The 71,846-nt window shown below is 46.5% G+C and overlaps 1 protein-coding gene across 2 annotated transcripts; it reads right to left on the bottom strand.

Moving 5' to 3' along the window:
* Window positions 1–44,636: 44,636 nt before the first annotated feature.
* Window positions 44,637–68,597, bottom strand: Trib2 (tribbles pseudokinase 2). Of its 2 annotated transcripts, XM_046441288.2 has the most exons (4): window positions 67,849–68,597; window positions 66,960–67,690; window positions 62,001–62,293; window positions 44,637–47,022 (listed from the first exon to the last, which is right to left on the bottom strand). In XM_046441288.2, exons 2-4 carry the CDS (start codon window positions 67,227–67,229, stop codon window positions 46,554–46,556), a joined length of 1,032 nt encoding a protein of 343 aa, XP_046297244.1. In that variant the 5' UTR covers window positions 67,230–67,690; window positions 67,849–68,597; the 3' UTR covers window positions 44,637–46,553. The 2 variants fall into 2 exon arrangements, with proteins under 2 accessions (XP_046297244.1, XP_046297242.1); XM_046441286.2 differs by having other exon boundaries at window positions 66,960–68,597.
* Window positions 68,598–71,846: the final 3,249 nt, after the last annotated feature.

The raw sequence follows: 71,846 nt of genomic DNA, 5'->3' as shown, positions 1-71,846 counted from the left end.
TCAGAAATGCATCCATTTTTTCTTGTACTGTGTTGTGATGAGCATCAGCATTTGACATTAAAGTTCCTAATGGCCCAAGAGCAAAGATACATATGACGAGTTATAAAATGCCAAGTATCTGTAAGGTCCAAATTGAGCAAACTTACAGAAGAAGCGATTTGTTCTGCTCTTTTCTTTCTACCCCGCCCCTTTGTGGGTTTGTTCTCTTTTGCTCTCCTTTTGAGTCTCTGTTGGGTCAGCACAATGTTACATGATCCTGCTGGAATTCCGTTGGTCCTTTAAGGTGAAGGGTATCTCAGAGTCTCCCCAGCAGAAGTAAATTATCCTCAGAAGGGAGAAGAGCTTCATTTTCCAGCTGGCGGGCAGCTGGTGTGCACACTCGGCTTTTTGATGAATGGAGTCATTACATTATCTGTCTCCTGGATTCTAGACCACCCAGCACCTTCTTGGCGTTGTCTGTAGATGAGAATAATGGCGCTTTTGTTAGGCTTGCCAAAGCAGTGCTTCTGCAATGTGACCCGCTGAAGAACTGTTTCTGGGCTGAGTAATTTCCTCTCCGAGAGACTGTGGCCTTTTTTGAGCATGGAAGGGCTGTCTGAAGACAAGAAAAGCACTCTGCTGTCCACAGGCACGTGGAAATTCAGATCTCTACACCACCATCGCCATCATCATGGTCATCAGCTCTGCCATGTGTTAATAACTTTCCATATACTAGATAAATTGCATGTATTATCTCAGCTAATCTGTTGAACAACTCCCAAAGGTCAAGTTCTTATTTGATAGATGAGAAAGTTGAAGTCCATGGGCAGCATAACTTAACCAATAATACCCAGTTGGAAAGTTGAGAGTAGGAAATCCTATTCCATTTCAAAGTCTCTGCTCTTCTGCATATTACAACAGTAATCCCATCAAATGCTAATGCTTCAAGGACCTCAAAAATCAAACGTTTTTATATTTTTTCTCATTTATTTAGCAAATATTTATGATGTGCCAATGAAGGAACAAATACAAATCTGGTCCCTAGAGTGAAGGAGATTCATACAATCCTGTCAATTAGAATTTGATTCCAAATGTGGAGACTGTTCATTTGGTTTGAGGTCAATTAGCAAATTGTGCCTTTTCTTTTGTCTCATACTTCAGGGGTCTTTGCAATATAGCCAACCTCTGACCAGTTTTTGAAGTTTTAGTAGTAGATGTACTAGGAAACTTATTCCATTCTAATGCCACATTATAAAGAATATTAAGGAAGTTGGTAGTTTTAAATGATGCTTGAAGAAATATATTCATGTCTACTATGTTTTTCCGAAACATAGAGAGAATCTTTTTGTACTTGACATCTTCTTTTTTTGAGTTCATCACAGGAAGTTGTTTAGGAAAGTTTAACATATGAATTCATGGAAGAGAGCAGGCTCTCCCAAAGTAGGTCAGAATCCCTCCTTGCTGACTGTAGCATCAGGAAACCAGCACTGAGAAACAATTTATGTTTTTTAAAGTGGCAGAATTCTTTGGTTGGTTAAAAACAAGAAATGGCAATTTGTGAGTTGCAGCCAAACAGTTGCAGGCAACATGATATTTTTCTTTCCAATTTTGGTTTCCTGATGGTCCCTGCTCTACTTTGCATGCCATATTCTGAGATGATAATTCATAATTTAGACCTATTTCATCTAATTATAGAGTTTTCCTCCAATCAGGATACCTCTATTGAAAAATGACTCCAGCTCCTTATAAATGTTTGGAAAGATTAATTGAACCAAAATAACTTCCTAGCATAAAATGTATTCATACCATGAAGTTTTTATCCACATTTAAGTCTTCACATTTGCTACTGAAATTACATTGGGCCAGTCTTTGGATGTAGCTTGAAGGCCTTTCATAATTTTTGTCCATAAATAATTGATAATCATACTTTCCCTTTGGCTTACAAAGTAATCATATTTTATCCCTTATCATTTTCAAGTTTGATTACCTTACAGAAAATAGGATCTTAAAAAAAAAAAAAGAAAGAAAAAGGGATTGAAACCCAGCAAACTCAACCACTGAGTTACCTACCCAGCCCTTTTTTAAAATTTTATTTTCATTTTGAGATATGATCTTGCTAAGTTCCTTAGGGCCTCACTAAGTTACTGAGGTTGGTTTTGGACTTGTGATCCGCCTACCTCAGCCTCCCAAGTCACTGAGATTACAGGTGTGCATCACTGCACCCAACGGAACACAGGGATTTAAAAACACTTGGTAAACGATCTATGTGCAGATTACTTCAGTCTTTACACGCTTTCTCTCATCCTGTTCTAAAGTTTTAATAGTTGTCTTTCTCATGTCTAACTCAACATTCACACTTTTACATGTTCTCCAAAGCAATCAACTTCATAACAACACAGTCTCTGCTTTGCACTCACTAGTTTAAGAGTTATTTCATTAAATTTAATAATTGACATAGTGAGTAAACTGGCATGAACAGGTTGAGGGACAAACATGACTGTCTTGGGAAGGGACGGGTTGACTTGGAAGAGAAGCCCTATCCTCCTGGAGAATGGCAGGGTGTATTGTGTGCCGAGAGCAATAGTTAATCCACCAAGGCAGCAAATCGGAGATTGTTAGGAGAACCTCCATTGTATTATTGACTCCTAAAGTATTGGTAAATGATACATATTTTTAAAAGTTTTAAATCTTATCAATTTACTTTGGAAGTATCAATGAAATTTATGTATTGAATATGTTTAGCAGTCACTTTTATTAATAGTCGTTTGTATTAATAGTCACTTCTTTAATAGTGCCTACTCGAATCCTGCACCCCTGGTCATTATGATGTTAATTTTTTTTTCTTATTTTATAAAAGCTTTCACACATGATATCACAAATGTTGCAGCTATTTTTTTAAAAAAACATTTTTTAGTTGAACTTCAATTATGGTGCTTTTTGTGACTCAGAAGTTTGAAATTTGTAGGTACTCTGATCGATCAACTTGTTTTGATACTTTCTGGATTTCAGGTGGAATTTAGAAATGTCTTCCAAACTGATTACAAAAATATCGACTCATGTTTGTTCTAGTGCATTTGTAGTATGAGTTTAGATATTAGGTGTCCCCCAAAAGCTTTTGTGAGAGACAATGCAAGAAAGTTTAGAGGTGAAATGATTGGGTCATAAGGGTCTCAACCTAACTGGCACAGTAACCCCCCGACAGGATAAACTGGGTGCTAACCATAGGCAGAAGGGGCGTGGCTGGAGGAGGTCGGTCCTTGGGGGCGTGACTTTGGGGTTTATGTTTTGTCCTTGTGGAGCAGACTCTCTCCCTGCTTCCTGGTGTGGTGCCCTGAGCTGGGCTCCTCTTACACACCCTTCCACCAGGATGTCTGCCCCACCAAGCTAATATTGTATTATTAGAGAAACAGAGTTGTCTGTGTATAGACTGAGACCTCTGAAAACTTGAGCCCCCCAATAAACTTTTCTCCTCTAAATTTTTCTCATAGGGTCTTATGATTGTAGCAATGAGAAAGGTAACTGAAACAATAACTTAAACAAATTGCAAACGTATAATGTCTATTACAAGCAAGTCAAAGACAAAGGTCTATTCTTCTTCTACTACCTACCCAAGGTTAGTTGCCAAAATATTTACTACCGGCCGACATTTCTTAATGTTTTACAATGCTGTCTTTATGGCTCACTGAGTCCCCACCGTGCATATCCTTAAACTTCTGAATTCTCTATTCTGCCACATTGAGTTGTTGATGGACTTCCTGGTCTAACCCAAGGTATTTTTATTACAATGGCAAAATATTAGCTTTAAATATTTGATGGAATAAGGCCTTCTTCGTTATTCTTATTTTTCTAAACATGTTTAAAGTATTTAATTAGCTTATTCTTACACAGAAATGGAACATTTCCTCATATAATTAAAATTAATTCTGTTCATCTTACTATAGAGATGAATTTAGATATTACCAGCAGCTGGATGATGTTGAGATTTTTTATTCACATGTGATGTATTCAAATCTTGTCTGACATCCATCTGAAAAGATTTATAATTTTGTGTACACAGACTAGAAATATTCCGATCTAAGCAAATACCAAGTTATGCCTTATCTTTAAGATAATTGTGATTGGGGTCATTTCACTCATCATATTTACTGTATAATTTTTATTTCTGGTTATACATGACCTAAAATTACCAAAGCTTTACAAAACAATTTCCATTGACTTAGAATTTCCAAGTTGATAACCTTCCACTCAAAAATTATGTAAAATTTGCCTGTGTATGTCAACATTTATAACTCTTAATTTTGTCTCTTTAATCTTTCTATTTTTATACTTCCTTCAGTCTTGAAGATAGCAGAAAAGGGAAAGGAAAGAATAAATAAAAAAAACAAGAACCATGGATCAAAAGACAGACACAAAAAATAGCCACTGGAGATGCAGCTCGTATCTCTCATGTTGACTCAGGTTTGAAAAAATCGACAGGACTAACAGGGAAAAGATCTAAATAAACAAGAAAATATTTTCTGAAATAAAGGAAGACCTAACTGCACTCCACCTCACTCTTGCTCACGTAGCTGAGGATCCTCCCATCTCCCTGGCTTCAGGTGGACCATGGCAGGGGTGCTGACCAGAGCAACACAGACCCAAAGGAGAGCAGCCCATCCTACACAGAAGATTCCCAGAGGCACTGTGCATTTTTTAACCACTTTGAGCTTCAGGTGCTCCCCGGAAGACATGCTCCAGATCCCCAGACTCCTCCACCCTGGGCTCCTGCAGCACTTAAAAGTGCTCAGAGCGTGTGGCCAGCCAAGAGCCAGGGGAGGATCCTAAGATAATCCAGAGCACAGCCAACCCCACAGGAGTCACAAACCCAGGGGCTCAATCGCAGCAATGCTTTGGTTTTTATGAGTGACCTGTAGGTTTGACTACAGAATCACAGGAAAAACTAACGCACATGGCCTTGTAGGAATAAATACCAAAGAAAATAGAATAAGGTATATTGGATAAAGTTAGTAAACTTCAAGTGTAAAGAAGCACAGCAGAAAATAGTTTCTAGACTGAAAGAAAACTCAAGTTTGATGATGTCAGGCATTGCTTGAAGAATATTAGAAACCTGCATCAAAAATTCTGCAGACTTGAAAGGCAAGTTGTATGAGACCCCCCATTCTTCTAACCAGCAAAGTCACTGTGCTCAAAGGTGACTGCAACGAAATGAGTCTCATCATAAAAGATCTTCAAAACCAGAACATCTGCAATCCTGAAGAATGTGCTGGAAATAACGATCAGAATAAAGATGTCATAAGTGAGGAATTTATGGTTTATAATGAGAGGTAGTAAATGTGGAATCAATTTAAACATGGTGTCAAGTCAGAATCAATATTGCCAAAAGAAAAACTACTTTTGAATGTAAAAGTTACTGAACTATTATTGTTGACATTCATGTCCACTGCCTCGTTCGAGGTTAAGATAGTTTGTCTTTCCTTTTTCTCTCTCTCACTTTCCTTCTTTCTTTCTTTCTCCCCACCCCCTTTTCTTTCCTTCTCTTTCATGTTGGAATTTCCAAGGAGAGTAGTTAGGAGAATATAACTTAATTCATCAAATAAACTGAATAATTGTAATAATATTTTCCTTGATGTTATAGAGTTATTTCTTCACCATTGTATTTTTCATATAGAAAGTATGGAAAAATTCCTCATCTGTGATCTCATGTGATGGGTCACAGTCAAAATGCATACAGAAATGTTTTTATGCAAAATTATTACAAAATATTACATAAAATTTTCTTCAGCCTATATTTGTAAAGTATATATAAAGCATAAATGAATTTTGTGTTTAACCTTGGGTCCTGTTCCCAAGATATCTCATTGTACATATGCAAATATATTTTTTAAATCCAAATCCAAAACATTTCTGCTCCCAAGCATTTCAAATAAGGGCTCCCAACCTTTGCCAACAAGGGAAAGGGATTGAAGGACTCAGGCTACCTGAATATATAACCAAGGCCACACAATTCCTTCCCTGGCATGAAACAACACCCACTGCACAGCCTTCTGACTTATCAGACCACAGTTTCCTAAAGAACTGGAACACCTGGCTTTGAATCTTTGCCTTCTCAATCTAGTACAGTGCTTCACGCATAACACCCACCCCGGAGATGAATGTTTAATGCAGAGATAGAGGGACTTGAAGATTGTCCCTGCACCCCCTCCGCAGGAGAGCTTGCTTAGACCACATTTCTAGTCTGCATTTGTTACTCTCGCCAAGGATATTCAACTGCCTGTGATCCATGGGGACACTGAGGTCAGGATCTTCCTGCTGTTCACTAACTTGCCCCAGCCAACAGCCCCTGCTGTGATAGTCTTTCCTGGAAAACAGTTAGGAAGCTAAGACTGTCCTTAGTCATCGATGTAGACACTCTTGGAACATTCACTGTGTGGCCAAAACCATGCTAGACATTTTTACAATGATTATCTCATTTCATCTTCACCACAGTTTTTAGGTTGACTGTTATCAACCATTCTTTACAGATGAGAAATGAAGATTCAAATATGGTAAGTGATTTTCCCAGAGCTAATAAATGTCAGAGCGCAGTGTTGAAACCCATCTCTCTGCTCCCATGTCTATTTCTCATTCCGTTGCATTAAAGCTGCCTCACGGAGAAAAACTTGGGAAAACAGTGTCTTTCTGTTTCCCTTTACTTCTTCTGCCCTCTCCCCAACGTTGCTCATATAGCAGTGGGATTCTAAGGAGAGAGAAACAAATGCTTTTCTTTTGGAAGTCCTTTTGCCTTTGGAGTTGTTCCCAGTTCTTGTGTGAACCATGGTTCAACTTCCACATCCTCTCTCTGACCCTAACATCCTCTCAGATCTCTTTTCCAAGAATTCTCCCCCACCCCTGTGATGAATCACCTGGTTTGCCTCAAGACAGACAACAACAGGCTCTAGCCACCACATCGTCTCTGCAGTGAAATTCTCCAGTGATCCCTAGAGTTAGCCCTGGGTGTCTTATTTGAATTAGTTTATCTAAGAAAGCAAAAGATTTCTGTTTTTTCAAAACATGGAGCACTCAGTGGATGGTTAAACAAAGCGGCCATGCCTGCTGATATCAATTCATGTGCTCACTTACTTGCTTACTTATTACTAAGTCTTTACTCTGCATTAAGGCTATCTATTAGATACAAGAAAACATATTTTCCATATGTAAGGACACAAAAATATTGTAAGGAAAGGAAATAAGAAATTATTACAATATAGAAAAGGAAGTTATGAGAGATGACTTGTAACTTACAGACTTTAACATAAAGTAACCTGCATTTCAAGCCTGCCTTTTGCACTTACTGGGATGTATGTCTCTGGTAAGACTTTTTGAGTCCTGCTTTTATTACCTATAAAATTGGGAGAAGAATATTTATCCATATTGCCATTGAGAAGATTAAATGGAAACATAATATATGACCTGAGGGAAAGAATTCGATATTTGCTGCATCTTATGCTCTAAGAGAAGAGGAATTTTTTTTTCCCTCAAAATTGAGCTCACATTAAAAAAACAAGGAAAAAAAAGGCATTTTTATGAGATTAAGTTACACAAAAATTAAACTAATGTTCTTAGACTTATGTGTTTAATCAAGTAAGAACTAAATTAACTAAAGTAGTAATAATTAAGGAGTATGTTAATGTGTGTGCGTGTGTGTGTTGTTAGGTGAGTGGAGATTCATAAACCTTATATGATTTTTCAGTTAATTGATTCAGTTACCCACAAATATATTCTGCCATCACTCTTAAAATATTTTAAAAATATTTAAAATTATTAACTCAGATGTCATCACACATGCTAGAGAGGAATATTTCAAGAGAAATATGAATTCACATGAAGAAAAATATTCTACTGATAAAGAGTAGCATATACTGGCTACCTTTGGAGGTAGCAACTTTCATGGCACTGAAAGAACTTAGATGTTGTTTGATCAGTGGTACAAAAGTGTGGTAGAAAGAATTCAAGCATTCAGCGAAGTTGGAGAGAAGGCTCTTCGAGCTGTTCCCATACCATTCCTATCCCTGGGCACGGGCTCACTTCTGCCCAAGGTAAGAAGGATCCCAGACAATAGGCTGTGCCTTGCTTCGCTCAAGAGGGCTGATGGAGGGCTCCGGACCACCCTCCTTGCCACTAGCTCATACTCTCTTAAACTTTGTGTAGAAAAGAGATGGAATAAGGAGATGGTGCTAAATTTGAAGTATATGCTATCATTCCAAGATGCTGTTTCGTTGTTTTAATTTTGGCTTTTTAAAATAACTGCAAACTAATTGCCCTCTGATTTCTATTGTACACAGAAACTCACCCTCCCTTTCCCCCATACACAAAGTAGGTCAAGGCTCCTAGGTAGTCAGTTCCAGTAACTCTCTCAATCTGCCCAACATGCTCCAAGGTTCACATTGCCTTGACTTGGGAATGCAGCCAATGAAGTACGAGAGGGTCTCTGTCAAGGCACAGTGCAGAGTAGCAGCCAGAGGCTCTGGGGGCAGTAACCCCCCAGACCAGGCGGACTGGGTTGGCCCCTAGGAATTCTGTTTGCAGCTGTGACTCCTTTCCTTTTGGGGGATCAATCAATACATGGTTTGCCACATTTTTATTTCATTAACATTTAGAGTTGGGAAGTCAAGCTGGGGGAACCTCACTGCCATTAGGAATGAATCCTGAGCTCCAGGCTTCTAGGAATACCTGTCTGTTGTCAGCATGAGAAGTCAACATTTAAGGAAACTCTGGCCATTGTGATCAACCCCGTGATCACAATATTTGGACTCTGTGGGTTTAAATTCTAGCTCGATCATTTGCATAATTATGGAAAATTAATATACTGATCTGGGCTTCAGTTTGTAATAAGAGCATGGGAGCTGGGAAATTAGAGTTAAATGAGGTGACTCGATTAACATTCATAGTGTAGTGTCTAGGGCAAATATACCCAGTTATGCTGACTGTCCATTCCGTCATTATTACTACAATAAATGTAACAAATTCCTTTAAGCTTTTCAGTCTAGCCCACATGGTCATTGCTAACACCCTTATCTTGCCTGAGCACAAATCTAAATTGATGACTCCACTCACCACTTTCCCACCTACTCCGAATTCTAACTTCTAGACTCTCCTACAAGAATTGCCCTCTGGGCTGGGGTTGTGGCTCAGTGGTAGAGCACTTGCCTAGCATGTGTGAGGCACTGGGTTCGATTCTCAGAACCACATATAAACAAATCAATAAATAAAGGTCTATCAATAACTAATAAAATTTAAAAAGAAAAAGAATTGCCCTCATTACGTATATTATCCTATATGCCACAGTATGACCTCATGCTGGCTCAATAAACAGCTGCCCTCAGTCATCTTGAATGATGCCACTCCTTTGTTATGCCCAGGATATCTTTGGCTATTTCTATGTCTTAAGCACCTTTGGCAAAGTACTGAAGGGTTAAGAAACAATTCTCAGAATATTTTAAATGTGCAAAAAAAAAAAAGTGGGGGGGATACTTTTAAAGGAATCATGTTGGAATCATCTTGAAAGAGTTATTCATATTAAAATAAGGTACATGATATAGTACTATTTGTGTTTCTTTAACACATGACATTTAAAAATCCAACAGTGGTCTACTAAATATCATAATTTGAAGCTGTGATGAATATTAATATTGTTTTACAAAAACTGTCAGAATATGAAAATACACAATATCTGTTGATTTTACAGTTACTGCAAATACAGCTATTGCTTGTCACCTACTTTTACAATTGATATAGTAAATTTCAATTGGAGGTGAGTGAAAATTAAGACATAGTATTATCCATGCTTAGTTACAAACTCCTGAATTCTTGGAAGGTTCATGGACCAAAGCTTAAGAATTCTTGATGGAGCCCAGCACCTACCAGATGCCCACTATGGTAAACTCACTCTAGTTGTCTGCTTGGGCACCAGAGTCTATCCTGGGTGCCTGGGGATTGTATCTTTGGGGTCATTGCACCACCTCTTCCCTGTAGACAAAATCTATTGTTTCACACTTCCTTGGGAAGCCTCCATGGATTCCACCATGTTCTCTGGCCCTTCAAGTCAAGGCTCTATCACCTCTGCCTAGGGTTTGTTTTTACCAACCGCCAAAGACTGCCAGGCGTGTTGCTGTTGTTTAAGGTTTACTGCTATAGTAGTAACTGCTTAAGCACTTGCCTTGCCTCACTACTACATCTCAAAAACCCAAGCAGCAGAAAATCCATGAATTACTATTATCATCTCAACAAAATCAATTTGCATTTTGCAGAGCTTATAAGAGATCTCATGTGATTGCTCTAACAAGTCTCTGTGGGTAGGTAAAGCAGTACCATAATCTTTATCTTACATATGAGGAAAAGCCAAGTGGCTTTCTAAAGAAAAGAACAGGTTATCAACAACACAGGCTTGGAATCCCCTTTCTCCTGCCTCTGGCTTTGATTCTGCACCCCCGCCAACAGCACAGTGTGGCAGTAATGGCTGGTTAGTGAGCATCTGTGACTGATGCTTTCACAACTTCTCCTCATCATAAGCCCCAGGAGCTGAGGTTGAAGAGATCAGTGTGAGGGGGTGGGAGGAGTTTTTGAGAGCATCACTGGCCACAGAGAGCAGTTGAGCTCCAAAGTTCTGTCATTGTTCATGCAAATCCATTGCTAAAAACTTTGCAAGGCTGGGTATTGGTGTCCATTTAAGGACTGCCAAAAATAAAAAGGCAAAGCATATAACCATGAACAAAGAATCTGGGAGCCGGCTGATACACCATGCTTGTGTAAAAACAGGAAGAAACAGGATCCAGGAAAGGGATTGGGACCTGGCACTGCTAAGGACACCATGGTGAGCAGCAAAGACCCAGGACTACTGAGTCCTGTTGAGGTTTTAGGTTTGTTTGTTCCAGCAACCAAGATTACCTTTCCAAATTCTGTTCATTTTGAAATACATAATCAACAGAAATATTCATGAGTGCCTGCGATATGCAAAGCACTTGCCCAGACACACTTGGAAATATAAAAAGATGTTAAACACAGTCTCGAATTTCTTCCTTAATATGTTTCCTGTACAAAAATATCCATATTATAAATTTTAAGTCTACGACTTGATAAGGCAACATGCAATTGTGTATGTGTATATTTCTGTATATGTAGAAAAACACTTGTGCATGCTTGCTCATATAATCACAGATTGCTACATCACATATATACACACAACTACATGTACATGTAAATTATTACATATTTATGAGCCTTACTACATTGTGGAATGTCAATTAGAGCTATGCATAAATAGCATGTATGTAATAAGTATGCCACATAGACACATATGTATACATGGGTGCAATGCACATGTGCATGTGAACATACTGAGATATACACATATGCATGCAAATATACAAAACTAGAAAGATAAATGCATCTGTTTAAATACACATTTACATGTTAAATAAATGTTTCCTTGCATGCACATATACTAGACTATAATATGTGTGTATAAACATACATATAATTTTCAAATAATTCAGGACTTGTTCATTGGGTTTCCCTTCCTGTACCCTTGACACCTGCACTCTACCACACCTCTCCAGTAAACCCTCTGGGATAGGACTAGTTACTGGAATGTCTGCACCCCTACACACCTTCATTCTTTAAACTGCACACCCTGCTCCAGTCCTGGCTGTGTTCCAGAATGGACAGCCAATACCCCAATACTCAGACAGACCCAGAGAGGAGACAAACAGGATGGAGCCGGGCTGGAAGGCACACTAGGCCTGCACAGCTTACAATCCCGTCCCTCTGGACTCTGGTGGGGGTTACGGACCTAGAACCACATGGCACAGCTTAACGCTCTGTTTGCCAGCTAAGGCATCTCTGTGGAATTTGTCGCTGTCTTTCCAGACAACCCAACATGTGTAACTGCTGAGAAAGGTCCCTGCCACCCATCATGGGATGGAATAAGTAAGGAAAATAAATTTAATTGCCAAATTACACAAACAGTTATGAAATTTAAACCTACTTATTTATAAAGTTCTCTTCCTTGAAGAATAAATAACATTTTAAGCAGGTGGATGGTTAATTGACATATCTATTTATCTGACAAAGAAACAAAGCAGTTCCTACCTCCTATCCCTGAGGGAGGCACTGGAAATACAGAGAGGAAAGCCACCCTGTCCTGGGAACTCACTCTAGAGGGGACCAGCAGGCGGCAGATGCCAAGCACACTGGGATGGGGGTGGCTCTAAGTCAGGGGTGTGATCAGGAAAGAGCCCTTGAGCTGTGAAGGCAAGTCAGAGGGAGCCACGGAAGAAAGCGAGATGACACTTCAGAGGAGAGGAGCCGCATGCACAAAGCCATGGAGACAGGAGGGAGGCGGCGCTGGGGACACCAGCCACTCACTGCAGCTGCAGGAAGGAAGCCGGGCGAAGGCACCTGCTGGGAGGTGAGACTGGAGAGAAGACAGGGCCAGATGGGTAACGTTCCAAAATACTCCCAAGAAGGCTTTGCATATTTTCTTAAAACAGATAAGGAGTCATGGCAGTGCTTCTGTGAATGTAAAGATCTCGCTCTGAATTCTATGATGCCACCATTCAAGAATCACACACTTCATTTTCTTCCATCTCTTATCAGGCGTCAATTGTAAACTTGAGAAGAATTTCATTATACATTTTCAACTTAAGTAGATGTGCTACTTAAACCCAGAGAAAGACAAGATTGAAGTTCTAGTTTCTTTACTAAAACTAAAATAAATAAATAAAAATCCCTAATATTCTATATAAGTAGCACACTGGAATATGTGGAAAGATTACCTTTTCTGTTGTCAAATGATTGCATTAAGGAACCACATCAATATCCTCTGTTCATCTAAACATCACCTAGGTTTTAGAGCTCCTTCCCCACTACAAATAGAATCTGTTTCTCTAACTTTGAATATACCGTTTGTGTTTTCCACTAGAATGGGGTTGGTGTGATAGTGGGACAGTTCCAAACCCACGTCTGGTTACCCAGGCTCTTGCCCACAGACCTCTGCCACCTCCCAGTAATGAGCTCAGTTTGGATGCTGGAGGCTGAGAGACACATGGAGCAGAGAAGCATTGTCCCAACCAAGATCATGCCAATAAGCCTACCCGAGCCAACCCAGCAGCTGACCAAAACATAGGATGAGCCCAGTCCCAATCAGCAGAGCCCAGTATTAACCAGGAGGACCTCCCACCTTCCCCTTAGAGAGCCAAAACGCATGTTGCTTATTGACTGTCAATGAGATTCTATGTGTCACACATTAATAGTGTGGCACTATATAACGGATGCAGATCCTGATTTGAAAGGACCGATGAAATCCCTGTTTCTCCATTTCTGAGCTATGTGTTCTTGTGCAAGTCATTTTATCTCTCTGAGCCTCAGTTTTATTAACAATAATTTGGTAATAGCCCTACCCACCAGCAGGGTTTTTGTGAGGACTAGACTGACAGGTGTCAGATTCTGGCAGTTGATAAGTTCTCAATAACAGCGAGTCTTAATTACTCTCCACTCTGTGTGGGAGTCTCCTACTATGGTTCTCCGTGGAACAGCTCTTTTAAAGTTATGCTCTTGGTTAAAACCAGAAAACTTACACATGAGGTCAAAGTGACCCGGGGGGAACTAACATCTCTTCTTTAAGCCCAAGTTAGAAAACCAACAGCTAATTTAAAAGCAGGCTCCTAGGGACAAAGGAGCCTTCCGCAGCACAGGGACCATGGGGATCGACAGCCCTAGATGGACAGTAGGACTTTTCTCTCCCCGGCTGGGCTGACCACTGCCCTGTAGACACAGGCACTTCCCCCTTAGAGCTCCAACAATGATTAGCAACTGGAGAGTCACATGCAGACCACCCAGGAGCCTCAGCTGATGCACTTGGCTGACTAATTAGGAACATGAACTGATGGGAGCGTGATGTTCCAGCGGCCTGAGCTTGCAGGCTGCCCTGACACCGGCTCTCTGGTCGCTCCATGGGGGAGGCGACGCCTTTGATCTACAAAGCCTGCATCCACTTTGATCCTGGTCACCTTTGAGGTCAAGCTTCCAGCCGCTGGCCCTTCCCACCATGTCAGTCACCTGTGCCTGAGACTTATTTAGTATTTCCAGATGAAGAGAATTCAGGCGAGTGAGACACGGGCTGCTTGGGTAGTGCAGCCAAGACCGTGTTTGGAAAGAGATCTGAGATGAACCAAGCATTTTGCTTTACAGTTGAGAATTCTGTGAGCTATGGGAAAGGAAGGACTTAAGGATTCATCAATATCCTACCAAGAGCACGTTCTTCCACATGTCATCACAGCCAAACCAGAATCAAAGCCGAATGCCAGCACCTGCTATCTAACAACTGTGGGGAAGGCTTTGTACTCTTCAAATCTCAGTTTTCTCATCTAGGAAATAATTTCTTTTTAATAATAACAATACATATAAAGTACCTGGCATTTAACTACTACTAAACATTATTCACATAACAACTGCACACAGTAGTCCCCCTCATCTGCAGGGAACATGTTCCAAGGCCACCAGGGGATGTTTGGCTAACACCAAAACCCATAGCATCCTATGTATTTTCCTGTACTTCCAGACCTGTGGTAAAGTTTAATGTGTAAGGCACAACAAGACATTCACAACAATAACTAATCATAAAATAGAACAACTGTAACAATATATGCTGTAACAAAAGGTTATCTTAAGCTCATGAGGTGTTTATTTTTGGAATGTTCCATGTGATTTATTTTCAGAGTGTGATCAATTGCAGGTAGATAAAGCCACAGATGAGGAGGACTCCTAGAGTTCAGATTCCACCTGTCACTGGAGAGTGGAGGAAGTGGATCCTTAAGGGATCTTCTGGATCCCACAGAGTAAGAGCAGGAGGTGAGGTCCCAGCCCAGGTCCGCATCTCTGAACGCCCTGCATTTCCCATCCCAGCGCTGATCCATGCCACCGAAACACTTTGGCCCTCAGGTCCCATAGGTCCTGTTTGGCTTGGTGGCTGAGGGGCACTGTTGAGGATGGCAAGAGCAAAAATGAGCTTCCTGAAATGAAGTTAACTTCTGTGATGTGTGTTAGTTACTTCCCACGAAGTTTACCCACAGAGTTTTTCAGGTGCATTAACGTTCCAAATAATCCGATTCTTTACTCTTTGGCTTTTTAAAAATTCTAGCTTTTCCAGTCTGGGATGGAAGCCTTCCTAAAAGGATTTATATACTATCATTCCTCCCCAAAGAGTGATTACGGACTACAAATCCTAGCTTTTCATGATGGTGTGATGTCGTCACTCGGACACCTGTTGGACTGTCAATGACGAAGCTCAACAGTAAGATGGTCGGACGGCGCTGCCCACCCGGCCTGCGCCGAGGTGTATGTGTCTCTGCAGCTTTCTCTGCCTCTGTCTACTACAGCGGTTATTCTCAGTATCAGACGGACTGTAATCACCTGGGAAGTTCATTAGCAAGGCAGATATCAGGGCCCCCCCCCAAGGAAAGCTTTGGGGTGAGGCTCTCACAGCTCCCCACTGATATGCTGAGGCGGGTGGTCTGCGAAGCACACTAAGGAGGAGGATGTCGTGGCTGCCGACCAGTCACTCAGCCATTTATCCACTCAACCAATGCTTTCCAGCAGGGGTGAGATAGAATGCCCTTACGGCCATGGAAGTCTCACAATCTGGTGAGCTAAAGACCCTAAAAGACCCTAAAACAACAGTCATCAATGCCAGGCCAACAGCAGTAAGAAGCTCATGCCTGACAGGGGTTCTTGGCCTGCCGAGACTGGCTTTGCTGTAGCCCAAATCATAGAGCCCAGTTTTGAAGGATGAATCCCAGGTCCAGGTAGAACAGCAAGATCTGGTAGGTAGAGGATCCATGTGGAGAGTCAGGTATAGAAAGGGGACCTGGGGACTGCGGGAAGATGCAGGTGGGGTGCTTGGAATGGGACCGGGATGCAACCAGCCAGAAGTAGGCCTGATTACCCTCGCAGGCAGGCCGAGGGGAGGGTAGAACTCAGAGAGCTAGCAGAAGCAGGCAAAAGAGCTCATTCTAGAAAATGAGGGACTTCCCTGTTCTTTTACCTGTTTCTGTGTCTCTGAACTCTCAGGCCCTAAGGGCACAGAACCACAGAGGGAATTCCTGACCCTCTTGAGGAGAGGTACGGCTGGGCCTGGGGGCTGACAGAGCTCCACTAGCCAATCACAGTCCCCTCAGAGGTCACGCAGTGGAGCCACCGTCTCCACTGCCCACTACTGTCTTAAACACGTGGCAGGATTCTCAGTGCAGTCTCTTTGCTAGTCTTACAAATAGGGATGACCAGGCTATTCTCACATATAAGGAGACAGAGGCCCGGAAAGGAAGAAACTGCCCATCACCTGGGCATAGGTGGAGGAGGCAGAGTGCCGCGCTGCCCGGGCTCAAAGGCTCTGCCTCTCAGCCCCAGAGTGAAAGCCAGATGCAGGGGCTTCTAAAACGCCATGTAAACAGCACCCTGCGATGATCCTGCAACCTTCACTCAGTTTTCCCCAAGTGAAGAAATACCCATTTTCTTCTGGATGGACACAGATGCCTCCAGAGTGTCTCCCTCAGCTGCCTGTCTCTAGGACAGGTAGGCAATGTTGTCCTTCTTCCCCAGTCCCCATCTCACTGTCATTGGAATCAAGGTCACCATGACCCATACGTCACTGGGGTCCATGGTTTTCACCAACAAAGGACTTCCTAGGAGAGACTCCAGCACCAGTTGCCGACAAGCTCAGAGGCCCCTGCACTTGCCTGGCCATTTGACTGGGGCTATTTTCTTGTGGACTTGTCACCCGGGGGCTTTACAACAGGATGGAAGCTCCTGGCTCTCCAAGGACCTGAGTGCCTCCAGCCTTCACTGCTGTTGATGTGTGTTTGTTTACTCCATCCCCTGTGCTTAAATGTTCCGAGCTCGACTCCTTGCCTTCCTGGAAAGCCTGGAGGTTGTTCAGTTGCCTGGACACTAATAGCCTGTTAGCCTCAGCCTCTGCCACTCATCTGCCCTCTTACTTCCAACTCCTTGATCCTCCTCTTTCTCTTCCTGGAACTGTGCATACAGTTACTAATAACAGCCATCTTCTGATGTCCTGATCTTGGAGTCAAAGTTCCAACCTTGAACTCACACCCTTAGATGCCCATCTCTAGAATAAAAAGCAGCACCCCAATATGTCCAGGGCACCTATTGAACTCAAGCACACATACACATTTCTGAAAACCCATTTGAGCCCCGCATGTATCACAGAAATCATTTGGGCAAGACGTTTCAGAAAACAAAAACATGAAAACAATGGAAAAGATGTAGAAATGTCAAGTTGGGTTTTTGAAGTTTAAAGGTTTATTAATACCACTTGGGAAATTGTGGTTAACATGACCATGAAGGAAGGGGAAAAAATCCCCCTTGTCTTTCCGCCCTTCAAAGTCGCTCTGCCTCACAGCTGTGAAATTTCAGGGGAGGGCAGTGGGAGGGAGCTTGGTGCAGAAGACGTTTCAAAGATGGAATCTCCTGCAAGAATGAGGCAGTGCTGTCCCAGGGGGGTGATACTGAGCTCTTTCTTAATGGAATCCTCCTGTTTCTCATGTAAGGCTTCCTGGGATTGCTTTTGGACCCTCCCTCCCCACCCCTACTTTTTAAGAATGCAGAATAATAATAATAATCCAGAATACTGGATCAAATACATATGGGGGGAGATCCTTCCAGTGTCGAAGACACATTTTGTGGTTAAGGAATCTCTAGAAGCAGCTTTTAAAATGACAGGCCTAGGCTGGGAGGTGGCCAGCACTGCAGATGTGCCTGGAGGCAGATTGCAAGCTCCATCTCAGATGTGCTCTGGTCATCCATCACTCAAGATCACCCTGCCCTCCCTGCTAGATTTTTCATAACGCCTTCTCACAGCATCTCAAGAACCCACGATTTATCAGACGCTGGTTCACTGACAGGCTCTCTTTGAGTACTGACACCCCAGGAAGCACCAGCACTTGAGGGCACCTTGATTTAATCAGGGTGCCTCCTTCCCACACCTGGCCTTGGGCAATCACTTCAAACAACAGAGTCTGATGACAAAGGAGGTGAGAAGGAGGGAGGGAGGGAGGAGAGGAAGGAGGGAAGGGTGCAAAGACATCAGAGGGAGAGCAGATGTTCCCAGGAGGAGAGGCCGGCAGAGCTGGGATGCCGGTTCCTGAGCATCAGGAGACAGTCCGTCCACCGCTTCTCTCCGGCCCATTTGCCAGGTGGTCACCTCCTCTGCAACTCGGCTCTGACGCCACGCTGGGTCCTCCTGCCCACGCCCTGGCCTCCTCTCTTTGCCACACTCACCCGCTTCCCTTCAAAACCAAGCTCCTCGCGGTCCCCACACTCTGACGTCCCCTCTCCATTGCACTTTTGCTTAGCAGAGCAGAACTGTCTTCACCCCTCCTCCTTCATCCAAACCACTCTCTCCCGCTTTGCACCATCCAGTGTCCTCGGACGCCGTTGGCCATTGCTCCCCCTCTCTGTTCTTTTGTGACCCCAGCACCTCCTGGTCTCTCTCCTCATGGTTTGCCCTCTCAGTCCCTTTTACAGAGCCCTTCCATGCCCCACCCCTTCAGACCACCTTGCCATGCATCTTAATCTACTTGCACCTTTCACTGTGATCTTTATGGGAAGATTGGGCCATTCCCCATGTACAGTCCACCTATCCTGTGGAATTCCTCTAAAATGCACCTTGCAGCCAGCCCTCCAGGTCCCCAGCCTCTCTCTGAACAGAAGTCCTTCCTTCCCTCTCCAGGCTCTGTTCTTGCTTTGTCCACTTCCTGGACCACTGTTCCAGACTCTTCTCCTACTCACTCTTTCTAATCTTCCAACCTCCACTTTAGCTGTTGTCATTTGAGAAATTTTTTCATAAGTAAGTTATCAAAATAATTTCCCCACTCTCTATCCCTAATGCTATTGTGAATCACATCCCCCATTTATTCACTTGATATTATAATATGAATTTATCTTCCTGAATGGTCTGTTTATGTTCCGTTTCTCCCAAACTCCCATGACACTGTAAATTCATGATGTGCAGAAATTTTATCTTTTTAAACCCAAGTGTACCAAGTTAGGCCTGGTACAGGGTTAACTCTAAATACATCTGATTAGAGATCTTGTATGAAAGGCGAGGTGAATACCTACAGGTGGAATGTATAAATGAAGTAGACAAGCCAGACTTCTCTTTTCTGATGACCAGGTGCATACCAGAGGAGCAGGGAGGATGGGGTAAAGGGGTCAGGGGTGTAACAGCCCAGGTGTGGAGTGAAAGACAGCCAAATGAATGCTCCTCCTTCAAATGTAAGTTTGAGTGTTAAATTGGAGATGGGCAGGGGTGGGGGTGGAGGCTGAATTTGAATATTTGCTATTCAAGATAATAGAAATGTGGTGTTCAGAGCAAAAATAATTCTGCCCCTCAGTGTTCTTATTTCTAAAATTGGAATAATATAATCCACTTTCTCGGATTGTGTAATTTCCAGTATGTCCCTGCAGGTTAGTGGTAGAAACGGAATTAGAAGCCTGGCCGGCCTCCTTTGTAGTCTGTGGGGTACTTCCGGCTGGCTGTGTGCACCTGTGTGAGAGTGTCCACCCTGTGCAGGTAGCTGTATGACCCTATCTTCACTTCCTGTCCTATGTTAAACAACACCTCAACCCAACAGGGCCAAGCGTCGAGCCCACTGGCCCCTCGATCCCTGCCTGCGTACCTGACAAGTGCTCTGAAACTTCTCCTCACTAAAAACTCTTCTCGAATTCTTGAGACTATGGCCAGATGGTAGGAACAGCTGATTATCCCTAGAAAAATTGGTTTTAAAAAAAGGCAGGAAATAGAAGAATACAAAAATACTTCTCAATGTTTCAGGGAAGGAAACAAAAAAATGTGCAGAAGAGAGTAAAGACTACACATTAAGAAAGCAGATCATAAGGATTACACTTGGATGTGTTCAGAGAAGTCACACGCCTGGAGGTTCCAGAGTGACAAGCCTCCAGCCAGGTGAAAGGAAGGCACTGAGTGATCTGCCACTTGTGACAGTGGTAGTGACCTTTCCTAAGTGACCAGAGGACTTGTAGGAAAGAGAGGCTAACAAGATGTCACACACTTCCCAGCCAATGCATCAGCATCTTGGAGTCTTCTTGATTGCAATTATTTCTACCTCCTTCCAAGTGTATTTGGCACATAAAACATGTTTTTTTTTTTTTTCTTTTCTTTCTAAAGTAACTTATCATTTTCTAGAACTCTATATGTCTCAGTGCACCTCACTGAATGGTGATGAGGGAATGAGCACCTGTCCCTCTTGCCTCCTCCCACCAGTTCTGCAAGATTCTCAGTATTATCCCCACTGTACAGTAGGAAGACTGAGGCTCTGAAAGGTTAAATTACGTGCTCAAGATGAAGTGATGAAGCCAGATTCTCATTTGTGTTTGTGTGATGCTGAAACTCAGGATCCTGTTATTTTAAAAGAGGTTCATTATGGTAATTTAAACAAAACTGTAGAAATTCTGAAAGAACTTTGTGCGGGCTCTGCTCATCATTCCGCAGTCTCTACTTCCCTGCCATGTCTGGGGTTGTTTAGGGCTTTGTTATTTTTCATTTTTATTTTTGGTACCAGGGATTGAACCCAGGGGCACTTGACCACCGAGCCACATCCCCAGCCCTATTTTGTATCTCATTTAGAGACAGGGTCTCACTGAGTTGCTTAGTGCCTCACCATTGCTGAGGCTGGCTTCGAACCCTTGATCCTCCTGCCTCAGCCTCCCAAAGCCACTGGGATTACAGGTGTGAGCCACCGCACCTGGCCTCTTTGGCCTCATTCAGAGATGTGCTGGGAGTGTGCACTTGGGCCCTCCTCCGCCGGGGTCTCCATGTTGCTAAGATGTTCAAGCCCTTGGGCAGGACAAGAGGCCCGCGATGGAACAGTGAACCACACTGGTGGGTTTTCCTGGCGCAGTACTGGAAGGGGAACCTGTGGCCATGATTGCATTTCCAGCATCCTCCAGAGACAGGGCCACTGTGTGCTGAAAGGCGGTGACCACCTCCATGGTTAGGAGACTCCTCCCCAGCGGAGGCCGCATCACCCCGTGGAGCCTGTGCAAGGGGGCAGCGCGACTGAGCTGCTGACAGGGAGCCCACAGGAGGGCCACCGTGTCCCCGTTGACACCCTCTGTCTCCAGCCGCATCCTTCCTTCCCTCCTTCCACCCTTGCTTGCCTTCCTCCATCTTTTCACTTTCTTCCCTCAAGTTCTTTCTTCTTTCATTTTTTCCTTCTCTCTCTTTTCTCCTTTTCTTTATTTCTTTCTTGCTTTCTAATACTGCACAAATACAGCATTCTGTATAACACACTGCACAAGTTTTTTTGTTGTGTTGTTTGTTTGTTTTAATACTAGGGTTTGAACCCAAGGGTGCGTAACCCCTAAGCCACATTTTCGGCCCTTTTTTTTTTTAATTATTATTTTTTACTTGGACCGCAAGTCTCATTAAGTTTTGTAGGGCCTCCCCAAGTTGCTGAGGCTGGCTTCAAACTTGGAATTCTCCTGTCCCAGCCTCCCAAATGGCGGGGATTGCAGGTGCGCACCACCATGCCCAGCTTACAAGGCACAAGCTTTTAAAAGAGGAAGGCCTGGTCATCATTGTTTTCTTAGAGATCCTAAAGATCTTGCTTTCCTTGCAGCCATGTAAGCCATGTCCTGCTGTCTCTCCTATGTACCTTCCTGCTGATTCTAGAAGAGATTTGAGCCTCTCAATCTCAGAATTAGGGACAGCCTCAGAGAATCAGGTCAATTCCCAGTTAGGTGGTTCTCAAGGCCGTGGACAAATGACAGTGGGCACTGGCAGAGACAATCTCAGTTTGATATCTTAGTTCAGTTTGTGTTGTCACTAAGGAAAAAAAAATCCTGAAAGTGGATTATTGATAAAGAACAGGAATTTATTTGGCTCACAGTTCTGTAGGCTGCAAAGTCCAAGATCAGGCGGCCAAATCTGATCAGGTTCTAGTGCTACTTTGTCTCAGGGCAAAGAAAGCAGGACAAGAGGCTGGTGCTAAGAGGAGTGTGTGAGTGTGAGTGTGTGTGGCGGGGGGGCCGAGATGGGGCAGAGTGTGCTTTACAACCACACTTGGGAGGGAACTAATCCAGTCCTGGAGAAATGCACTCACAGGAGTGGGGACCTCATTCCCTCACCTCTCAAAGGCCCTGCCTCCTGTCACCACCACATTAAGAACCAAGATTCTGCATGAATTTTAGTGGGTACAAACCATATTGAAACCCACAGCAGGGAACCAGGCAGTTTAGCGTGAACCCCAGCCATCTGGTAAGTGGAGGCTGAGAGCAAGTAGCCAGCTCCTCCAGGCTAACTTCCTTTGTTGAAAACTACTTGGGTCCTGAAAGGTAGCCCAGAGGTATTGCAGTCATCATGGCAAAGCAAGCTGGACCATAAGGGATCCCAGGGCTTGCTGCAGAGTGCCAAGGTCAGTGAGCACGATGCTACTGTGGAAGAGCATCACTGACCAGGCCCCTTCCCAGGCCTGATTGTGCAGAGGAGCAGAGAAAGGGAAAGGTTTGAGTCCCTTAGTGGCTGAACCAGGACTAGAATGGAAATCCCCAGAACGTAATAACCACCTCATTCCATTGCCCTCAAGCCAAATACTCTTGCTCTAAAGAAAGCAAGCTGGCCATATCAAGAGACTTGGCTGAAGACCTTCCACACAGACACAGCTCTAAAGTGTCCCCCTCAGCCTCCCCGCACATCACGTCTCCTCCCTCTGCCTCTCGGCCTCTTCTCTGGTCACCTCCACTCACCCACTGAGTTCCCCTGTCTTTGCTGATGGCTCAGATCTACCAATTATCATATGGCGGCCTGCCCAGTCTAGTGGCCAACACTACCTCATAGCTCACTGGGTCCTTGTCCTGCTTAAGAACAAAGAACACTGGGCCACAAGGAGAAGACCAGAGGCCTTCCCCATCTGCACCAGCGCCAAGCTCCAGGGCAAACTCGGCCTGGAACTTCTGCTGCCTGAGTGTGAACTGAGGAGGGTTGAACACAGCTCAGGGTTGATGCAGCAGGAAGCACTGGCCTAGGAAGACTGTATCTCTAGGTGCTCAGCCCAGATGGAAGTTTAGAATGTACTTAAAAAAAAAAAAAAAATGCAAGACCAGGGAGGGAGATGATTGCCAAGAGTCGCACATTGTTTCATGACGAATCTGAACTGAAAACATTCTGTCTCTCACTCTGGTCTCCAGGCAGCCACCACCGGAGGAGGCACCCAGGAGTAGTCAGCAAATACTAATCGCTTGCATTACTTTCTTCCCCTTCTCTCTCTGTTCCTTCCTTCCTTCCTTCCTCTCAGACAGATTAAAGTTGCAAACACTCTGTGCTGGGTTTCCAGGGATTCTGCCAGATATGGTTAGACTGGTGGATCTGTAACGTTCTCCCTCATTTGTGTGTACAGAAGCTCCCAGGGGACCTCTGAGACTTTCTTCTGTCCCTCTTTGCCTGCCATCCAAGGCAGTGTGGAAGGCTGACCTGGACAGATGAAATCCCAGATCTTCTCCAAATCCTGATGGTCACCCACAGACTTCTGGGAGGAGGGCAGAGAAGCCAGAGGAGCTCTTTGTCAGGCTGCAGACCCGGCAGTGTCACACAGGCAGCCTGGGTGTGCTCATGAGGAAGAATAGGGCAGGCAGAGAAAGAGCGGAGGAAGTCGGAGGTGGCAGGAGAGGAGTTCCCAGGCCTCTGCGTCCCCAGTCCTCTGCGTCCCAGTCAGGCTCTGTGAATATGGAATGTGTGCTGGGATTTGCCAAAGACAAAAGGGTAACATTTGCCTACAAATTCCGGGGACTGAAGCCATATAAAATCTCAGTGCTGGGCCAGTGAGAGCAGCAGTCATCTTGGCTGTCTCTCTCAGATGAATTTCCGGGGCTCTTTCCCCGCAGGAAGTGGGGATTGGAGCAGGAAGGAGACGGCAAGTGGGAGTGTGGGGTGTGAAGCACAGCCCGCCACCCACCCTGTGCGATCCCAGCCGAGGCCATTAGTGGGTCAGCCAGCCACCGTGCCCAGGTCCACCTGGAATGCATTACTTCATCTTTCAAAATCCCCATTTCCTCACATCTTGATGGATATGAAGATACCCACGTAGCTGGATTGTTCTCAAGATTAGAAATGCCTGACACAGGGCACAGAATCACGCAGCTGCCCTGGTGATTATTACAGAGCAGAACGATCCTCCATGTCAGTGGGTGACTTTGGACAGGACTTGTGCGGGTCAATCGGCATCAGTGCAGCAAATCCTTGAATCCTTTCCCTTGGCCTGAGCACCTCCACGTCTCAGTGTGTGCCTGACAGGAAGCACCCAGAACGCTCACCAGATGGGTGCTGTATAAATAGCATCTTGGCCACACTGTTGTCACTGCCCCAGCTTCCTTACCAGAACGCGGCTGTGCCTGCTCTTCTGGGTGCCCCAGTCTCTCACTGTGGCCCACTGTGGCCTCTGATCACCCTCAGACGTGTCCCTACTTGAGGGGTCCGAGGCCTCCTTGAGCTGCCTGTGGCCCTGGCTGCTGCCACCTCAACAGTCAAAAGAGAGCAGCCTGGGGATCGGCAGCAGGCCCAGTGGATCCCAGTCTACAGGCGCATCTCCATCTGGCCCAGCGTCTTCTGTCTGGGATGCGACCACCCACGACATTCTTTCTGCTCAGACAGTCGGCTTGCCGTGACTCAGCTCCCTGTCTGCTGTGCAGGGCCCACTCTCCTCCAGGACTCAGGGCCTGTCTCCTGAGTGAGCAGGAAGTGTGGGCTGGGTGGCGCTCCCATCTGAGGCTCTGGAGCGCCAGCTCACATCCGAGATGTCAATGCGACTCTCTCCTGTCATTATTTTTAGCCTTATTAACTTTGCATCACTTCAGAGAGAGGAAGCCCTAGAGAGGCATGAAACAGGGGGTGGGGGTGGGGTCAGACAGTCTGACATTCTCACTTGGTCCCTAGTAACCGTGTGACCTTGAACTTGGACCTTGACCTCTCTGACTCTCAGTTTCCCAATCTGTACAATGAAAAGAGCACGGGCTGCCCACCCAACCATGGAGACACGCTACTCCATTCCAAAAAGATGGTAATGGAAGTGAAAGAGCTTTGTCACCTGCAAAACACCACCTGGTCACCATAGCTTACGAACCCTGTGGAAACACATCTGGTTTATTGCATCTTTTCAGTTGTCACATGCAAGTAGGGTGGAGCAGGGGTTGTGACAGGGGTGTGAAAGGCTAGGAGAGAGAAGGCGGAAGGCCTCAGAGTAAAGGGAAAAGGTCTAGATTTCTTGCTCATCCGAGTCCCTTCTTGCCCATCCCTCCTCCTTCACGCTGCCCGGCGCTCCTCTTGGGAAACGTCAAGAGGCTCTTCCCTGCCAGACTCTGAGGCAGGAGCTGGAGCTGCAATGATGGTGCCGAGAGTGCAAGAAGAGACAGAGAAGGAAAGGCAGGGAGTCGTGTGTGCGAGGCCCAAGCAGAACAGGCATAGACGCAGGAAGCTGCGGGAGGAGGAGCACATCAGCTTCACCTGGGGCATCCCGGGAAAGCCTCTGGGACAGCACTATCCCCTCCGCCTTGGAGATGAAGATGAGGACACTGACATGGAGCCGTAGACTGACTAAGGGGAAGACTCCAGCTGGGCTGCCTGCACTTGACCCAGCTGAGTGCGAGTCAAAAGACCATTCTCTTTGCAGGCCCCCATCTTGAGCAAACTCAGCTGCACTGGGGAAAGGACGATGCTATTTAAAAACAATAAAATAAAAACCAAAACAATAAAATAAAAACCAAAACAATAAAATAAAAACCAAAACAATAACTGGACTATTTCCTGCATTAGGAGCCAGGAGATACGAATCCTCTTTATAATCCTCAAAGACCTGTGATCTTGACACCTCCTCCCTAGGCTAATCTAAACCTTCGGCTTAGATTTAGACTGTGGCTTTTCTGATGTCGCTGAGCTCTTTCTATTTCTACACATTCCAAAGTCCCCATCAGGTCAGTACCTACTGGACGCAGTGCAGATTCTTAAGCCTCTTCTGGCTCCAACCCACCCCCTCCATTCTACCTCACTCTCTCCCAACTTTCCCCCCATAAAACTTGATCTCTGTTCTCACCACCCTGAGGTGCCAACAATTGCAGGTATGACCAGTGAGGAGAACAAAGTCAGAAGCTCTGGATTCAGCTCCCAACTCAGCCAGTAACAGCCTGTCAACTTGAGCAGGGTTGCCGAGGTCTGTGAGCCTCCTTCTTTGTCTCTAAAATGAGAACATTAGCGTTGACCCCGTAGGCGCGCTGCGAGACTCAAGTGATGTGATTTATTACCGAGAGCTTAGAGAAGTGCAATGTATCCAGTCCTGACCAGCCCAAAGAACAGTCTGCGACTCAATTCTAATCTGGGGGAATCCAGGTTATTTTAAAGGGCTGCCACCTGACAGGCCTTTCATTCTGTAGCCTCTTTGGAAATAATCTTCTTTCAGGAAGATGACCCTTGCCCTTAGGCTCTGAAAGTGCAAATCAATCTAGTTACCAATCTGTCTGCTTGTGATCGATGCCTTACTTTTTCTTCTCCTTGTTCTTTTTCCTGAAAAAAATAAAATAAAATGTGTTTCTCTTTTCTAAGGGAGGTTTCTTCCTGACATTAGCTGTTTAGAGCCCAAAAATCTAGCACTTGGAAAGAGGTTCTGTAAATACATGCTGAGAAGTTTGGGCCCTGTGTCAAGAGTGATCACCTCCAGCACAGTCTAGACTGAGACAGGCTCTGAGGGGAGGAGGTGGAGCACAGCCTGAGTCACAGGCTTGGAGCAAGCAGCCTGCTGGCTGTGAGGAGCACCCTCCGGCTGGCGGGCCAAGCACAGGGTGACTTTACCAAGGCCAACGGCCACCTCCCTCTATCCAACCTTTCATTCATATGACACTAGCTTTGATATCCTGTGTAGTTCCCTTCGAAGATGGAGATGAAGACAACAAGGTGTTCCTTACCAGATTCTTCATTTCACTTGCTAAGACTTTATGGTATCTCGGCTTAAATGGGTCCTTGGGAAAGGGGGGACATGCAATGCCACCTACCTGTCTGAAGCAGAGTTGGATACCTAGCAGAGCTCACTGCATCTCCCACCTCCGTTGTGTGTCCGGGGGAAAGGTCTATCGTTTCTTTTCAGCCCACAGGAAGTAGGAGGCGGAAAAGGCGTAGGTTAATGACAGTGTCTCCCACCAGGAAGAGACCAGTCTTCTCAGAGATTGGTTCCCCAGCTGTAGAAAGTACATAACAATGTTCCATTTAATCGAATCCAAGATATCATTATTTTATGCAGCACTAAGAAAGAAAACACAGCGCTGCCAATTAGGCTGACACTCTTGACAATAAAATACATCCTGAAGTCAGAGACGTTACAGCATTAAAAAGAAAAAGGTGTCTTAGAAAAATGGAACATGGCACCTACCTCAGAGGGTTCCTGTGAAGATTAATTAAGTTCATGCATCCGAAAGTGTTTTGAAAACTGTGGAGTGCTGGAGATACACTGTTACATTTAATAGAGGCAGCAAATTGCCTGGGAAAAGCTGAGGCTCCCAGGTCAGCCACCCACAGTTCAAATGCCAGCAATGTTGCTTCCTCGGGGCTGCATTATCTTAAACCGTTTCATTAACCCGGTGGAGTTCAGTTGTCTACTCTAGGGACTAGAAATATTAAAGACTGCTCTGTTCTCTCACGAGTGTAGGACCCCAGGTATGCACAGAAAGTACCTACCCTAAAAATTATTTACTTACCTGAAATTCAAATTTAACTGTGTATCTTATATTTTTATTTTCTAAATATGACAACCCTATGTAAATCAAAGGGATCAATAAATGTCAGGCCTAGGGCAGTCTGAGTCAGAGGAATAAGAGCTGGAATTTTTAAAGGGCAGCATGGATTAAGGTGAATTAGTAAAGATCTGAGGCTAGGCATTCCCAGATGTGGGTTAGAGGCTACAGAGGGCATCTCAGAGTCAGCAGAGACACGACTGCCCTCCTCTCAGAGAAGGCTGAGGGCTTGGATGGTAAGTCTAGAGCCAGGGGCTCACAACTATGTTTGCCTGATTGTGTCTTAGAAAAAGCCAAGAGCAACAGTCTTCAAATAAATGGAAGGAAGGAAGGAAGGAAGGAAGGAAGGAAGGAAGGAAGGAAGGAAGGAAGAAAGATGACTAAGTGAGTAATAGCAGCAGGAAGAGAGCTCAAGAGTTGCACTGGGTAAGAACATGTTCCAGTGTTTTTCAATAAGTGAAGGCAAAGCTGTAAATTATTCATTTGTTATTTTTGTATGGGTTTCAAATCTGTGATTTTTTTTCCTGTTTTGTCTTCAGTTTTTGTGTCCACAAAAAATGTTTCTCCCCCATCGTAAGTAACTTCTTTTTTACAAATGGCCTCTCCAAACCACACCAGAACTGCAAACATAAAGTTCATTTCTCCCTCTCTGGTCCCACTGGACAGACTCCTAGGTAGGGCTTGGGCTTAATACTACCACCTTGTTCTGAACAGAAGGCAGAGTTTGTGTGGCACTTGGTTTGTTTTGACTTTAGGCATTGCTAAATTCAGGTCTTTGATATTTGACCATGTTTCTGAGCTATTGAAATAGACTTGGAGGTTAGTCAGTAATAAATGAATGGCATTTGTGTTTTCTCAGAACACTCTCATACCTGTGAATTAGGTAGACTGGGGTTGTGGCTCCTGGTTTACCTGTGAGCTACTGAGTCCTGGGGCTACTGCCCAAACCCTTGCAATGGGTTGGTGAGAGCTGGACCCTGGCCCTGGGTCCCTCCCTTCTTATTAGCTGTCTTGGCACTTCAGAGCCACCATCTGGGGCTCCACTGACTCATCTAAGAAACACAATGAACACTGCCTACTTCTAGAGTTATTTGCAAAGGTCACATGAAATCCTACGTATGGAAGTGTATTGTAAACTGCAGAATAGTGTACTGAGCCACCCTGCCAGCCCTTTTTATTCTTTTATTTAGAGACAGGATTTCACTAAGTTACTTATGGCCTTGCTAAGTTGCTAAGGCTGGCTTTGAACTTGAGATCCTCATCAGCCTCCTGAGCTGTTGGGATTACAAGCATATGCCACCTAGCCCATCATCAATACTTCCATATTTATCTAGCCTCGTGGAAGAACTGAGAGAAGAATCTCAGACTTTTTTTCCTTGTTTTCAACCGCTGTACCCTTGTGCTGGTGGAAGAGTCGCTGTGAAACATTAAGGCTTGTTCTTATGTAAGGACCTCTGGCCCTTCCTCTGAAGGTGGGGAAAACCAGCCTTGACTCTGCGATGCTCTTATGAGGCAAGTCAGGAGGTGCAGGCTGATTTAACAATGACATGCCCTAGCGCAAGTCACAAAGAGAAGCTCCGAGAATAAAAACTTCAAGAACACATTGAATCTTTCATTACTTTTTTTTATATATTGAGGAATATGATTATTCACAAAGAGCAAACCATTAGAAGTGAGGGATCGTCAAAGTCTTCTTCAGTAAAATGCAAGATTTTTTAAAAAGAAAACCAGAAAGAAGAATATTTTGGAAATAAAAGATTTTGTCATCAATTAAAACCAATTTTATATGAAAAACAATATTGTCACTTAATCAAATAGGCATAGTTTCCTAGAATCTGTATTATTAAAATGTGATCTAGATATAGATATTTAGAGTAAAAATGTATCCAGTAATCATAAAACCAGGATTTGTATTTCATAGATTTTTTTTTTTGTACTGGGGATTGAACACTCAACCACTGATCCACATCCCCAGACCTATTTTGTTTTTTATTTAGAGACAGGGTCTCACTGAGTTGCTAAGCACCTCACTGTTGCTGAGGCTGCTTTGAACACATGATCCTCCTGCCTCAGCCTCCCAAGCCACAGGGATTACAGGCATGAGTTACCTAGCCAGGTTATTTCATAAATTTGTAAATGCAAAGTGCAAATAAGGAAGGAATGCCAGACACAGTGGTGCAGCCTGTAATCCCAGCAGCTCAGAAGGCTAAGGCAGGAGGATTGCAAGTTCAAATCCAGCCTCATCAACTTAGCAAGGTCCTAATGCAACTCAGTGAGACCCTTTCTCTAAATAAAATATATTTTAAAAGGCGGGTGGGGAGCTGGGGATGTGGCTCACTGGTTCAGCACCTCTGCATTCAATTCCTGGTACCAAAATAAATAAATAAATAAATAGGAGGAATTTTGACAAGACCACATAGCAAATAACTGCTAAGTCAGAAAGAACATGCAGGGCCTCCAACTTTCAAGATACTCCTCCTGAGATCACAATTCTGAACCGGGCTCCTCCTAGAAAGGTCACGTGTTCTTGTGTTCTCTACCCAGACAATGGGGATCACCTTGCACTTCCTGCTTGCCGAATGGTAATGCAACACTGAGCACTGGGCATATCTGCGGTAGGATGTCAAATTTTTCTAGAGGCTACTTCTTTGCAGCGACTTTCTCAATTAAGTGGAGCATATTGACTATGAGTTCTCGTGGTTCCTGTCCTCTCATGGAGCTGGAGAAGGGGACATTCTCTTGATGGGAAGGTGGTTGCTGCTGGTCCTCCTGAGGGCTCCACTTGGTCCCTTGCTCCTCAGCATCAGCTCTCTCTAGAGTGTGACCCTGTCACTTGAACAGCATCCTGAAAGAACCCTGGATGTATCGACTTTCCACAAAGGGCAGATGAGAGAGCCAGGGAGGGCTGAGAGGCTGAGTGGGAAGACTCTCTGCTGGTTTTAAAAAGCACACGGACGTCTCATAGACAAAAATGTCTATGGCAAACTACACTCAGATCTGAGCATTAGAAAAGGGCTGCTGCTCCCTGGCAACTAGCTTCTAAGATTAGACAATGAAAAGTATGCTCTCCTTCTTCCCTCTGCCTCCCCGGGGAGCCAGAAACCCGAAGGCTAAGGTTTCCAGCTTCACATTGATATCTTTCCCCAGCTAGGGCATCTAAGAATAGTGTGATGATGGCTTCATTTTTGTCTTTTACTTTGGAATCAGGGGTTAAATTTTTATCTTTCTTGCTTTATTTTGAGCTGCCTAGAATCATCTTTGTAATTAGTAGGTATTGGGGGAAAAATCCACATTAAGTAGAATAAGATCATAGGTTCTTGTCTTATTCCATTTTCTTTTGCTAATCATCCAATACCATAGATTGGGTGAATTATAAAGAAAAGAGGTTTATTTGGGTGTACAATTCTGGTTCACGATCAAGGGGTTGTGACTGGCAATGACTTTCTTGGCAGAGTCCCAAGACAGTGCAGGACATCACATGTCAAGAGACAGGAATTGCTCTAGAGACCAAGTCAAACTGGTTTTTGTAGCAGACTCACACTCAAAATAACCCACTCTCAAAATAATCCATTAATCACTTGAATGGATTAACCCATTCAAGAAAGCAGAGCCTTGATCACCTCTTGAAGGTCCCAAGTAGTTCCATCTTTTAATATCTCATAATGGAGATTAAATTCCACATGAGTTTCAAAGAGGAAAAAGTATATTCAAGCCACAGCAGTTATCAGGGAATCACATCTTTAAAGAGAAATAAAGAGTATAGTATAACCTTCTCCTCTTGTCTTTCCAGAAAATTATTCTGCTAATCTCTTTAATCTCCCCTTGTGCAGTCTGCTAAAGTAATGAGTGGAACTCTTTCTAAACAGAAAAAAAGACTTTCAATCATAGTGACCTGTTCCCATCTTAGGGGTTGACATCTGAACACTGGCTGACCAGGAAGAGTGGCCCTATAAGCTTAGCTTCAGTGATTCATTCAGAGCTAAACAAGAGACCATGGAGAACCAACAGCTTTCTTCTCTTCTCCCCTGGGATTTCTGCATAGATATAAGCAGAAGAAAAGCTTCTTTCTGCTAGAAGGTTGTATTCTGGGGCTGCCAATAGCTGCTCATCACTAATGAAGCCAAGTGAAGATAAGCAGAACGCAGAAAGAAGAGAGAGAAAATCCAAGCGTTTTTGAAGTCAGAGGAAGAGAGCTGTATCAGAAGTTGAGCCCCCTGATCTAAGCCAAAGATCCAACGTATCCAAATATTTCCAATAGCTTTTATTATCTGTTGTCAAAGATAACATGAGTAGAGTTGTTGCCCTTACAACTTAAGATCTTCTGAATGATACAAAGACACAGTATGAAGCAACTTAATATGTTAGCCAACAAGATCTTGTCTTCAAATGAAATTTGAATTCCAGTATAGATGGAGATTGAAGGGGCAGGTGGGAGGAGACTGTAACCTGGCTTGATCTCCAGTGCAGCCTCCAAGTAGACCAGAGACATCTCTGGGGGACCTGGTGTTCAAGTAACCACTTTAAAAACAGCCTGTGTGGCACAGACTGTAGGGCACCTCTAGTGCCTGTCCTGTTCTCCTCCTTCTTCCCAACACAGTGACTGTGCACAGATACCTTTTAGGTAGGAAGAATGGTGGGCTTGTTTCTATCTGGCTCCTTAACTAAATGTCCTTTATTTAAAAATAATCATTTCCAGGGGTGCTGAAGGTGAAACTGGAGCACACAATGGATGGCATCAGGCATGGCTCCCTCTATTCCCTGTCACTCTGAAGTTCTGCAGGTGGCTGTTGCATTGATAGATGCACACAAGACTTGGAATCAGGAGGCTGGTCCTCCAGGGTCAGCTCTGCAGGTCCCTCTCTTCTCAGGGTCTCCACTTCCCCCTGGCAAAACGAGCTGGGTGAGCCCTGAGATCCCTTCCAAGTCCCCCATTCCATGTCTTAGTATAGAGCAGGATATTGATGACTCATTCAGCAGGATAAACAAGTTCTCCCCATGTGCAGTCTGCTAAAGTAATGAGCGGAACTCTTTCTAAACAGAAAAAAATTTTCACACCAGACAGAGTCCAAAACCTCTGAGGGTTAAATAAGGGGAAGCATAATACTAAGCAGATGAATCCTCTAAAATAATATTGCAACACCTCCTGGCATCCCATCCCAGTTTCCATAGGCACTCTCCTGAGTAAGTTAGCTGCTACGCTGGGGACACCTGAGGTCACCTCTGGCCCCAGCCTGGCCTCACCCAGCCTAGCACACACTTTGCATTTTGGTGCAGAGAGGCCTGTTGGGTACAGGGAACATAGGACTTCCTTCCAAAGGCCTCCAAGGGCAGTTGTGGGCTCATCTGCAGCCAGTTTGTAGGCATGCTTTCTTTTCTTCTCTTCTAAGCACATGTCTATCCCAGAGGTTCCTAGGATTCATAGGAAGCAAATTAAGATTTACTGAAACTGGACATCTAATAATAATAATAATAATAATAATAATAATAATAATAATAATATCAAACCATTATCACACCCCTTGTGTGTATTATCCCATGCAAACATCACAATTGATATATGAAGTAGGCAACATCAAACCAAACAACATCCAACCAAACCAAAGAGAAGTTAAGTCACTTATTTAACATTATTCAGCTTCAATAGGTGGAACCATAATTCAGATGAAGAGCATCTTATACATACACTCCTGTTTTAGGCCCCTGGGCAGCTATAGTCAAATGGATCATAGAAACAGCAAAATTTGATTTCTCACGGTTCTGGGGACTGGAAATCCAAGATCCAAGGGAAGCGACCCCCTGTCCAGTGAGGGCCGGCTTCCTCAGAGACAACTCTTTTCTTGTTGTAACCTCACAGAGCTGAAGGGGGCCAAGATCTCTCTAGGGTCATGTTTATGGGCAGAAATCCCATTCACCTCCCGAGGGCTCACCTCCTTCTACCAGCACTGGGGGAGTTAGCGTTTCAACATATGAATTTGGGAGGAGGAACATAAATATCCAGCCCTTTGCAGTTGTGATTATGTGAATGAGCATGGTTTTCTCTGGTGTATATGAGATAGTAATTGATGTCGTCATTGTTTTTTTCAAGGGTGAAACTATTTTCTTCAAATGATACAATTCTGGCAAGGTAACTCTGTCTAGGTGAAAAGCAGGTCTGTTATACCTGGCATTCAGAAGGACAATGGCCCTGGTGGACAAAGTTCTATTTAGCTACCTAAGATGGTGATTTGAGGGGGAATTCATACTAAGTGCCCCTCATTGATTCTGCCCAATCTGAGCTGTTCTACAACATGCCCTGCCTAAAGGCTGAGGCCCAGTGGGCAGCACACCCAGCAACCAGAGCCATGCATAACCCCATTGGGCAGAATTTTAATTGTAGGGAATTAATCAGGGCTCAAATATAGAGATGCTTTCCAACAGAGCCCTCCCAGATAGTTCCTGTCCTCATGGAACTTCTACTTTGTTAGGCTTATACATCTCTGGCATGGTGAGTCCCTCAATTTGATGTTCAGAATATGCTCCTTAGGACTTTTAAAGAACTATATGATTTAATTGGGCAAACTCTGCATCTATATCTGTGACACACTGAACCTGAGAACATTGTTTATCATTACATATCATATAGGCAAGCTCTCTGCTCTTGATAATCCCTGAGGGAACACAAATTCAGAGTTCAGTGATAGGAAGACATATTTTTCCTGACTAATGAAGAATTTTTTTATTTACTCAAACATGGTCTTTTCACAACAAGCTGTTTAGCTTCGGACAGAAGTTGCTGGGAACATACCTCTACCTAAAAATTCCCCGCTGGGTCTCACACACTCACCCCTCCTTCAGGACTCTGTGGCCAGTCTGTCCCAGGACCATCCTTTATCTCCCCTTAGGCTGGATTAAGTCCCTGCTATGATTTGCATCTGGAATGTTCCACCAAAGCTATTGTATTGGAGACCTGGACCCCAGGGCAGCGGTGTGCAGGTGGAGCTTTTGGTTCAGGAGGGCTTTGACCGCATCAGTAGTCAGTCCATGGAGGGCTTCACACTGGATGGCATTATTGGGAACTGGTGGAAACTACAGGTGGGAAGTGTAGTTGGAGGAAGTGGGTCCCTGGGAGTGTGGCCCTTCCTCACTCTCTCTCTCTGGTTTCTGGCTGCCATGAGCTGAACAGCTTTACTTTGCCTTGCTCTCTTTCCCATGATGCTTTGACTCACCTTGCCCTCAGAGCAATGGATCCAGCTGACGCGAACTGGAAACTCTGAAGGAGTCGAGCCAGAATAAATCTTTCCTCCTCTTAAGTTGTTATTCTTAGATACTTTTGTCACAGCAACAAAACACTGACTAATCCAGTCCCCCATAACTCCTGGGCTTAACTAAATTCTAGCAAGCTCCTGGGGTGGTTGTCCAGCTTCTCAGCTTACTCATGATGCCCTGACCTCCTGGTGTGCAGAGATTTTGTGTCCTGCACATCTGTATTTCCTGCACAGTGCATCAGACAGAAAGGTTTCTCAGGAATGTTTGCTGTTCGTCTCAAAGGAAGGAAGAAAGGAAGGGAGAGAAGAGAGCAAAAGTAGACATGAAGATGGGTGGAGAAGAGAGAGATTTATGTCCCCGCCTCAAGATTACCATTAGATTTTTGAGTTACATGCTTTCTTACTTTTCCCCCTGTGACCTTTTGATCTTGGATTTCTATTTATTTTATTTTTGTTGTGCTGTGGATTGAACCCAGGGTTTCCACCATGATGGGAAACTGCTCTCTACCACTGAGCGACATCCTGGATTTCTATTCTTGAAGCTATATATATAATTACATTGTCAAGAAAGAAGTCAGGTAACATAAGTAAATTCACAAATATGGATAATATTTCTGTGGAGTGACTCAGGCTTAATATTAAACGTGATTGACCATTTTGCCAAGCCCAGGACTCACCATTCATGGGAGTGAATTGTTTGCGCATCCACAGGAGAAGAGGGAACTATTGTTGATAAGTGAGTCCCAGGGAAACTGAATCAATGGCCTTCATGGACAGGGACAGAAAAGCTGTGTCTTGCTGAGATACAACTTCTCCTCCTCTCTCCCTGGGAAAGGTATTTGCAAACCAGTGGGAATGTTGAGGCCTTTGAGATTGTCCCCAGGGGACAAGACAGGGCCAGTTGTCTCTCAGGCACTCCTGATGTCACAATTCTCATCCACTGCTTCCACAAGGCCAGTTTTATCAGCAGTTTATTTTAGAAATCAGCAAGATTTTGTAAATGACAATTGGGCTCAGAGAGTCTAAGTGACAGCCAGGCTCACATATGGAGAAAACTGTACTGGAATTTGAACCCTGTTTTTCCCCATTTTAAAACACATGGTCTATGTGCATCATGCTGCCTTGATTCACCGAGAATTCCCCAAACCTCTGTGGGACCCAATACCATGGGTCACTGAGTCCCATGCTATGCTATGCTGATCCCGAGGGTTGGGACTCAGAGACATTTCCCACGGGGCAATGCCAGCATCTCATCTTGGGGAGATGACATGTGTGTAGCTTTAAAAAGCATGTTAAATAACAAAGACAGTTTATATTTGGAAAAGGAGAAATGTACAGTCTAAAAAAATTCAAACTACAGAACATAAAGTTTAACAAAACTCCCCTCATGGTGACAATAAGTTAAAAAATAAACTCTTGGAGAAGATACTAGGAAATGTAAGCTAAATGGGTGAAGTTCAGAGATGGTCAAACTTATCCATGGGGACACTTGTCCAAAGGAAGGTTTAGTGACCTGGAGCTGTCCAGGCCATTACTCTAAGGACTGGTGGATGCAGTAAATATCATATGAAAGCATCATAATCACATTGAGATGTCATCCACATTGTTCAAAATAATATCCTAGCAAAAAGGTATCTAGCTGCTTTTTGGTTTTATGAAGATGCAATAGTTGGTTAAACCTGGTGTTGGTTCTTTTCACAAATATTTGTTGATTGACAGCCATTGACTAGATCCTACATGAAACTCCAAGGGCAAATGTTACATGGTATCTGCTCAAGAAACTCAGATGTTCCTCATTTCAGTCCCTTAACTGGTGAAAAGAGCTTAGACATTCAATGGGAATCATGGCTTATGCTTCAGTATGTGTCTACAGCTTTGGGTCCACCCCAGCTGCCAGCTGGGTTGAATGTATTAAAAGCCACAGTCTCCTCTGTAATGACGAATGACTTGGGTAATTTCTAGAAAGGTTGCTTTCTCCAACTCACCAGTGGTTCCCTGTCTCCCTTCTGTGTGGCTCTTGTGCCTTCCTCCTCTTCCTGCGAGATTCCTACCAGACTCCTGAGCTCTGAATTGGATGTGCTATGTGCTTTCCTGGTGTGACTCTAAGCATGCCTCTGGTTTATCCTCACTCATTCAATACACACTTGATGAAGACTGACTGTCCCAGGACCCACATGGATCACTGGGGGAACAGAGATGCACTCAAGCCTGACTTTCTGGAAGATGTGGACCCAGAGCTATGGGAGGGATGATAACGTTAGAACAGTGTGATGTACCTGCCCTTCCCTGACCTTGTCCTCATCCAGACAAACACAGCCCAAACTGGGTAAGTCTTGGACTTCTTTGGCAAGTGGAGAATATTGAAAGACATGAATTATTTAGCAAGGTACATAGAAGACCTAAGTGACAGTTTTTTTAGTTTGTAAGCATACTCTCTATTTAAAATTCCTTTTCAGCCAGGCATCTTGGTGCATAACTGTAATCCCAGTAGTTCGGAAGGCTGAGGCAGGAGAATAGCAAGTTCAAAACCAGCCTCAGAAACTTAGGGAGGTCCTACACAACTTAGCAAGACTCTGTCTCTAAATAAAATATAAGAAGAGCTGGGGATGTGGTTCAGTGGTTAAGCACCCCTGGGTTCATTCCTCAGTACCAAAAAAAAAAAAAAAAAAACAAACAAACCTGGCACCTGACCCAGGCTCTCTGTCTTCTTGGGAAAGGCTGATGGACAGAAGATAGCACGGGAGTGGCAGGATTGCAGGGCACAGCTCTTCTTCTCCCTGTCTCAACTTCCCAAGACACCACGGGATAGGAGTCTTGCTGGCCAAAGAGACTGGATACCAGCACTACTACAGGAAGTGCCTGCTTCTCCTCCTCCTGCACCCCTTCCAGGCCTGTCCCCAGGAAGTTGTCCCCAGGCCACCCTTGTCTAAGACCCCAGCCACTGCCGAGGCAGCCAGGGTGGAGGGAGCTTCTGGAGTCTCTGGTTCCTGCCAGGCCCACAGACTTTGCTCTTCCCTCCCAGGGGAGGAAGCGCTAGCCCAGGGATGCAACCCATTGTTGCTGCTTCCCATGGGCTGGGTTGTTCCAGGCAGGATGTGTACTTCCCTTTGAAATCGTAATTTATTTACTTTTTTAATGAGAAATGACAGGACTTGGACTCCCATTGGATCTGGGAAATGTAATGCCTTAAACTTGTGTCTCTTCATCTAACTCATAAGCTTCCTGAGAATATGAGTCCTCCCTCTCGCCAATCTGTCAAAGAAGAGACTGGGTCATATTCAAATTGGGAAAACAAATCTTCAGGGTGGAATTTTCATTTCCTTCAATGTAGTTTGCTTAGACATATTCCAAAATTGTTTAATCAGGGTGATGCCCTAGGGAAGAACAGCTGGAATCCCTCCTCAAGACAGGGTGACTAGTTGGCAGCATCCAGAAGTTTAACTCTTTCGGGTTCATCTCAGCTCTTCTCAATGGGCCAGCCAGTGACTAAGTGAGATGATGGTACAGTGACCTACCGTGGCATGGGCAATATTTGCTATGAAGCCCCCTGTTGGGCAGCCCAAGGCTGTGCCAGTTCTGCATTAAGGTTCAATGGCTCCTTCCACCCAATCTGGCTTCCTCTGGTTTCCTTTCTCAGGAAACTCCTGCATGTGTGAGTCCAACTTTGCTTCTTCTTGGAGAAAACCCAGTGATAGTAACACCAGAAGTAGGGTGGTCCAAGAAAGTAGGTGGTGAGGTGAGTAGAAGGGGTTGAGTCACTCATGGCTTAACTGGTGATGAGGGCCCCATGCCAGGCACTATGCAAGACATGGTTAGTCCCTAGAACAAAGGGTGCTCCAATTTCTAAAACTTCTACCAGTGGTAACTACAAGAGAATGTTCTGGTAAAGAGATATGCCCTGGACAACACATTGATTCCAGAATTCGAAAAGTATGGGAGCACAGTGCATGGAACAATGAGATTGTGTTTCTATCCAGGTGATAATGAAACCTAGAGACAGTTAGCAATTGAGAACTCAGAGGGAAGAACAGAGGGTCCCTTGAGTAGTTTACAAGAAAGTGCTTATCTGGTACAGTGACTGTGTTGGTCCTTTTGATATGCAGTAATAAAACTGTTTTCAAGTGGGTGACTTATAAAAAAACAGAAATTTAAATAAACGGAATGGCTGGGAAATTCTGGGTCCCTGATATATCTTGGTAGATTCTCCAAAATATTTTAGCTTTCCAGAGTCCCGAAGCCTTTGAAGGTGAAGATTTCAATATTTCTAGATTATTGATACAAGTACACTGAATGTCAGCAAGCACATAAATGCTATTTGCTCTGGCCTTATCTGTTCAAAATCACTCTGGAGGTCATAAGCCAATGCAACAGGAAAGAAAAAAGAAAGAAATTCAAGGCAGCCACATTGAAAAGAAGCAAAACTGTCCATTGATAACATGATCATCCATGTAGAAAACCATATGGAATCTTGCAAGATACTAGACTGTGTAAGTTTAGTAAGACGTCAGAGGACAAGATCAAATACAAAATGTAACAGTGTCACAAATGTATACCCGTGCCAAGCTTATTCAAATGTATACTGTAAGCACGTGCAGTTTATTATGTCAATGGAACCTCAATAAGATTATTTTTTTAAAGATCTTACAAAGAGACGAACAAAGGAGATACAGCTACAGAACACTGGAGTGTTTCAATTTTTATAGCTATAAAAGCTACATACACCAAGAACTCAGCTTAAGAGTGAGTGAGTGCACCTGAGTTTGCAGGAATGGAAGTTCACATCCTCAAGCACTCCCTAGTGCCTGTAAAGTGAGACCTCGACTCCATGAACATTAAGGCATAAGAACAACCCAGCAATATTCAGAAAACAGTAATAAAAGCTGCAGCCACATGACGTCCTAGGAGAAGGTAGGAGGGAGAGGACAGGAGGTTTTGTGCCAGGAGCAGCTGGCGAGATCAGGGGAAGAGAGTGCTTGTGCAGGGACTGACCTGCTTCTGGACACATGAACACCTGGGCCCTGGCAGTACCATGGCTGCGATTCCACCGTCTTCTGTTTCACCTGTCTGTATCACTTCCTGTGAATAACATTGACTGCCAAAGACGTGAGTTCTCCTCGAGGCACTTTTCTTTGTGGGCCCTCCCTCCAGCTCGACTTCTCAGGGTGATCCTGGAGCCTGGTTTCTTAGATCAGGATCCATGGTGGGATAGAATCCAGGTTTGCTGCAATCTGCTCATTAGTGCAGCCCTGCACCTTAGAGCCGGCACCTGAGGCAATGTCCTGCTGCCACACACCTGCAGCAGTCCTAGTTCATCCTTGAATCCAACTTAAAATCGTCCTTTTAGTACCTAAGACCTGTAGCACTTCTGAGGCCATATGTCCTTGTAATGGCATTTGTAGACGACTTTACAGTTTATGCAGCATCGTCACTTGCAAGAAATTACTTACCTTCACAGTGACCCTTGGCTCCTAATTCACACTTGAGAAAATGGAGACTCAAGGGGTGAAGTGACACCCAGGGTCACACCGAAAATAAGTGGCCCAATAGGGCACTGAACCCAGGTCTTCTCATTCCAAACCCTGTTCTCTCTTCATTCCTCCCGGATGCTTCTCTGAGTTCATATGCTGAAACCCAAATTCCCACGGTGATGTGGGGGGTGGAAGCCATGAGCCGGGATTAGGTCAGGAAGGTGGAGCCCTCAGGAATGGACTGGTGCCCTTATAGGAGACAAGAGAACTTTTTGCTCTCCCTTTCTCCTTCATTTGAGAGCTCAGCAAAGTGACAGCTGTGTGAAAGCCAGGCTGTGGGCCTCCAACAGAGGCTGACTCCACCTGCACCCAATCCTGGCCTTCCTGGGCTCCAGAACCGAGGGAAAGATACTCTTTCAGCCCCCTGTCCATGGTGTTAGAGCAGCCCAAGCAGATGAAGGGGGTGCTCAACTTTAAGCACTTCAACTGTCTGAATGAAGAGGAATCTCTCTTTAGAGGAAGGGAAAAGATTCAGGTGTTTTAAGACTTCCATCCAAATCTGGCTGAATGGCACCCAAGTTCAGGGAGAGGTGAAAGACTCACTTAGCCTCAGTGATGGCCTCAGTTCCTTTCTGTTCCCTTGCATCTGGAAGCTGAAGAAAACATTCTCGGAATGGGTGTGAGAAGGGAAAGGAGCGGCCCTGGCAACAGGTCCCATGTTTTAGTTCTTTGGTCTTCGCTGAGAGAGTTTGGGTGGGATGGCCTTGGGGACTGGGATCCCTGGTGTCCAGGAGAAGATTTGCCATTCCTTAGCTGGATGGCCTCCTTCAGTTCACTCTGATCTTTCAGGCTCCCCTAACTCATTTGTAAAACGGGCTTCTACCTTGAAAGACTGCTGCCTGCATGAAACAGACATTGGTTCCTCTTTGCTTCTCTCTCTCTGCTGGCCAGCTCTTTGTTTCAGGGTCTGGTGTTGTGCCGTATACCACCTACACCTGGGCATTTCCATGTGCACGAGACCCACACCTGACAAGGGATGTTCTGAGCCCAGTGTGAGATTCAAACTGCAAAACTGAATTTCCCAGCCTTTCTTCACTGGTGGGACCCTGGACAATTATCTAACTTACATACACGGAGGCAAAAAGTCACAGATGGGTGGGGATGGAGCTCAGCTGTTATCGTCTTTGCTTAGTATTTGCAAGGCCTTGGGTTTGATCCCTGGTACCCACAAAAAATTTTTTAAAAAATCAAAGTCAAAGATAATGAACACTTTAAGGCATTTACAGATAACTAGTAATTCATATTTATTGCAGGTTACTAGCAGATGCCATTATAGATTGGCCCCAAAGCTTGTCACGGAAGAGTTTGGGTTGGGTCATGGGCAAAGCCATGGTGGAGTGGACCTTGGATTCTGGTGGGAATAGTTGGGCTAATAATAAGAATCCCTGGAATTTGTGGAGAGCTGTCCTCTCAGTCCCTACACCCTGCGATCTCCCCCTTCACACTCCATCTCCTGCTCTCTGGAGGACGCTGGTCCTTTCAGGGCTATTTTCCTTCTCTGGATCTTCATTGCTTTATCCAAAGATGTTAAGAGTTGGACGTGATCAGTGTTTCTGAAACATTATCTGTTCAGCTGCTATAACAGATATTTTAGACTATAATTTATAAATAATAATAATTTATTTCTCACAGTTCCAGAGGATGGGGAGTCCAAAAACAAGGTGCCAACAGATCCTGTGTCTGGTGGGGGCTCACAGTCTGCTTCAAGATGGCACCTCTCGCTATGTCCCTGCCTGGTGCCTCCATTCAACTTCTTTGATAAGAGCACCACTCTTGTTCTTGAGGGAGGACCTCTTGTGACTCAGTCACCTCCCATGAGGCCCCCCGGCCTTGTAAGACCATCATGTTGAGCATTTGATTGCAACATAGGGATTTGAGGGACATGAACATTCAGTTCATAGGGCATATGTGTGGAAGCAGAATCTCTATTTTCCTCCAGTAAGTCTGCACTAGAATCACACGTCAAATTAATACAAGTGGGTCCATTTGTTTACAGCAGGGGAGGGTCTCAGCGGGTTCCTTGACGGCTCCTAACAAATTCTCAATTCCAGTGTGACTCCCTGGCCATACAAACCCTTCCCTGTTATCCTCTTGTCTGAAAATGTCACAGTCACTATTCTATCCTGGCCTAGTACTAAGCCTACAACACACCTTAATTCAGTGGACCTACACTGGCCCTTAGTCCTCCTAAAGGTTAAAGAGATTTGCTGAGTCACAGCCATCAGGAGAGCAGGGATTCAGAGCTCAGGCCTCTCACTCCCCTCTGTCCAGGCTGCTTTGCCCTGTACCACGCCGACTGGCAGGAAGCGGGTGCAGTATCTACTCTCAAAGGGATTAGAAAACAAAAGCTTTCTACTGGCTAATTCTGAGACATTAGTGGGGCAGGGGAGGGCTTGCCAAGTCTGGGTCCTCACCCAGGTGGAAGCTCGAGATATACCGGCTTGGAGTATGTGTGCCCCAGCCACGGCACAGGCACAGGTCTGACAGAACACAGTTCCAGAAGGTGTTCTCCTCGGGCAACAGGCCCACTGCTGCTTAATCAGGCAGGGAAAGAGCAGCAGAACTGGGTCCGCCGACGTGTGCCCCAACAAATGCCACTGGTCGGCTTCCATACGGCAAGGGCTGTTTTATGTGATGTGAGCTGAGAAACCTGGGCTGGAAGGAGGCAGCAGGGCAGAGTCCCTGTGGCTGTGGCACCGACGACACATGAATGAACAGTTATTTCCGAAACACACCCCGTGTGCCAGGCCCTGGGTCCACGTGCCAGCTGCTGGGTCAGGTGCTGGGATACAGAGGTGATGTTCCTCAATAAAAAAGCACTCCAGGGATTTAGAGGACCGGTCCAACAGGCTACCAAGCCTGTGCCTCAGCCGTGTCCTGGCTGGACTTTGATGAGCTCCACCCACAGGCTGGCATCAATGGCGCCAATTTGGGCCCAGCTCAGTACTTCACACACACGGTTCCCTCTGCACAGAGGACAGCTGCTGTTTCTCTTACCTCATTACCTAGATTCTTTTCTGTCAGGAGCTACACTTTCCAGATACCTCTGGACAGACCTAGACAGGTGGGGTGCCTTTCATGCAAGAAGAGCTTCTGCGAGTCCTGGGTTTACCCCTCACTCCTTCCCAGTTACTGCTTCTGTCTGGCTCCCCACCTGCACTGAAATGGCAGATGCTTACCAGGTGTTCCAGGATGAAACTGGGCCTCTCTGTGCCACCGTTATTCCTGTAAAATGAGGTCCACCAGAAAAGGCATCTCTGCAGTGTCTGTCCATCCCTGAGATGCTGTATGTCTCAGATAGGGAAGACACCAGGTGGTGGAGCTGGGGGTCCCTCTTGGACATCTCCAATCCAGTGTGTCTAAGTGTTACTTCTCCTGGAGAGTCAACATGGAAACCCGGATGACCTGTGCTCTAGGTAAACCTGGTTACTCAGAGCTGTTTATTTTTTATTTCTTTTTTTTAGGGGGTGCCAGGGATTGAATTCAGGGGTACATGGCCACTGAGGCACATCCTAGCCTTATTTGGTATTTTATTTAGAGACAGGGTCTCACTGGGCTGCTTAGCGCCTCCCTGTTACTGAGGCTGGCTTTGAACATGCAATCCTCCTGCCTCAGCCTCCTGAGCTGCTAGGATTAGAGGCATGGCCACCACACCCAGCTTCAGAGCTGCTTTTAGACTCTCCGAGAACCTCTGTGCCCTAATGTCGTCAAGTCAACAAGCTTGGGATGGAATGGACAGTGTGCAGTCCTGGTTCTACCACCTCAAGGCTGTTTTACCCTGGACAGGTACACACCTTCCTGGACTTATTTCCAAATCTGTAATGGGAAGTAACTCATCCCTCGCGAGGCTGGTTAATTCACTGAGCTGTTACACCTACATGGGCAGCAGATGCCCCAAAAGGATCAAAGGCAGCTTTTATCCACAGTGACTGTGGTTCCCCTCCCTGCAGAGCGAACACCTTAGAGAACATACAAGCTCCGGGTTGGTGTTTGGTGCCACCAATCAGGGGGTATCTAGAAAATCATTACTTCCCGAGCCTCAGGATTTTAGTTAAATACGCACAATTTTATTGATTGAAGAGATTAGGACAAAAACATTAAACCAAATACAGGACAAAGCACCAGAGGCCATCGATCCCCACCATGCACGTCGCCAATCCTTCTTCCTACAAGGTACTTAAAAAATAGGGAAGAGGGAAGAAAAAAGATCCTCTTGACACAGCACCATCTTCCGAATGTAAAAAAGCCTCTCCTCTCTATCCTCCATTATCAAAATAGAATCGAGGGCGAATTGAGGGCAAATCGATGGCCGCCTTGTCTCCTGATTGTGAACCGTGAAGCCGCCCTCCTGGGGACAGGGGCTCCTGCTGAGCAGGCAGAAAGCATCCAAGAGTCTGCACATACATGCCACATACTATCATGAAGCACAGATTCAAGTAACATTTACATACTAGAGTCCACATGTTACCTACCCAAAAACAGGACCATTTCACAAAACATATACAGGCCGTAAAATCCAAACAACTGAGGTACTGGGAACACAGATATTTATGCCAAAAGAGTTCTGTATCATACAGCAATAGAAAAGCCATAATAAAAAAACATTTTGCCACTCGAAATCAAATAAAGCTATCTAGAAAAGCCAAATAAAAGGTTATTTCAGGGACAGAGATACTCAAACAAGAAACAAAAAAAAAAGAAATTACCAATGTTAACTACAGCATGTAACATGTCATCCCAAGTCGACCCGTAATTGAAGTACTGGCTTAATACATCACAATGTGACATTTTCCTTAATAAATAGAAGAGTTTTTGAAAATACAAAGGTGCGCATTGGGATAGAGGGATGTTTTATTTATATCATCCAAGCTTTCAGCTTATCATCCTTCCCGTTTTTTCTGTCCAAACCAGAGGGCCTTCCGAGCCAAAGGGATCATTCTTCGTAAAGAAAATTAAATAGCTGCCCTGTGTTTTATACATGGGGGACAACCTGTTTCATTCCACTAGTTTCCCATAAAGCAAAGACAAAATGTGTAGTTGAGATCAGAGAGTCGCACAACCGCCGGGTTCCAGGAGCTTCCCGCCCTCTTGGGCCCTTGCTGTCACTCAGCAAAGAGGGGGACCTGCCAGGCAAACCCTTCAAAGGACACAAACCGAACAGGAGTTGAACTTCTCTTTTCCTTTCTTCTTCCCCTTTCGGCTACCCTAGTGCCATGCGTCTGGAAGCTGGACTTCTAATAGCTTCCTGCCACAAACCAGTTGACAAGGAACAGGAGAGCCCGTGAGGACACCTTTTTCCCCTTCAGGGAGCAAGGCCTTAACATGTCATTTCCTAAGCAGGACGTTAAAGAGTCTGTTTAGAAGAAATGAGTTGAGGAGAGTGATTAAGAGACACCAACTGGACTTCTGCTTTCCTTTAGTGTAGCACCCAGGTTTCAGGTCAGACTGTGTGCACCGAATTATTTTTTTTTTTTGAGTGAATCCCATTGATTATCACATAGGTGGTTGGCTTGTTTAGAAGAATAATAAAAGAAAAAAAACCTCCTCGGCCAATCGTTCCTTCCCTGAATCATAACAAGAAGTTAAATGCTAACAGTACAATGCCAAGATGTGTGTTTGAGGCAGAGAGTTTTGATTCTATCAAGATCGGCAACTACTTTCTGAACAAAAATGAAAAGTGGGGTTGGCTGGAAGCAGCCCAGTGGGCAAGGGGTGGTCTCCCAGGCTACACCGGGGGGAGGAGCTGGGGGGCTCCTGTCCACCCGACCCCACCCCTGCCCGCCTCTCTTGCCCCCGTGCTACATGTTCAGCCAGCTCCTTGAAGGCTTCCTTCTCTGATCCCAGAAACAGGTGAGAGTGAGTGTCCCTCATGCTGCCCAGCCAGGCCCCACGTTCCCTGGAAGAACTCCTTTCTGGGGCCCTCTCGCTCCTGGTACCCGCTAAGTCTCTGGGGGACGTGAGCTCAGTTAAAGAAAGGGTCCAAGTTCTCTTCCATGTTGACGTCCGGCACCAGCTGGTCCGACGCCTCCTTAGCACCATAGCCTGAATTCGAGACACTAAAATCTGTAGAAAACCAGGGGTGGTCCAGGATTTCCTGCGAGGTCAGCCGCTCGGAGGGCTCCCTCCGCAGGATGCTTCGGATGAGGCACTTGGCCTTGGGCGACAGAGTCTCTGGAATGTTGAACTGGCCACGGCGGATCTTGCTGAAGAGGGAACTGGGCTCAATGTCATGGAAAGGGTAGCGGCCCACCAACATGGTGTACAGCATCACTCCCAAGCTCCACACGTCCGCGGCCTTGCCCGAGTAGCTGCCGCTGGTGTTCAGGATCTCGGGGCTGACGTAGGCCGGGCAGCCGTGCTTGTCGGACAGGGAGTCATCGTCTCCCCGAAGGATGTAGGCATCTTCCAGACTTTCCAGCTTCACCCGAGTCCTGCAGGGAAGACAGGAAGACATGAGCTGCTGAGAGACGAGAGAGGCAAGGTGACCCAGCTCCCGGGCCTGTGTTCCCAAGGCCGCTCATTTGTGTCCATCCATTCATCCATCTGCTCCTCCTTCCCACCCATGACACTATTCCAGGGCTGGGGACACAGGGGGAGACAAGACCGGCAAGGTCATTTCTTGAAACTGATCATCTATTTGGGAATTCAAATCTTTAGCAACTAAGCAACCATCAATGACATTACAATTACCCCTGTCTTGGTGATGAGGGGACAAAAAGAGTGATTTTCTCAAAATCATGATAGGTCTCACAGGATGTGAACTCAGATTGAACTGGGAAGTCCACGCAAGCTCTGCCTATGACTTCCTGACAAGGTAGGATGCAGGCTGCAAAGTGCACATTCACCGTGCGGTTTGGCCTCACCAGTGTTTGCCGTCAGGTATGGATTTTAGTATTCCATTTCACAGATCAAAATATCAAGGCTCACAGCCTTTTAGCTGGGAAATAAAGACTTCACTCTGTACTCACTTGACCCTGTTGCTCTTCCTGTTCTGCCAATAGCCTCTTTAGGATGGAAACAGAAACAGGGACAGTTTGAGCAGGACTGGGTACCATCACCTTGTCCCCTCCAAGGCTGGGTACCGTCACCTTGTCCCCTCCAAGGCTGAGACCCTCCTATCAGTTCCATCTTATTCCCTGATTTCCTGCGGATGTGTCTCCTGTCCCTCCTGCCACTCTCCCAAGGTCTGATTCTTGACCTGGTACTTATAGTAGACTCGGGCTACCTATGTCTCCTGCCCATGCCACACATCTGTGCTTCTGGGTGTGTGTAAGTTTGTGACAGTGGCAGCATGACCCCGAGATCTTTCTCTCACCACTCACTCTGCCCCCAATCACCTCCTGCTGCTTAAGGATTGCACAACTATCAACGGGAATGTGGACTTTCCTTGATGTGCTGGGAAAAGAGGTAGAGAAATTGCACCTTACACTGAAGCTCAGCAAGACTCACATCATCTTTGAGTACAAAATAAAAAAGTCCTTCTGGTAAAAGCTTTTTTTTTTTTTTAAATATAATACTCTATAGTTAATCCATTCACATTTAATGCAATTATTGATAAAATTGGTATGTTGGATTTCTGTTGCTCTGATCTTTATTCTTTGCTTCATTATTTTTAAAAATGTACTTTAATTAGACATATATGACAGCAGAATGCATTTTGATTCATTACACACAGTTGCAGCACAACTTCTCATTTCTCTGGTTGTACACAATGCAGCGTCCCACCGTATGTGCAGTCATACCTGTACCTAGGGTAATGATGTCCATCTCATTCCACCATCTTTCCAGTTCTCATACCCCCTTCCCTCCCTTCGGCAAATACTTTCATAAGTAAGCTGATATCTCACAATTCATCATGCCTAATGTACTGTGGAGGAATCTGAGGACCAGGATGCAGAGTGACTTGTTCAGGCTACACTGAGAGCCACCCTCTGCCTGTGCCCTCCTGGCACAGCCTCTCACCGTACCCAGGAGCCTCCTTGGCACTCTCGTTTTCCTGCCTTGCAGTTCTTTTGAGTGAAAGACCAAGTTTGGCTTGAGTGGAAACAGAGTCCCCCCTGACTCTCCTGGCCAGAGCACTGCCCTGTAGAGTTCCGGAAGTTCTCAGGTGCCTTAAACCTGGTTGCTCCAGTCCCATCAGCCCCACAAAGGCTTGCTGTGAAGGTGACAGTGACAAGCAGGACGTAGAGGGCACAACCAGGCCCACAGCATCCGGACCACTGATCCCTGCATCTGAAAGGCACATCTCCAAGCACCCACTCTCTCCCCGGCTGGGTCTAGGGCCAGGTCACTCAAACTGCATCTCTTAGGCTTAAAGACAAGCGCCAGAGAAGGCAATGCTTTTAAAAAGGTTTTAATGTGGTAAAATATACATTACGTAAAATTTACCATCTTATCATTGTTAAGTGTACAGTTGGTTCGATAGCAATGGAATAGATTCACATTGTCATGCAACCATCTGGACAAGGCAGCCGTAATGTCTCTGCCAGCTCTACCATTCTGGGATTCTGTGATACACAACAACATGTCTTTTCTTGATGTGTGCACCCGTATTCTATTATCATCTAGAGTAGACACGTGCTTCTCCTGCCCCTGCGGCTAATGCCCTGTAAAAATAGGAGGGTCTATCTGTGCTAATCTGGAATTGAGCCGATTAAAAACAAATCTGTCTTCCTCTTGCTCCTCCTAATCTAAGAGGGCTGGGGAAGCTGACCCCCAGCCTTGCCAGATGTTCAGAGATGCATGGAGATGGGTCAGTGCCACCAAGGGCAGAGCAGTGGGGAGAGGCAAGGAGCAGGGACCCCAACCACAGGCCTGGGGGTTTCTCAATAGCATCTCCCAGCCAGCCTCACCCTTGCAGCTCTTCCCTGACTTGGCAGCAGAGAGGCTGTGGGAATAGTAAAAACAGAGACAAGAGGCTCTCCCACCTGTGTAACCAGGGCAGGTCAGTGGGAGGGGCATGAGTCTTGGAATTGGGGCCCTGTTCCTGACAAAACACTCCAGGGGTGTGGAAGCCCTGCATGGTCTCATCCATATGCAGATCAATTTCTTTGCCAAGGCTGTGGGATGACCCCTGCATTCCCCTTCAATGCACTCCCTCTGTTCATCCCCGTCTCCCTGATGCTCCACAAAGGCCCTAGGGGCCTCTGCCTTGTCCTGCTGCTTGGGATGCCCCTCCCCAGCTGTGCTCAGGTCTGTCCTTGAAGGACAGTAAATGTGGCAGAGGCCTTGCTGGTGACCTAGGGGGGCACTCCACCCTCCTTCCCTTAGAGGCTGGGGTGGTAGCATGCTGGGCTGCACCCCAATCGCCCCTCCCTGGGAAAGGCTGCACTCAGTGAATTACAGGACTGGCATGCATACTCTGTGTTATTGCGACTGCCATTTCTGGTGATCCTTCCTCCTCCCCTCAGGAGCTCCTGGATATGGGGATGAGGTCACTCTGGATGCAGAGCAGCATCACGCTGCTGCTGTACCTGGAGCACCAGGACACACCTGAGCAGTCATTCACCATGAGAACAAAGGAGACGGTCCTGCACTGTCCCTGCTCTTGGCTCTGCCCTGTAACCAACAGACCTCCCACAGGAAGCCCTTTATGCCAAGCCAAACCTGCGGTCCTATTCCTGCCTGTCCCCTTCCCGGTCACAACTGTAGATTCTGACTTCCTCCTCCCCACACCCACCACCAGGAAGCATGCCCCTACACTGAAAGCATCCTGACCGCCTGTCCCCAAGGCCTTCTCCATATCATAGACCAGGGCCTTAAAAGATGGTCAAGGTCTGTCTTATCCATGAACACCCCAAGTGGAGTGGACCTCTTCAAGAATTCAAGAATGAACTAACACGATTGTTCCCCACGCTGCCAAAGTTCAGCTGCTGTAGGCTGACCTAGGGGGCACTCCACCCCCCTTCCCTTAGAGGCTGGGGTGATAGCATGCTGGGCTGGAGCTGCTTGTCTCATCTGGTCCAGCACAGATGCAGCAGAACAAGGCAGTCTAAGCAAAGCACGTGCAGAAGTGACACCAGTCAAGTTCTAGCCTTAAATGTTGCTAAGTTCCAAGTGAGAAACATCATCTGCGTTCCAAACCCAGGGAGGTTCATATGTGTATATTTACATGCTCTCCTCAGGTACATGAGGTAAGCTTCCAGGGGAAGAGTAGCCTGGAGAAAAGCTGAGGAGGAAACGCAGCTCTCGCGGGCGGGCGCCTTCCGACCTTGCCTCCTTCTCAGACCCTGACCTTGTTTACATCACTTGCAGGCAAGGGTTGCCGCACTGGGTCTGGATTCTGTCCTTAAACATGGGCCTTCCAGTGGGGAGCAGAGGGAGGCCAGGCAGGCGCTGCTTCCCAGCTCCGGAGCCAGAGGACCCGCTGGGGGGCTGCAGGGATGCTGGCCTCACTGTCTCACAGGACAAACCATGCATGGAAAGGGCCTTAGCTGGTGCAGCTACAAACTAGAGTAGAAATGAACTGACAGTCTTGAAACTTCTGATGTCCCCTAAACATCCCCCAGGGATGATAATTTTCCCAAGCAAATTAGTTGATTTTCATAAAAATCACCAGAAGCACCCGTGGACCTAGGAATTCAAATGTCCCACTAATCATTCAGGCTTTAAAGACACTCCTCGAGCATTTACTCTGCTTGAGCTCCTCAAGTGGGCATTGGGGATGCACCTACGACTCATAAAATAACAGCCATCCTCTCAGTTTGTAAAGATTCCATGAAATAATGCAGGGCAAACTCCCCTGGGAGCTCAGGTGGCAGATCTGTAAAAAATGGTGGTAACTCTATGGATCCTACTACTAAACTGAAGTCCCCACCTTCAACCTCAGAGCCTGTGGGGAAGACAGAGGAGAATACAAATTGCAGGCCCCAGGCATGTGGAAGTGGATAGGAATGCTGTGACCACATCCCTTCCTGTGTTCCTGTCCTGGCTCCCGCCCCAGCCTGTGTGCCCAGGCCAGCCCTTCAGTCCTGATGAAGGAACTGAGATGTGCAGGGCAGGTAGAACCAGAGATGGTCTACAAAGAAGGAAGATTCTGGAAAGTGACAAGTGGGAGTGGAGCAATGGTTGTGACCACACAACTATAAACGGCGGTGGTTTTCTTCTAAGGAGAAGACATCCCTGTGCAGGCAGGAGCCCAGGGCAGGATGCACTTGGCCAGAGAAGCTGCGCTGCTGAGTGCCTTTTGCAATCTGGTAGGAAGCAGTCATCTGCTTTGCTCCTGACTGGCTGAATGAACAAGGACTCCTCGTGGCACACGTAGCATTCACTGATGGCCTGGCCCAGTGCTGGGCCTTCTATCACCAGACGGTGTGCCAGGTGAGGAAGCCAGGACCAGCAGCATGTGGTTCCTTTCCCATTAGCTGCAGGACATCATGAGTGGGCCCTGAAAGCCCCGTCACCCCACCCACCACAGCACCACTAAGTCCAAATAGCAGTGACCACCAGCTCCATCAGCTTCCCTTCTCCAACATAAGAACAAACAGCAACAAGGCCCTAAAGAGGCCTCTTCTAGCTTCTAAATGTCTGATTTTAAGGTTTCCTTTAATTGTTAAGCTAACATGACTACAATGCTTCTGTGTGGCCTTCTATAATCCCAATAATGGTTACATTTACAAGAACAGTAGCGATGTATGAAGAATTTAAGAGATATTAGGATTCCGATAATCATCCATTATGATATGGATGTACTTCCTAACAAAGACGGAATCCAAGGCAGAGAGAATTGAATAGTCTAACCCATATATAGGGTAACTGAAAAAAAAGGGGGGGGTCTGAATCCATGCTGGAAGGATTCTAACACCATTGTCCTCTCCAAATACAGCCTGGCACCAACAGCACAGATTTACCTAGTATCAAAAAAGGAGCAACTTTCAAGGGGACCCTGAATGGATGGGGACAAGTGTGGGGCCCCACTTATTCAGCCTCCGTCGCATCAAAACCACTGAACCCAACAGTTGTAAGTGATAGCTGCCATGTGGACAGAGAGGGCTGGACCTCTGCACTTCCTAGATGAAGACAGAAGCTGCTGCCACCTGTACAGGGTCACCTGGTGAGGGAGGAAGGAGCTAGGATTGAACCCAGGGTTTCAGCCTCACAGCTGAGAGTTCCGCCCATAACAGCAGAAACAGCCTCCACAGCAAATTGTGCTTTGCTTTTAAACCTTTAAGCCTCACCCTGAGTTCTTGGCAGCAAGAGATGGGAACAGGGTGGGCCAGGGTGGGGCTGAGGCTGGAGTTCAGCAGACAAAGGGGCTGGCAGGGAGGGGAAGTCCCGTGGCCTGAGGTCAGTGATATTCACAAAGTCATGGAAGGTCTCAGGTCTAGGATCTGGGAAGGCCAAGGGGAAAATAACCGTAGCCAGGTGTGGCCTGGCTCTGCCTCTCACTCCTAAGTGTGACCTTGGTGGCAAGTCCAGTTGGGCAGGACAAAGCCCTCCTGAGGGCTGCTAGAGGGGCCTGGGGGGAGCATCCTGCTGTCTCAGACCCCCACTGGAGATGGACACACCACTTACCTATGCAAAACCAGCTGTCCCCCGTTTGATCTGGATTCATACCTGCATGGACTTCCCCAAGAGCCTACTGAGGCCTGTGCATTCAGCGAATCCACCCTACTGTGATCTCAGGTGGCTCAGGTGGGCAGGGAGGCCCTGGGGAAGTCAGGGTGGAGGGAGGAAGTTGCTAAAGAGGGGCTCCCAGGGAGGCAGCTGGCTGGTTCTATGAGGTGGAACAAAGAACAAGCCTCTCCTTACTTGCAAACCCGGAAAATGGGTGTCTTTGCCCTGATATGATGCACCAGGTCACAGCGGGGACCCTTGCAGGTTAGAAACATGAAAGAAACTTCTGGGAAACAGCAGAGTTGGGATGAGAAACCCCGTTGGGGCCAAGTACCCAGGTGTCCTCTGTAGCACCAGCTGCCCAACTTCAATGGAGCCCAGTGTGGGGAGTACATCTCTGACGACTGTGGCTAACTGGGCTGACAGGGGGTCATTCCACCTGGAAGCCCTCCAGGAAAACTCCACACAGGGCAGCCTGCACGCTTCAGGGCCTTCAGGACGCTGCTCACCATGGAAACAGATGGGGAAACCCAGGACAGAGCGGCATTGGTGGGAATTCCCCATCAATGCTCCACTCTCCACTTGCTCCCTGCATTTGAAGCAGCTCCTTCCTCCCCAGAATAAACCCATTTGACTCTCAGAGAAGTTACTGCAGCTCAGAGCTAGACAGGAGCATCCAGAGGTGGTGCTGCTGCTGCTATTGAGCTTCCTAGGTGGGGAGGACAGGGCTCGTGGAGGGCAGCAAGGGCAGGTTGCTCTCCAGCCAGACAGCGTGCTCCACCTGGACGATGCCCCAAACCGGAGCGCACCTACAGGGGGTCCGAAAACCAGTGCTGCTCCCAACACATCTGGAAGCTTGAGTAAGGACCTTGCCCTTCTGATTATTTTCACACCTAAAGACAAAAGGGATGAGTCCAAATCCCTGCACACCCACCCCCGCCCCCAGCTCCATAGTCAAGGTCCCAGTTCAAGCAGCATCACCCTGAAATAGAGGCCCAGCTCCCTGTCTGGCCATTCCTGGTCAGTCCCCCATATGAGCTTCCAGAATCACGATCTTGACCTTGTCCCTGTCCTAGAAAACCTGTCAGTGGCTCCTCCAGGGCTTCAGGTCAAGTTCAAGGTCAGGGATGAATAGAGTCAAGGCCCTAGCCCACAGCTTTCCTGCCAGTCTTATCTCTCCCTCCCCTGGATGATCTTCCAGAGGCACTTTCCTCCTGCACCAGATCCTTCCTGCCGCTTGGCTTGGCTCACTTACAGGAACCTCCCTGTCCTACCAGACTCAGAAGCCCATCCCCCCTGATATGACCTCCCTCCACACCCTTCCACTGCGGGAATTGTGAAATAATTATCCCATTGCTTCTTCCATCTGCAAGGACTAGCTGTGAACAGGTCTAGTAGGTGCTTAATAAATGTCTGCAATTTAGCATCCTGTGTGCAAGAGCCCCCTCCCCTCAGCTCCAACCTTCTGCCTGGATGTAGCTCAGGACACCTCAGTGTGACTCTACTTAAGAACTGCAATGCCCACAGCCCAAAGAGAGTTTGAATAGGCTAAATTCTGTTTTTGTCACTTAGAAGATCACACCAGTGGTGGGGAAAGGACCTTCAGACTGCATTTCCACACTCTGCCTTCCACTGCTAATATTAGAGAGGGGGGCTAGTTTATAACATTTTTGCTTTGGGGGCAGGAGGGCTGCTCATACATCCGTTTCATCAAATGACAATGCTGAGTTCTACTCAAGGCACGGTGGTAGAAAGATGATAGACCCCACCTCACAGTTCTGTGAAGAAAATAAAACCCACCCCATAAACTGAAACCTGGGGACTGCCCACAGGGTCGGCTAACTGGTGGGCCCAGTGATGTTCTGACTGCTCAGAAAACCATCTGCTCCACTGGTCAGTTCTCCTGGAGCAACTCGGTGCTCAACTGCCTAGGAACATTCTTTCTGAGGGTTGGGAACAAGATGCAGTATTTTATTATCTAACTTGGGTATTTTTTCCTGAAGACACTCTTTCACTAGAGAGCCTAGGCTCAGGGCCATCTACCTGAGTAACAAAGCCCAGGTATGCCATTCAGGGGTTGTAAAACAGGGGCTTCAATTTCCTCATCTGTAAACCGGTGATAATAAGAGCACTCACTGGGCTTAAATCGGGTAATTCAAAAACAGCTAGAATTTAATTAGTTAATTTAAGTGCTATAGTAAGTACACTCTGATACTTATGAGGCCTGGATATTATTTCAGGGACATAGGTCCTATGAGGGCAGGGTTTCTGTCTGGCTCAGCACTGCCATATCTCCAGCATCTAGGATAGTGCCTGGCACACAACAAGTGTTTAATAAGTAATTATTGAATGAATAGATGAATCTCCACGGATGAGGCTGGAAGCCACAAGATGACAACTAAAAGCAGTGACAGCCACATTCTTAAGAACCTCCAATGCCCTTTATATGCATTATCCCCACTGACCTCAGAGGCACTAGACCAAGATCCTAGGGCTAAATGGAGGCATCAAGAATCTCACCACTGTGCCCTCTTCCTGGTTTCCCCAGTGGCCCTAGACTAGTCCACAGCTAACTGACTAAGTAGCAAACAGCCAGGCCAAAAATCCTGCCAGCGTATCCACTGTTTTGTCTATTTCTAAGCAAGCTCAATCTTCTGAGCAAGCTCAGTCTTCTCTGTGATCCGCAAAGCCCTTCCTAAATAAAATTACAGCCTGCTTTAGACACTGAAAACAGTGTCTTAAATAGATGTCACGTAGGCATCAATCATTTAATCAAAATGAGAGTGATGGGTTGATTTCCCACTCGACGTATGACTTGGAAACCAGCTCTCTTTGAAAAGATGTCTCCATGGGGATTCCACTTTTCAGGGCTCCAGCTCCAGGCAAGGACCTACTTGCAAATGATCTCCATCTCTGCCTCTCTCTCCCTGTCATGAGAATCCAGTCTGAGCTGCTCTTACCCCAAAAAGGAGATTTTCATTGAGTCAACATACAGCAATGTCCACCGTGTTCCAGGTGCCATGAAAGTCTCTGTCCTGGGAAGCTCCTGGTCCATCAGGGCAGGGGACAAGGATAGTCCAGAGATGCACACATGGACCATGAGAGCAGAGTAGGACATGAGGTACCCCGAAGGCAAAGGGATGCTGTGGGGGAAGGACACCTACCTACCCTGGGGAGCAGGGGCGGGGGCAGTGGCTCCAGGGCTGGTACTGTCTCAAGTACATTTAGTCGACATAGGGAAGGGAATTTCCCAGGAGCTCTGTTCCTTCAAAGCAAAATGCGCAAGGTGTTTTCCTAAAACACGGGTTGCCTGCAACTTGAAAAAATGGGTATAGCTCTTAATGAAAGAAAGGCTGTATCTGAATTGAGCTCCTCGCCTCCACCCTCAGCACTTGGTGAGATACTAAAGCCTCCTGGGAGGCAACTGGAAGACCTAAGGAGGAACCCATGCAGAAACCCACTCCTGAGAAGGACAGCCTTGACCTCCTCGCTGGGGGTAGGCGGAAATGCCTCCAGCCCCAGGGAGGCCCAGCGGGCACTCATTACACCAAAAGGCCCCTGCCCTCAGTTCCTGCGGAGGCTCCCAGCTGCCATTCGGCAGAGGCAGGCACTGATGGGCTTCCACCCTGCAGAGAAAACGAAACCTGCCATGTCAAGAGATAAAGATCTTCTAACCAAAGAAGAAACATGTAAAGAGGCGTGTTTCTCGGTTCACATGAGACATTTCTGTGTGAGGAAATGTCAACACTGATCTGAGACTGGGGGGCGGAGTGGCAAGAAGCCCTGTGCCCAGGAAGAAACCCAGTGGACAAAACCAAGCAGGGTTGCTGTGGGAACAATGTCCCACCAGCTCATCCTAGGCAGCCCAAGGGTGTGCCTGCATCAGGGGCTCTTCCCATCCTTTGTCACCACAAGGAGATGTGAGGTAGGGGGAGACTAAGGCCAGCATACAGCTGATTATGTCCAACCACTGAGTTTCCTTGTGTTAATTCCTTTAATTCTACGACGATCTTCTTTTTACCACTTTACCCATGAGGAGGTCTGGCACAGGAGTTAGGTAGCATGCAAGGGCAGGGAGTGGAACCCAGTGGGCAGCTCTCACTCTGCAGGAAGTAGCAGGCCTTCTCCCAAGCCCAGCCCTTCCCTTGAGGCCCACACTGAAACTCCGGGCCCTTAACACCAGGCTGTGCCAGCAGATCATCCCAACCCCACAGGAGACCAAGGCAGGAGGGCATCGGGTACCCCCTTTGGAGATTTGGGGAAATACTCTACCTTCTATCAGAATCAGGACCCTGCCCTGCAGGCTGACCCTGGCCACTCACACACACCATCTCAGATCTGACTGCAGAAACTGTGGGTGCGAAGAGTGTGCCCGGGGTGAGTTCCACAGAGGTGGGATCCACAATGCTGCTCCATGCTTGTGGATCCTGAGATTTACCCTTTGAGCAATGCGAACAAAGTAGGAGTGCTCTGCCATGCAGAAACATCATGGGGTGGAGAGGAGGAGCAGCCTAGAGCCCGAGACACAGAGGCTGGTCCAGGCCAGACAGTATCCTTGTCACCCCCTCCGCTTGCAGCTGGTCAACTCTCCTCCTTCCTGAGCAACAGGCTCCCATCAGATGCACTTCACCGGCAGGTCAACCTCTTAGCATTGATTTAGTGATTGTAATTAAACAGAAAGGAGAAGGGTATGGCCTAAATCTGAAGCTATGCTTCTGAGGTTCACAGAGAAGGCTGCCACAGAGAGACCTTGTTCTTCAGGGAGTCCTGAGGGCTGTCATCTCTACTGGTGGTGTTTCTCAATGACTCCAGACACAGCTGCCACGTTAGGGTGCCTGTGCTACCCATGGATCACAGCAGCATCCCAGTTAATACTCACACCTACTTTCCAGGGATGTCATTATCATTTCTGCTTTGAGGAAACCACAGCTCAGAAATATTCAATGACTTGTCCAAGCCCAGGCAACCAACAGGTGGTAGAGCCAGCATCTGAATCTAGAACCCAGATCCCAGGAAAACGGAAGTGGAAGAATCTAAGCTGCTGCTCATTCAGCACAAGGGCACTGCCTGTGCCACCCAAGAACAATGTTTCCAAAGCTATGGTGGGGACTGAACCCAAGGTGCTGCTCCTAAGAATGTGTTCAGGGATGGTCCGGGCAGCATAGCTAGAGACTTCTGCAATGTACAGCTTTTGCAAGAGCAATCGGCTCACGGGCAGTCCTGTTCTGAATGGCGGTTCCACTACCTGCTCCTCCACCTTCCAGGGGGCTCAAGATCACAGAAGGACAAGGAGCACGTCCTTGAAAGAAAAGACGGATACATCAGTGAGGTGTCTGATGACGCTGCGCAGCCAACATGCCTCTATGCTTTTCTCATGAATGAATCAGACGTCAGAAAACAGACACAGACACCATGGTTTAAGTTTTCAAAACTCTTTCAGATTCAACCCAATAGAGTTGGTAACTCCACTGAAGATGCCACAATTAAGATGCATGTCAAGAGCTCCTGGTGCCCTGGCCCCAGTGAGATCAGGAATCCTCTCGGTAAGCATGGGCACCTGCTGTGTGCAAGCCACTCTCCAGGCAAATAAACTCACAGACTCTTCTGCGAAACTCAGCAAAGCCAGGAAACAGAGAGGCAGAAATATGCTGAGTGACAGAACCAGAGGTTTCACATTCTGAAATCAGGAGGTTACCAAACAAAATAATGATAAGAAGAAAACAGGAGACTAGGCATTAGTCCCCTTTCACAAAAAGCTGATAGGTGCACGAGGACAGAAGTTTCTATTAGCCACTGATGAGAACGTTTAGAGTGTCCTTGAACACAGAAGTGACCTTGGCAAAACTGCCCAGACAGAAACACTTGTCCTCGCCCAGCAGCAAGCCCACTGGGAATGCAGCATGATGGGGACAGTGTTGGGGGCACTGAGAGATTCCAGGCTGGCTGCCTCCACACACTGGATGTGACCTGGAGCCCTGTGTGGCCCAGTAACCTCACCAGTCAGATGGGGAACGCCATCCTTAATGACGGTCCCACGGGGCTATGACAACTGTTCAGGCTGCAGGGCTGTGTGGCTGCAGGTGCTCTCCTGCCAGTCTCAGTGTGACTGGTTCCTGAGGGTGGAAAGCTCTTTACCCTTCAAATTTAGTATTTTGCTCTCACATGTCTGCTCCACTGGGTCGCTCTGGTTTCTCGCTCACACGGAGCAGCCCTCTGCAGTCCTCTCGGAGGGGTGAGCTCCTTCACAGTTCAAACACAACCCCAGACTGAATGTCACAGACCCTGGTCCTCAGCTGGGAAGTTTCCTGCAGCTTGACCTTTCTTCTCTGGGCCTGGGGTCATCAGGATTCTGGCTCTGCTACACTGCTCCTCAGCACCCTTACAAATCTTCTCAGAAAGGAGGAGTGAGCCCAGGGGAAAAGCCCGCAGTAGGGACCCTGCAATCTGACCTGAGGCCATCACCTGCTTCCAGCTAGCTGCCCACACTGAGGGAAACACTCTCCCCTCCTGGCAGCCGAAGGAGAGGGAGGAAGCATGGTGTGCTGGAACCTCGGGGTGCTTGCCTGCTCCCATGGGGGCATCCACCCTACTCGGCTCACTGCATGAACACACAGTTGCTATCCCTGGGCAGGCCACGCGATACTCACTGAGGTCAGAAAAACCCTTCTCCAATGAGACAGTCAAAAGAGAGGCTTATAGGAGCAGATCTAGGGGAGGGCTTGGCTAGGGTGTGCACACACACCCCACCCCCACCCCAGGCAAATGGATTTCTCAAGAGCTGAGCTGACTTGCTGGAGAACCTCGTCCCACTTCTGCTCTTTCTAGGTGAAACCTCCCACTCCGTGTTTCAGAGCGCCACTCCAACATGGACCAAAGGACACCTGCCTCTCCAGCTTTCAGAATCAAGTAAGCTGAAGTGCAGCAGTATAGTAAGAGGCCAAAGACATCATCTCCTGTTTTTGTAGGTGAGGTTATTAAATCTCCAAAGAGAAGTGAAACACAGAGCGGCAAGAGAACACCTTCATGGGTATTCTGCTGGCGCTCAGCAGCTCCCCCGTAAGAATGTTCCCAGAAGTATGGACCTGAGTGCTATAGCCTGAGAAGAACTTAGAGCCAGGACAGCAGAGCCACACAGAGGAATGAGAAAGTTGTGTGTGTGTGTGTGTGTGTGTGTGTGTGTGTTGGGGAGGTGTCCAAGGCCACAAAGGCCATTAAAATCAAGACCAGGGTAAGGACCTGGGTCTCCAGGTTCCAAGGGCAGAAACGCCTAGGCTGCAGAACAGAAAATGTGAGGGTCGGTCCCACATGTGAATCTTAGGAGAGTCTCCCTTCTTCAGTGTGTCAATAAAGGTAAAGGCATCAAAATCAATAACCAGAATACTAGCTGCCCACGACTCCCCTCTGTGGATAAAAACATGGAAAAATCGCCACCTTCTGCAGCCCAGGAAGCACAGACGCCTTCTGCTCTTCGCCTATGCAGCTGGAATATCGGCACCATGAAAATGACATTTGGGTTGAGTGACCACAGGCCCTCTCCCTCTGTTCATACCAACGAGCTTGCCAAACACTAACTTCTCAATTAGCTCAAACGATGGAGATTCAAAAGCACATAAAAAATGATAATTTAAAATAACAGAGCACACATCGCTGGATCTCACTCATCTGGGTGTCCTTGGACTTCTCTAAGCCATAGCCTGAAATTATCACAGGCCACTGGGCTGGATGGCCAACCGACTGGAAAGCTCTGATCACAGGGCTGTGCCTGAACCATGGAAAGCAAGCAAAACATGTTGCTGAGTAACTAAAAGAACAAGGGAACTGGCCCCACCATCAGGTGATCCACCAGGATGACTCTGTGACGGTGGGTCCTCTATTTCACTGGCCTCTTTTTTCAAGGCAGTCCTAAGACTCCATGACACCAGTAAGTAAAGCCACTTAAAAAGTAATTCTTGGAATACAGTGATCAACGCACATGACTCCGTGGCCTTCATCCTTCTAAAAACGCATATTCATAAAAAAAAAAAAAAAAGTGACTCAAGGAGTTTTTACAACCCAAGTCAGCTGGAAGAGAAAGCAAAGCCCCAGTGGGGTTTGCTACATAGAAAGTAATGAGTTCATGGCAGAACCATGAATGGAATCCAGATGCCCAGCGTCCTGTGCAGCTGCTTCCTGAAATCACTGAAAATGTCACAGGCACGCATTACAACTGCAGTCTCCTCACCTGGAGGGCGGTCCTCCCCACACTGCACGGGATACGTTCACCTTTCAAGCCTTAGCTACCCAGTCACCCTCCTCTTCTGCAAAACCCTTCTTATCCCTTTAATTCCTAATTGAAAGTAACATCCCCCACCACCCCAGCTCCCATGGGATCCAGGAACTCACCTCTGTTAAGAGATGCAACACTCTCAGAAGGCAGATGGCTCTAATTCATCTGCTATTCATAATGCTGAGAACTGTGATTCACACATAATATAGGCTTGGAAGTAGCTATTGAAGGAGTGACTGAATTATATACAACCGATTCTAGGCAGTGTTTGCGGGGTATAGCATTTTTTAAAGTCCTGTCTTCGGTGGCATTGAAAATGCCACCCTGGTTTGCCGGCACCTGAAGAGTTCATGACAAGAAACCCTACACACTCGCTAGGTCACTGACTACCCCACATTCAATGACACCTTAGAACAGCGGTATTTATTTTCTGATGGCACTTAAACACTGCCATATTCTGCTCTCTGACCTCCCGTTGTCTTGCCCTCACCGGGACCTCAGTCAGCAAAAAAGTCTTCACTGCAACCTTTCCCGTGACTGCAGGAGCAGCCTGTCCCACACACACATCTGAAGAGGACTGAGCCTTACCGCTCTTCATCCTTGAAGATGAATTTCCGCAGCTTGAGGTCCCGCAGCACCAGGCCCCCGTCGTGACAGTGGGCCACGGCCGAAGCGATCTGGTAGAACAGTCTGGCTGCCTCCTCCTCCCTCAGCTTCTTGCAGGTACGCACAAAGGAATGCATGTCCCCATAGCTTCGCTCGAAGAACACATAGGCTTTGGTCTCACCCAGGAGGATCTCTGTGATTTGGTTGATGTTGCTGTGGGCAGACAAGCAAAAGCACGGGGCCAGGGACTCCTGGTAGCAGCTGATCTCAAACACCTAGAACAGGAGTAACAAGAGCAAATCAGAGGCTCCTCCTACACCCCGGAATCTCAGGACACTAACACCTCCTACAGGCATGTGTTTAAGATGACAGTACACCGAACTCGGACCCTGATCCTATCAGACCTGTCTGCTGTCAGCTCTGTGGCACTGAAGAAGTGAGTGCCCCGACTGCTCTGATTCTCCAAGCTGTCATGTGAAAAATAAGCAAATGACTCTTCACTTGGTGTTGGGAGGATTATAAGAGAAAACGAAGGCAGCATACAAATGTTAAGTTTTATCATTGTCCCCTTTAGCCCAGTTGCCTCTGCTTTTCCAAGTTCTAGGGCGAGATCAGAAAGTGACACACCCCAAGAAGCATGGACAATATCTTATTTCCTTCAAAGAAAAGAGAAATAAAGAAATGAACATCAATAAGCATCCTATCGCAACAACTAACACCCCCCTACCATGCCTAATGGTTTTCTAAATTCAGTATGTTCATTTTGCAGAGGCGGAAATTGAGGCTCAAAAAAGAAGACAAAACTCGTGCCCCCAGTGGCAGAGCTGAGAACAGGCTGCAGGCCTTGTCAATGGAGAAGCCGACTGCATCCCTCTTCCCTCCACGGATATCTAACTCAATGAACCAGTTATGCAATGATTTTCCATGAATCAGAATTAGCCTGTGAAATGCCACCTCATTGTTGCTTAAAAAGAAAATGTACCATCAATACCTTTTGAAAGAGACCTAACTGAAATGAACACTACAGAGAATTTCCGAGGTTGGAAAGGAAGCTTTCATTCATTCAAGACCTGAGTTAAATCAGCAGCACAAGTGCCTGGGTTGGACCTGGCTGTCCTTGCTTCCCAGGACAAGGACAGAGGTGAGAGAGAGGGTACTAGGGTGAGAGGAGGGTACCAGGGGTGTAACGAATGAGGGAAGGTGAAAGGGATCATGGCTCAAGAGAATCCACAGGAGGAACGCCCCAACAGCACCCTTTATGTTATCAGTTTGCAAACACTGAGCTTCTTAAATGGCTTTATTAAGTGAGAACATACTGTCCATGATCACCATTTTGCAATGTGGTGAGAAAACACAGGAGTGTGAACCACTGGACACTAATCCTGGCTCAGCCACCAGCACAGGGTCACTAGACACCCCCTCTCTACCAAATGAAGATGCCGACTTAAATGCCATCAACCTTTCCTGGATCCTGATTCTACCCAGGAATCTGATTAAAACTGCCCCTCTTGGCTGACAGCACCCAGCTCAAATACATGCACAATATTAGATTTCCTGTAAAGGGATCCCAAGCCTTCTGGAGCTCATTCAGGGACAGAGGCTGCCATTTAGGAATCCAAGAGTTCAGTCACTCTAAGCATTAAAAAAAAAAATAAAAAAAATCTGTGAGTCAAACAGGGACAATAAGAACCTCAAGGGGGCTGGTGCTAACTGGGGCTGAGGAAGCAAAGTTAACAGCATCGTTGTGAATGAACCATAATGAGGCAGCTCAGGAAAGCACACAGCTGCTGCCACTGCACCCTAGAATTTAAGAATGAATACTTCAGCCTCTCCAGAGACCACAAATCACACCCTGATACTGTCAAATGATGACCTCAGAGCAGTGACCTCAGAGGCCCGTTCAATTAGGAATCTGAAATGCTTGAGTCAACTTCAACACCCAGACTGCAGGCAACAGAATGCGGGGAAGCCTCAGAAAATTCAGAGGAATAAACGCTTTGCAGGGGCTACTGACACTGTATTATATAATGAGCCTGATCTGCTCTGAAGAGCCAGGCTGCAGGATCTTGCAGTCAGGGCCTCGAGTTATGGTTATTTACAATATACTTCCTGTTTCCAGTTGCCTTTTTAAAAAATAAAAGGTGCTTTTGACTCAGCATGTTTAGCCTATTATCCTTGCTCACTGCTGAAAAACTGAATGGACATAGAATTCAAGAAAGAAAACAACAATCTAACACATTAGTGGCAGCTTCAAAATACAGCCATACCCTTTGTAGAAGATACCAAATTCCAAGATGGTGGACAGAAATGAAAAATAAAAGAAGTACTTATGCTTTCCCAATGGGAAGGAGCCAAACTTTTATTAGTGGCTGTAACAGGCATTTATGGGCTTGGATTGGTATTTAAACCATCACCTTCAAGTGCAAAATCAAGCCTTAAGCCTGGTTGCCAGCTTCTTTCAAATGTTTAATTTGGAACCTTAGTTATATAATATGACAGTTCAGATAAGGCTGTGAGATTAGGCCACCATTAATAATGTTTGCAAAAAGAAAGTGCTCTTTCTGCCAAGACAGTACTTATGTCAGTCTGCACAGTAGCTACCAGCATTTCTATGAAAACGATACAGCTAAAGACCCCCTAAAGCTCCTTCCTCCACTTGCTTAGCCAAAGTAGGCACACAGGAGACAATAAACAGGCTGGATCATTTTGTTTAAATGTCCCTGGAATCCCTATCCCCAGAGTGTCCTACAGAATTCTCTATGTAGTCCTCTGTGGTGAATAGCACCTTTCCATTCTGTTTTTAAAGACTTTTTTCTTGGGTCAGCACAGAGCTAAGAAACATGAACCTTATGTTCTAAAACATCAAAAGGAATATGATTCAATGATTAGATTTCCCTGAGCCTTGAAGTGATCTAAGAACCCTCGGTGTGTCTCTCAAGGTAGTTCATAGATGCAGCTTTATAAAACTCACTTGGCTCCCTAGGATATACACAGCTCTGTCTGCAGAAGTCACCCGCATCACCTCTGGTAGAAAGGCAGGAAAACAGACGCTGCTGTGCCTCACAGGGATGACCTCTGTCAAGCAGAACAATGATACTGCACTTAAATCCACTTGCAGCCACACTGTAATTGGTGAGGGGCTGATCCAATCTTTGCAATAACTAAACCAGCAGATTAAGGACAGTTTTAGGCCAGAGAGCAAGTGTGCAAATGACACTGAAAGGTCAGCTACAGTGAAATATGTCTTGAAGGACCTGAAGGGAGAAAGAGCAAGCAGAGGCCAGAGACTTCTCTGATTTTAAACAAAGAAATACCAGCAAGATGTTCCTGCAGAATTTGGCTGCACAGTCTCTTTACTTCAAAGCATCTCCAGCCTTCGAAAAAAATATTAAAATGCTACACTGAAGTTGAGCAAAAGGAGGGAAAACACTCACTGTTGGGTGATGTGCATATTTCAGAACAGAGTGGCAGCTCTGTGGAATTCATTCATTTCAGAGGATGCCTAGCCTATTGTGCAACCTTGCAGGACTTGGAGAATCCAATCCAGCTCTGAGCCACCTACTGAATTTTGTTTAACCGGGAACAGTTGCACTGAGTCTGTATAACTCGGAAAAGATGCAAAATACCAAATATATGCAAACAGCAATATTTAAAGAGTCTGATTTCACCTAAGGTCTGAACTGAACAATCACGAAACTAACTAGAGATCTCCGCTAACCCAATTTTTGCTATGGAATACTCCAGTTCGGTATGAAATAAGGTTATTCCACAAAGCAGACTCTGGTTAATGGGAAAAGTGTGATGCATTATTTGTAATACAGATGTGCAGGACAGCGCCCATTTCAAAAGCAGCCCGCCCGTATCCTCACTGAACACCCCCACCCGCAAAAAAAAAAAAAAAAAAACAGTGAGCAAATCCAAAATTAAGTGAGAATGAATTCTTGATCTATGTCCAATTCTGGGTAGCATTATGCTCCACTGGAGTCTTTTTAAATTTTTTTTTTTTTTTTTTTTTTTTTTGCAACAATTCCCCTTCTCATCCCTCCTCTGATGCCCTGAGTGCACACAAAGACACACACATGCATACACAAGCCAGTCACTGTTCAGGGTCAAAGACAAAAAGGAAACTGAAGTATCCATCTCTGTATCAGCACCCCAATTCCAGGGGGCTCCAAATGCTAGCCTCAAAACCTTGCAGGCAAAGGTGTGTGGAGGGGGGATGAGGAATAAGGATCAGGAAAATGTGCTGGCAAGATAGTCTGGAGATGAGAAAAAAAGACAAGACCGACCCAAAGGATTCACTGTTCACCCAAGGTGAGCAGGCGGCTTGGATTGCCACCCCAACCTTCATTTCCAAGCTCCAGGTAAAAGAAAGATCTTTGTAAACTCCTTCTCCGCGCTGGGGCCCTGGGCTCAGCCAGAAGGGACACCTCTCTGTGTTGCTTTTAAAGGGCACCTTTGGAACAAAGGTTTAACACCTGCAAGCTCCTAAGAACAATGGCTGCTAAAGGAACCAAGTCATCAGTATCTTAAATGAGCGGGGGATTCCCTATTCGCGTGGGGAGGGGAGGGGGATCGACAGAGGGAGAAATCCCCTGGGCAGCGGCAGCCGGCCCCGCGCACCGAGCTCCACGAGCCTCGGGGAGCACGCGCGTCCGTGCCCCCGCGCAGTCTCGCCGCCCTCCCCACCTCGGGCTCTCCCCAAAACGCCCCCGCTGCAGCCCGCCCCATTGTCTGCAATGGTCTAAAAACTTCTCAACTAGTCCAACATGGACAAATAAATAAACAAAACCATTTAACGAGGCCACGGATAATTATCCCGCGAAACTCCCTCCCCCAGGGTCGAAGGCTTGGCGACCTCCCGCCCCCGACTGCCACTTCCATAGGGCCGGGGAATCTTTTCAAAAGACAAAAAGCAAAACCAAACCCCGGGGTCTTTACCTTGCACACCAGTTCCTCTCCGCTGTGCAGATGCACAGCACGAAAAACGTGGTCTCCCTCCAGAGGTTCCAACAATAAGTATTTTCCGATGCAAGAAACGCAATGCGACAAGTTCGGAGTCTCCGGCGGGCTCGGGGAGCCGAGGTTCGGGCTGAAACTCTGGCTTGGTTCGGCGGACCTTATAGACGACAACTCTTCGAAATCCTGGGTTTTGTTCCGCGATCTCCCATATCTCGCTATTGTGATGGGGGTAGATCTGTGTATGTTCATGAGTGTGGGGATCGCACACGACAAACAAAAAAACCCGCTGGAGAGAGGAGTCGCAGGCGAGTGCGGCTGCAGGCGCCTCTGTGCCACCGGTATAAAAAAAGGAACCAGAGGGGAGGGGATGGAGAGGGGTTACGTGGAGAAAGAGTTGGAAGCCCCCGATGGGCTCCGCGAGCACCTCGTCCGCTCCGAGCCGGGCTCCCGGGGGGGTGCTCCGTCGAAAGGCAACTCGGGTCCTTTTGTTACCCCAAAGCAGCCAGCGATGTGCAGAATCGCCTCACTTTTTAGTTTTTCTCTCTCTTTTCCCAACTGGATACAGATGAGTAACCGGAATGTTAAGGTGGAGAGCTGCAGCGCCGGGTTTCCCGAAGCGAACCCCAGGCAGCCTTCCGAATCGCAGACGGGGCGGAGAAGCCCTGCTGTAGTTTGTGTAGTCTTCGGGAAGCGCACGGCGGAGGCTCAGTCTCCACGCGTTAGAAACCAAACAAAAAGAAAAAAGGAAATAAGCACGGGTCTACCGGCTCGCGACGCACGGCAGCCAGAATCCGCGCTGCACCCCCTTTTTTGGTGGAAAGGGTGGGGGGCGTGGAAGGGGGGGGTGCGGGAGAGGGCAGTTACCTACGTTTTAACTGTAGATGGCGTCTGAGGCTTTTCCAAGATCGCAAGAGCTCTCCAAAAAATTAAACAAACACACAAAAAAAGAAAAATAGCAAGGGATCATTTAACTTGGAGCGGTCAGAGCTGCCAACAAAAGATTGCAAAAGCGGGGCAGAGTTGCCTCCCCGCCGGGCGCAGGTACCGCGACAAAGCCCAGGGCTTGGCCCGCGGCGCGGAGGTCAGAACAGGCTCATGCTGTCGCCGCTTGCCCGCGTTCCGGATCTTCCTCCGAATGAAGCCAGAAGTGCGGGCGGGGACCAAGGAGGATCAATGGTCTCCGATTTCCCAGGCACCAGCTTCCGGGGGTCCAGCGGGAACTGGAACGGAAAGCTTCCCCGGCTCTGCCAACCCGCGGCGTTCCTTTCCAGCTGGAGAACTGGATCTTGCCTTGGAGTAATTTGCAACCACTCCGTCTCCCCCTGCCCTCAACCCAAATTGCCCGGCGGGGTTTGTTTTGGAGAAAATTGACGGCTTTTCTTCTTCTTCTTCTTCTCCTTTTTTTTTTTTTCTTGCCACCCAGAGGTAAGAGAGGACTGTGTATTTAAAAATTAAAGGGGCTGGCCGACTGTGCCCGAGGCCAATCCTGGCGCTCAGCACGCCCGCATCTCCCGGCGAGGCGGTATTAATAGTTACTTACGTGGCCGGGGATCTCGGAGCGAGCCGGCTATGTGTGCGCGTGTGTGTGCGCGCGCGCGCGCCTCGCTCGCGCTCGGTCTCCCCATTCAATGTCACCGACACATTTCCACGGAGCCCCCACCCCCGCCCCCAGCCGCACCCGCGACTGGCTCGGTCCGGAGCCGGCCCCGCCCCGCCCCCGCCCGGGTCCCCTCATTGAGCCCAGCGCCCATCAATCAGCCTCGCCGCTGCCAGTCCTCGGGCGGCTCAACGCGCCAGTCCGCGGCGCGGCGGCTGCCACAGCCATTGCAGCTCCCGGTCGGGGGCGCCTGCGCTGGCCTTCCAGCTCCCTCGCGCTGCCCAGAGGAGGTAAACAAAGTGCAATATCCTTCCGCGGCCCAGGGTGCCGCCGCGCGCTTGGCTCTGCTGCGCAATAGTTTGAGGGTGCTGGGCTGGAGATGCCTGGACTCTGATACCCTTGGTCCTCCCCCAGATCCAGTTCATATCCCCTGCTTTTTCCACGAAAAGCCAGGCATCCTCTGAGCATCAAGCTCCCTCTGCTCCGATGTTGCACTCACTGAGCAGCTCCTCAGTTTCTTAAGAATGTACTTGCACCAGTATTGCCGCCGGAGATATCGAGAATTAGTTTCATTATCTCTCCCCAACACTTCTCGTTTAAACAGAAATCTCTTGCTGGCTTTTAGTTTGTGTCAGCGCCTCCCACCCCTCCCCAACTCCCCAGCTTGAGCTTCGAGTATTTTCAGCACCTTTTGGCTTAAAAATTTTTAATCAGTAATTCTTCCTTTCCTGCATGGTCCCCAGAGTGCTTTGGAGGGAAACCCACCTTTGCACCCACACCTCTAGTGAGCGCTGTTGGCTCCCAGCCAGATTGCTGAGCTTCAGAAGTCCTCCTACGCCCCGGCACGTGGACCACAAACACATTCAATGCTGTCATCAGGGGAAGGCTGTAGTTTCACCCTCAGACTATTTTTCACTTCTTAGGAAGGTTCCAGACCACTGGCTTGGGAAAGAACACAAGAGAAGGGGCCTGTTCATATTTTGGACACCCCAGATTTACCTAATGTATCCTGGTATACAAGAAGCAATGTAGTTAGAGGAGAATTAAAAAGAGGCCATATCCTGGGGAAGGGGTGTTGCGAGAAATCTGGGAGCCCTCTGTGCTTTTGCATGCACGTTGGACGTCTTCTCACAGCGCAGGGACCACATAATTAATTGCCCACAGAAGCATGCATTTGAATGAAAAAGAGAGCTATGTATAATTATGCCCACCGGGGACATCAGGGTTCCTGCAGAGATCAAGAGTTCCTGGTGGTGGGCCAGAGGTGAGGTGAGGGGAGGACACTGCCTGCATCCTAGAGCATAGTTTGTAAAGTAGGTAAGATGGCCCCATGCCTCCTGGCACATCTTACATCTTACTGCCCAGAAACCTGCCTAGGACTCAATCCCTGATTCCCAGGGAAAAGATAGTTTCCCTTAGGCTCTTGTGGAGACCACAGAAGAGCTGGGGCCTTTAATCCAGTCTAGCCCATGGGAACACTTGACCAGCACTAGCAACAGCCCCCAGGCAACCTCTGCTTATGGGTCAGAAAGAGAGGTGCCTGGTCTCAGTTTGATGGCCACCAACAGAGCTTGGTCAAGGGCTTGGGAGATCTGTGTTTGGGTACTGGCCTTTGATTTCAGATGGAAATTGAGTCCGGACATATTTTTTTCTAATGTGTAAAACGAGAAGCATAACAGACTGGCTCACCTCACATGATTGTTTCATGATTGTGTTTGCAGTACCAGGAACTCTCTGAGGGCTTACTTTAAGTTGGGCCTTGAGCTGGGTGTTAGAGATCCAGGCATGAGTAAGATTAGTCTGCCACCCAAGAGCTCAGAGTCTAGCCCTGGAGAAAGAGTGGGGAACAAATAATTCATTGTGTAACAATGTGGCAATTAGAATATCAGGGCCTCCAGGGAATACAGAGGAGGGACAACTTTTCCTGGACTTCAGGGAGTTTTCCCAGAAAATGTGTGTGTGTGTGTGTGTGTGTGTGTGTGTGTGTTTAACCTTGAATTAATCCAGAGCAAATATTTATTGAAACCTACTATGTGCCAAACACTGGATATGAAGATACATCAACTTAAAAAATATATTTCCTTTCTTCATGGACCTTGAAATAGTCCTGTGAGTCATAAAATAATATGAATAAGAGATTGTTGTTGGCATTTCAGACAGAGAGAAGGAATGTGAAAAGCAAAGGAGTGGGCTGTTCTGAACTTCTAGTAACTCACCCAGCTTCACTGTTGATAGCATGGCAGCAGTGGCCAGGCAGGTGGCCCACAAACTGGATTGGGAAGGGGCTGATGGATGTATTTATGGTAGAGAAGAGGTGGACTCAACCCTGACTTTAAAATGGGAAGTATCATGATTGTATTGGGGTTTTATGAAGATCATGCTTGGGGTCCCATGTCATTAATAACCACTGTACTTCCAAGGGAAGAAAATACTGGAGCTTAAACTGAACAAATGAAGTTAAGTTGACAGTGATCTGTGACTGATGCTATCCATGATTGATAGTGAATTTATTACTTCTGATGAAATTATACAGCTGCAGTTACCCTGCCCCTTCTTACAGGCTAAATTTGTGGCTGAGTGCTATGCTGGTTGATCAAATTCATGAAGTTAATGTAGAGCCAGACAAATGAGATAATTTATACTAGGCAATTTGCTTTGCCTCTTGACTCAGAAAATCTTCTCAAGTTGAAAAAAAAAATATGGTTAAAAAGGTGAATTTCAGTCTTCATTTATTCACTTTTCAGCCATATGATCTTGGATTATTTAGAATATCTCAATCTATTAAGTAGAGTTATGATCAGAATTTTTCCAACATGAAAATTATGGAAGATGCAAATAAAGCAACCAGCACAGTGACCAGTACAAAATAGAAACTAAATAGTTGCCATTACTGTTGCCGTTGTTGTAATCAATCCACAGAATGCAATCCAACGTGGAAGAAGAAGAAGGAGAAGGGGAAGAGTCTAACATCAATAAGAAATGAGGAAGTTGTTAGAGGAGGGACAACTTTTAAGCTGGGCCTTGAGCTGGGTGTTAGAGATCCAGGCATGAGTAAGATTAGTCTGCCACTATGTGTGTGTGTGTGTGTGTGTGTGACTATGAGAAAATGTTATGTGGTACTTTTTTTTTCATTAAAATGAGAATCGTATAACCATAAAGAAATACATTTTTAATCAAGCTACTCTGTAGTAGGATAGTCAAATCCAGTTGCTTCAGGTCAGTAGCCTGATGTGCGTGCTTGCGCTGATATTTAGATTATGGCCTCTTCA

This window comes from Marmota monax, unplaced genomic scaffold (genome assembly GCF_021218885.2).
Source record: "Marmota monax isolate L192 unplaced genomic scaffold, Marmota_monax_Labrador192_F-V1.1 WCK01_AAM20220418_F8-fsc00010, whole genome shotgun sequence".
Taxonomy (NCBI): domain Eukaryota; kingdom Metazoa; phylum Chordata; class Mammalia; order Rodentia; family Sciuridae; genus Marmota; species Marmota monax.
The sequence above is the reverse complement of the archived record's forward strand: the minus strand, read 5'-3'. Positions and strand labels throughout refer to the sequence as shown.

Excerpts from the sequence above, each read along its gene's own strand:
- Trib2 (XM_046441286.2), bottom strand. The coding sequence starts at position 67,229 with ATGAACATACACAGATCTACCCCCATCACAATAGCGAGATATGGGAGA. Across the intron at positions 62,294-66,959 it reads GAGAGGAACTGGTGTGCAAG|GTGTTTGAGATCAGCTGCTA; the intron begins GTAAAGACCCCG and ends CTCCTGTTCTAG. Across the intron at positions 47,023-62,000 it reads ATCTTCAAGGATGAAGAGCG|GACTCGGGTGAAGCTGGAAA; the intron begins GTAAGGCTCAGT and ends TCTTCCCTGCAG.